General features: G+C 36.8%; 1 long non-coding RNA gene across 1 annotated transcript; it reads left to right on the top strand.

Annotated features, from left to right (window-relative positions):
* Positions 1-24,771: 24,771 nt before the first annotated feature.
* Positions 24,772-62,451, top strand: LOC148133467 (uncharacterized). Its single transcript, XR_015747412.1, has 4 exons — positions 24,772-24,876; positions 39,828-39,925; positions 42,655-42,752; positions 62,258-62,451. It is a non-coding gene; the product is annotated as an uncharacterized LOC148133467 (long non-coding RNA).
* Positions 62,452-67,860: the final 5,409 nt, after the last annotated feature.

Here is a 67,860-nt window from a genome sequence, read left to right as displayed (position 1 = left end):
ACTCTTCTCATAAAATATTTCTGGACTTTCTCAATTGTATTAATATCAGATATGTAATGCGGGTTCCAGACTGATGAGCTGTATTCAAGTATTGGTCTAGCAAATGTTTTATATGCTCTAGTTAGTGGTGTGATATTACCAGAGAAAAAGCTACACAGGATTAGGTTGATTTTGCATGCCTTATTCAGCCCTTAGTAGAAATTTTGGGAATTATACTTTCAATACTTCTGAAGGACACTGAGTTTGAGAAAAGTTATCTAGTAATGGTCTTCTGATTATGGACATGGAAAAGCTGGGAACCTCTCTGTTTGCTTTGCAGAGTGAAAATGTTATCTGAAGAAGTCTTATTTTCAGATACTTTCCTCATAAAACCTACTAGTGTTAATTCATGAAGCCTCCCACATGGCCCTGTCTAGTTATTTGGAAAATCTGCTTCTAGCTCTTGTGCTTGTTCACTTGACTGTTAAATAGAATAGAATAGAATAGAATAGAATAGAATAGAATAGAATAGAATAGAATAGAATAGAATAGAATAGAATAACAGAGTTGGAAGGGACCTTGGAGGTCTTCTAGTCCAACTCCCTGCCTAGGCAGGAAACCCTACACCACTTCAGACAAATGGTTATCCAATATCTTTTTAAAAACTTCCAGTGTTGAAGCATTCACAACTTCTGGAGGCAAGTTGTTCCACTGATTTAATTGTTCTAACTGTCAGGAAATTTCTCCTTAGTTCTAAGTTGCTTCTCTCCTTGATCAGTTTCCACCCATTGCTTCTTGTCCTGCCCTCAGGTACTTTGGGGAATAACTTCTTTATACTAAAATAGCTGCATCATGATTAAGACCTTTTTCTCACTTTGCACCAGTTCTTTAGAACCAATTTCTAAAGAATTGCATCTAGAATCTGATTTAATAAAATATTTAAATGCTCAGTTTCTTTTCTATGGGCCTTTGGGAAGCTGGTTTAAGCATTATTTATGCAGAAATGTATTGGTAGTTAGGCATAGGTTCTCATCTGTTCTTAACTGTAAGAACATGTTTGTTTGATATAACTCCTAATGATATTTTTAAATTTTATGGGGCATACAGGTTGCTAACATTATACATTTTAATTGTGATCTGAAACTGAATTTTAGTATGTTACTGTATCAGTTTTTTGATGTTGTACTTTATTGTTTTGCATTGTATCTAGTGACAGGCAAATGAAAAAATTATTACCACAAGTCTTCACCTACTACCAATAAGCTGGTCTTGATTTTAAAACAGGGAACTATGGGAACTCATGGAAGCTTTGAAAGGGTTCCTCAAATGTACAGATGTTTCTCTTAAAATAATGCTCCATATGGAAAAGATTTTCTGAAGACAACTTGAAAACCATCAAACTAGACAGATATTTCTATGCAAAACTCAACATCTGTCTTATAGACAATTTTCCTTTCTCATTGACTTTGAAATATTACTCCCATAGTCATAATAGATTATAAAATTGTTGGCAAGCCTGGCATAAGTAGGTGACATCCTTCATGAGAGCCCATTTCTTCTTGATATTACTGATCTGATATCAATGAAAACCATAAGTCAATTTGTATTACCCAGAGTACTGCAAAGCAATAGTTCATTAAGCCATGGTGATTTAGATTCTTAACCAGCAGCTGCTGGAGCTTCACTGGGTACCTGGACAAGCCACCACCGTTATCCACTTCATCTGGAAAACCTTCCCATGCTACTAGTAGTAATAAATAGAAGAGAGATGATCTGGTATATGAAAAGTCTACCAGCATGAAAAAAAAAACCCTATGTCTGTCATGTTAAGTTAGCATTTCATGCATTCCCAGGGCTTTCTGTTTCCAACAGTCCAGAAGAGTACATTCTTAGTGCCAAATCTGCTTCATTTCAGAGATGAAGAAACATTAGACAGCTTCAAGGCAAACACTTTGAACTGACCTTGTATATTTTATGTAAGTGTAAGATTCAGCAACGGTCGTTCTACCATTACATGAAGTAAAACAGACCAGGATGGGTGCTAAGCTGTATTCTTGACATGTCATCTGAAACAATCAAGAATCATTGTGATACTATGGTGATGTTGTATTAAAACTATGGACCCAAGTTTATCCTCAGTCATGGAAGTTTGAGAGGTAGCTTTTAGCCAGACATTCTTTCATTTCAATCTATGTCATAGGTTTATTATTATGGGAAAACTTGAGGAGATTTGAGCTCCTGATGGAAAGGCACCAGGAAGTAGATAGCTCCCAAGGCACTTTTCTGAGATATGCTTGTATCCTGATCAGTACATTAATTGTGGCATTTTGATGGTTTCCTCAAAGTGATACGTTATAAGAAGTTTATAGTTTCTGCTTACAGAAAGTAGCTGTAGTTAACTCAAATTGGATTACTCCGAAAATTCCCTCAGTTTTATCTTTTAGAATAGAGGGTGAGTGGTGATACTACTAAGGGACAAGGAGCAGATTCTATCCTCTATAGAATAATTTACTTTGGAATATGAGTGAAATGAGCCAAAGAAATGTGCTTTGGCTAAAGTGCTGGACTTCTAATGTAGCATTCTCTTTATGACCTGTATGACAATTAATAGGCTATTTCCTTACAAGAGGATTGCAGAATTGAATTGTTATTTATCATTCTTCCTTATCAACCATTGGAGGTACTTGAGACAGCTTGCAATCCAAGTCTTAATATAATGAACAATGTAAAGCATCAAAATCTATTACAAAAAAGCATATAATCTTACAAAAATAACTGGTGCTACATCTCAAAATGCTTCTCAGAATTTAACAATGACAACTCAAAAGCCCATCCTATCAATAAATAAGAAATTAGTTATAAGTCTTCAGTAAATTAGAAGGAAGCCAAACAAATAGGGCCATGAAGAATATTCTTCAAATGAGGAACATTATAGCAAAGGCCATATTCTCGCTCTTTCCTACTGAGAAAAATCTTGAATAATTATAAACACAATGTAGTATTTGCAAAAGGGGCAGCAATTTGTTGAGACAAGTCTGGCCCTACCAGTGACACCTGAGTTTAAATATAGTAAAATGTATTTAAAAGATAGGGTTTGGGGCTTTAGTTATGCAGCTGAGGTGGTCATCTTGACTTTTTGGCACCTTACCCCCCTTTAGGAGATACGCCTGCAAATAGGGAGGTAAGAGGAATCTACAATTTTTTTTAATAAACCAGGTTGGCAAGATGTATCACAAGTATCATGATGGATTGACATGACTGTAGCACTATACACAGGGAGCTAGAATTTGTTCTTGTCAAAAAAAAATTTTTTTTTGCTCCTTGAAAAATCCCATAAGTACAATATATATAGAAGCAATATACTGTATAAAATGGAAGCTCCTTTTAAAAATCCTGCTTCCTCTCTATTCACTGTCCCTCAACTGTTTACCCTGTCCTCCCTCTTCCCTATCTGTCTGCCTAACCCTCCTTATATTTTCTCCTAGCTTGCACTGCACGGTGTATCTCTAAGATGAAATCTCTGGATAAAGTGGATATGGATTTCTCACGTATTTTGTAAAAGGAATCCATACACATCCTTATTAGATGATATTGTCCCACAGAAATATCCCCAGTAAAAATAGAAAAAGGTAAGAGCTGCCATTAAATGATTGAAGCCCTTTCCTAGGTTGGACATGGTTGCGGTTGCCACCTCATTCACTTTGGCAGACACTCCTATTTTCTCAGTCATTTGGGCAGTAAAATGGATCAGATTTCTGTTTTACATTTTCATTTCTTATCAACAGGAGGGTGCACTTGAAATTTTCCAGTAACATCTCCCCTCGGCAGAGCTCACTATTTTAGTTCTCATGACCTGTTAAGCTATTCATTTTCGTGACTTGAGAAGAACTTATTCTTATAGCATGATTCCTTTCCTTCCATTTTTTCCCCATAGATAGGAAAAGAGATCATACTCATTTTTAAATATTCATAAATCAATGGCTTTTGGAAATGTAAATTTTCATATCATTATTATTTTAAAATTGTAATAGAAAAAACATTCTGAGTTTTAATACTTGGAAGATAGAAATGTGACAAATCCGGCCTTGCTATGAATTCTGGTTCTTTTATAAAAGGATACTTAGAGACAGGGTAGCTTTAGATCTAGGAAATATGTAAAAATGACTCTTTGTTAATAGGGTAAGCTCTTTACATCTGGATTAGGGTTAACTGACAGAAACCTGTCACCTTTTATTCTCACAGATTCCATCAGAGAAACACTTTGTGCTGATCTGAAAAGGACAGAATTAGGTGCTTCATTTAAACTATTGATCTTTATAACCTACTCTTATAAATACCTACTCTGTGACATTAGTAAAAAGAAAAATAGTGACAACTTCTAACACTAGAAAATTATTACTTTGTAAGTGCACCAACGTGCCTACCGTCCCTGTTCTAATGTTCCCTTTTATTCGTATCCATTTCATGTATTCATAATCATGTTTATACTTATATCTGTTATCTAATACATGCTTGACAAAATAAATAAATAAAATAAATAAATAATTGTAATTCAATTGTAACTGAAATATTTCAATGTGCATCTCAAAAATTCACCATAGTGGTACTCGTATCTTATTATACACATTTAAATATTTGTCCAGAAAAGTGATCTTTTTTCTTCATTGTATCAGTTCTAATTAATTGAACATACTCCACCTTTGAGATTCTTATGGTTTTATCAGGCTTTTTCTTTTCCATCTGTGATGCATTTCCCCTTTTACATATAAGAATGAAAGACAGTGATCTCTTTAACTGCCCACATGGGAAGAGATACAAGATATGAAGTTAGTTTTAGGCTGAATTTAGGCAAACCAAAGAAAAGCATATTCATTGAAAATACTCCTATATTCTTAATTTAGTTTAGCTGTAGAACAACATATACTGCAATTCCATTTGTTTCTTAGTATTAAAATTTTATGCACTTAATTTGCTGTTTATCCAGACTGAATCACTTTTGTTATTCATTTGTTTAACTTGCATCCGTTTACTTGCAAACTATATTCCTCTTCTTTCATTCTGTCTTTACTCAATGATTCTGAAATTTAATTCTTCCTACCCCTCCATATTTTGAAGAAAATCCTATTCCAAAGTTGTTGTTTCCAATTCAAGGGAACCTTTGACAAGTATTCTCTGGTATGGGTTATTATTTGGACCAAAAACAACCCCTAAAACTAACAATCCCCTCCCCTCAAAAAACCCAAAGGAAATACAAACAAAGCATGCACACTGATTGAATTCACGGAATTAATGCCGCTTTTATTTACCATAAATATAAGGCTTAGGGTTAATTAAGACATTACACTGGCTGTTAGGTTATGTTTTTGTAGGAGTAGGCCTGAGTCTCAGAGTTGTGAGTGTGTTTCCCAAAATGCACAGAAGATCTTTATGAACCAATACCTTGGCAGATACATTACATAAACCATGTTCATCTTTACAATGTAAGCTGAATCCTTAGACATCAAAGCAAAGACAGCAAACTTCTATGAGGAGTATGAGAAACCATAACCATAACCATCATCATCATCATCCTGATTTATAGGATTATGCAGATTTCCAAATTCCTTAAATTCCTTAAATTACAGAAAACTACATTTAATGTAATTTGACAAACATGGTTTTTGTTAGGGTCATTGTATTCACATTGGTCTATATACTTGAAAGAAAAAAAATACTATAATGAGTACAGAATGATTCTGAAACAAAGCTGAAAAAATTTATATTAATTTTAATTCTAAGATCATTTGCAACTATGATTTGAAATGATTTTAGGGTTAGAGAGGGTAAGAAAAAATAGAATTTTAGGGTAGCTCATCTATAAATAAAATTTCTGAAATCTAAATCTTTCTCTTTAAAATATTTAAAATGACATTTTATTTAATGACATCTATTTTGATTTCTTTATATTGTACTACGTTCATATAAAATGAATATGTAGCTTCCACACCACAAAATAAACAAAGCTCTTGAATGCATTTTTTAAAAATCCACACATTTGAATGTCTTTTTTGCAAATCGACCTTGTGAATAAAATTAAATAGTTTGTGAAAATGTCTTCCAGCACATTTTTTAACCTCCCACTTCCCCTGAATGCATGGAAACGCATAGCAAGGTTGTTTACATTTCTTTTACAGTGTCTGAGAATTATGCAGTAGATTGGTGCACATGAGTGTTGTCTTTGGGTATAGTTGTCATTTGCGCTCAGTGGGTTGCACACGATTCTGTCATGATTTGCCCTTCATGTTGTCCAATTTCCTCTCCTTTCCTTGATGACCTGCATATTAAACTTCAGTACTGCAAGACTCCAGGTTTTGGTGGTGCCTTCCATTTGTCAGACTCATTATAGCCACTCAATTGCTCTTCTCTATCATATCTGCTCTCACTGAACTGCACTTGGCATCCCCTGAACAAATAGATACCTTTCGGAACAGAGGTCTTCAAGGTGGGTGATTTTTTTTTCCTTAAAAGAAGCACATCCAGTATCATTTTAGAGAATGGAATAAATTTGAATATAAAGCTTTGTTTTCTTGGCCCCTGAAAACTGAAACTGCAATAGACTTAATAGTAGAAAAAGAATGACAAAAAAAAGACCTCTAAATGCAAAAATAAATGCATACGACCAGAGGTGAACAACCTTAGGTTTCAGGGCATCACGTATCTTCTCCAGACTTAGGTTGCAGCCAAAGGCCTTCTAAAACGTGCAAGTAAGTTGCAGTTTTTAATTTTAAATTATGAATTGCATGAGGATTAATCCTATTTCGAATCACAGTGTGTATGTATTAAACTGACATGGTTGCCCAACACAGGTACGTGACTCAGAGCAGGTAGACTCATAAACTCATATGTTTGGGAGGGTTTTAGATGCAATACCCCTAACCCTAACCTTAATCCTCATTCTAGGTCTATAAGAACACTCTAAAGCATCTCTACTGGTGACCATGCAGCTTCTGTAGGAAAACTTCTAGTGAAGAGCTGACAACATGTGGCAGCTTATTTCACTGGCTGGCAACTTATACCCTAAAGACATTCTTCCTGCTATCTAGCTAGAGCTCCTTCCTTGTACTTTTAAACTAATACTGTTCTTGCCTGTTGAGGTAACAGAAAATAAATCCACTCTTTTTTCCCCTCTCTGTAATAATACTTCATATATATAGAAAGAGTGCTACTGTATTGGATTTTTTTCCCTCTTCTGTAAGCTACACTTATCTAGCTGCTGTAATAGCTTCTCCCATGACTTCATTTCTTGGTAGCCTTCTTTGTCCTTTTTGAACAATAGTGTCCAGAACTCAGGACAATATTCCAAGTGGGGCCAGAACTTGGCAGTGTCAAACAATGTGATAAGAATGCTGGGTTTCTATTAAAGTGCCCAAAGTTAGCATTTGCTTTCAGTGATACATTGCACTATGCTCAGATTTCTCTCACATGTACTGGTGCAAAACTAGGTTGCCTCTATCTTATATTTGTGCCTTACATTTGTCTTACGCAGATGCAGAAATATATATTTCTCCCAGGGGTAGGATTCAAATTTTTTAACAACTGGTTCTGTGGGCATGGCTTGGTTGGTGGGCATGGCTTGGTGGTCATGTTATTGGCTGGGTGTGGCCAACTCAATATCACTCACATTGAGACACGCATCTCCTCGCCTGGCATTTCATGACTGTGGGGATGCTGCAACAGTCGTAAGTGTGAAAAATGGTCATAAGTCACTTTTTTCACTGCCATTGTAACTTTGAATGGTCACTCCACACAAGCCAAAGTACCAGCAAAGGAGGGAAAAAAAAACTCCAGAGAAGTTCCTGAGGCAGGAAGTCTAGTCCTGCCAAGAATGTAATAAGGGTTAACGGAGAGGCAGTTTCTTTAAGCAACATCAGAATATTTCCTTCCTGCCTTCCTTACAGGATTAGGCCAGTAATTTCTTCTAACAACTGGTTCTCCGAACTGCTTAGAATGTTAACAACTGGTTCTAGAGAATAGGTGCGAACTGGTAGAATCCCACCACTGATTTCTCCCCAATAAATTCCATCATTTCAGCCACTGATTTTTTTGAAATATTTTCCTCAAAAATATTATCTATCTGTCCCAGCTGCAAATTTGATAGGCATCTGTTCTGTTTCTTCATTGAAAATACAGCTAAAAATGTTGAATAGCCCTGTGGCACTCAGCTCCAAACTGAAAGGAAGTTTTTAGCAAGCTTTCTTTGAGTGCAGTATTTTAAACAATTGTGAATCTTTCTTATACTTCATCATTTTAATAAGGAGATTATCATGAGGGACCTTGCTGAAGACTTCTCAGAGTCCAGGTACACTAATGTCTGTGACATTCCCTGATCTTCTAAGCTAGCAATGATTTCAAAGAAACTAATTAGTTTATTCTGCCAGCATCAACCCATGCTGGTTCCTGTATGCCTATTCAAGAGCTCCCAAATATGCTGTGTAATAATCTGTGCAAGACTTTGCCCAATATAGTGTCAAGCAAAGGAAATCAGGAGTCCAGGCAGTACAAATGCTTATAGGTTTATTGTATGCTAATGCTCTCTAGAAGAATCTGAATTACTAATGGTCAAACCAAGTAGATTACAGTCAGTATAATTCAAGGTGGACTGGATTTAATGCTTTGAAGGGATTCAAGACTGATGATGCATTTGACCCTTCCATTGGGCTCAGCCTAGTCATCACCTACATCTAGATACCAAGTGGAGAAGTGCAATTCCTTTCTCTTTTTGAAAATGGAAGTAACTTTGGCCCCCTTCAATCTTCTGAAATTCTCCAATCCTTCAAAAATTCTAAAAATTCCAAGAATTATTGTGTATTCTGTATTAATATTTATTAGTGCTTTCAGTATTCTAGGATGTAATCAGTCTGATTATGAAGACTTGAACTTATCTTGTTTAAAAACAATAGTAAAAGCAAGAAAACATAGGGTATATCCCACAGTCCTCCAAAAGTTTTTGCAAAATTCTAATCTTGACCCTGATACACAGGGAAGATTATAAAATACATGTTTGAAGAGTAATATGAATTATATTAATCTTAATTTGAATAGAGTGAAGTGAAGGTTGTAGGTCCAACAACTAGTTTTTGAAGTGTGTTCTCAAGGCTTTCCTTTCAAATCCCAAAGGTTCTCCTCAGACTATAAGCAGCTCTTTACTTAATCTAATTCTACACTTTTAAAACAATCCATCAGCAATCTATTAATATTGCCCAACAAACATATTTTCAGTTTCAGAATACATATGTACAACATAGTTCTTGTCGGTAGAACTAATAAACTAATTGAGAAATTGGCAGAAATTTCTGCTCACTTTCAAGTAATCCCTCTCTTTCAGTGGCCACTCACCTAGGCATAAAATATGAACATGTTATTAGAATTAGAGAATTAGCACACAAATGTGTTTGTTTTCCTGTTCCCATCTTAACCCTATTGACAGGGTATCATCAATCATAAGCCTGGAAAATATGTTCTTCACATTTATGTGGTATCTTGAAAACTTTAGGCATAGCATTTTACCCTGCAACACTATGAATATGACACATGAAATCAGAGGTGGTATTCAGCAGGTTCTGACCAGTTCTGGAGAACTGGTAGCGGAAATTTTGTGTAGTTCAGAGAACCGGGAAATACCATCTCTGACTGGAGATTTTACAGTATCCTTCCCTTGCCACGCCCACCAAGCCACGCCCACAGAACCGGTAGTAAAAATTTTTGAATCCCACCACTGCATGAAACATTGTAGTTATTTCACAGTATTAGTAAATGAATTGATGAATATTTTTATCTGGGTGGATCTTTAGATTTATCAGATACTAAGATTCTAAGAATTTATTTTTAATTCCATCCATTTCAATTTGACCTTTGTCTTCTGTTTTACATATTGTGATTTGCTGTTACATTTCCATGTTTGCTTCCAGGGCTTAAAACAGCTTCAGAATTTCTAAAACAAAACTTAGATACTAAACAAAACTTAGATACTTTCATTTGATGGATTTGTACTTCATGTGATCACACTGGTATTTAGTTTTCATCTTTATACTTTAGAAACCCTTCCCACCTTTCTCCTCACTCTATAATCTAATGCATTTGGTGTCAGGTTGTCTTTCTGGAATGATATTTCAGTGTCATTGTTATATCATCCACTGGCAACATTGACTTGGCATTTTGATATTTTGTTATTTTGTTTGACCTTCCCTGAGAGGAAAAAAAATGGAAATTTTCACATGGGAGAAATGAGTATTATTTTTAGGATGATGATAGGGTAATTTTCCATGAATGACATTGCCAAATGATAGTTGGTTTAGTCTACTAATTAAGACATCAAGCTAGAAATTGGGAGGCTGTGAGTTCTAGTTCACCTTAGCCACAAAGCCAGTTGGGTAACTTGAGCCAGTCACTTTCTCTCAGCCTTAGGAAGGAGGCAATATCAAATTAAGTGCTTACTTTCTCCTTTTGTGCCTTATGAAGCAGCACAACCTGCACAATCTGTTTTGTTTCAAACAAGGTTTCCTCTGTTACTTGTCTACTGTAAAATACTACTACTTGCTTTTTTTCTGAAGGTGTCTGTTCCTTGTTCATGTGCATGGTGTGGAAAAATGTGAGTGCTGCCTTCTATAGGCTTATTTTACTCAATCTAGGACAAAGAGCTCCTGGAGAAGTCAGTTCAGCTCTAGGAAAAATATGATGTATTCTTTAGACCAGGGCTGTCAAATTCCTGGCCTGTAGTCCAGATGCATCATGCATAGTCACGCCCATGCCCAGTTTAGTGAAGGGGAAAAAAGTCCCGATACATCACGTGATGCCGCCATGATGACATCAGTTTGACACCCCTGCTCTAAACAAATCATATTCCTAAACCTAGGTTTGCTAAATGTATATGCGTGCATCAATGTCATTAGTATGTTGAAGATACCCAATTATATCTTTTCATCCCAGGTCTGACAAGTGAGGCTGTCAAGTTTCTGGCCCACTGCCTGGAGGCTGTACAAGTTTGGGGAAGAACTATATCACTCAATCCTCCCAAGACTGAATGGCTGTGGGTATTTGAGTTATGAAAATCTGGGGATGTTCCATCTTTGACTTTGGATGAAATAACATTCCTCCTTCAAGGAATGCCATGCAATCTGGGGTTTCTCCAGAATTTGCTCCTCCTGCTTGAAGAGCAGGTATCAACTATGCCCCAGAAGTCCTTTGCATAACTCCGTTGGGTGCACCAATTTCCTAGATTGAGGTGAGGTGGGGATACTATCAGACAGTCACTCATGCCCTAATCCCTTGCAGCTTAACTGTTGCAATGCACACTACTTGTGACAGCCACAAACATCTGAAACCTCAACTGGTCCAGAATGTGGTAGCATGAGCTACCTTGGACATGCCTTGGTATGCTCATATAATACCTCTGATTTGCAAGATTTGGTGGATGCCAGTTTGCTTCCAGGTGTGATTCAAAGTGCTGGTTGTTACCTATAAAGCCATACATGGCATAGAGATCTGTTACTTGAGGGACCACCTGTCTCCCACAGCATCTGCCTAGCCAATTTTATCTTGTAGGGTTGCTATACTTTGGATTCTTTCAATTAATGCTACTACCATTAACCACAAAGAAGATAATTGTACAATTGAAATGGTTTCCAGTGTATGTTTATCTGTTTGATAAAAGGTTTTGGAGACAAATTTAATTTAACTTATGGAAGAATGTACCTGACAAAGGGGAGAAAGAAGCAGAAATACAAAAAGAAGTAGTAAAATGGTAATCTCTTGAAAAGTGCAATAAAGGAAATAAAAGCCACTAATAAATTATATTTATGGTGACCATCCTGCCCCCAAAAAGAGACAGAAAAGCACACTTACTTCTATAACTTATGCTTGTCTTAAATTATATAGATAGGTGCACATTTAAAATTATTGTAATATAAATAAAAGAACATGTCTTATCTAATAGGAAAGATTGACTGACCCATGTTTGCAAAGTGTCCATGGAGTTGGTTCTCTGTGTTTTTGGTCCTTCCTCTTTAAAACAGATTTGAACAGAGAGCTCTTCAAATAGAAGACTACTGTCTGTACATGGCCACCCTAATGACATAGATCTTTCTGTTCTTCAGAACTTTGCCCCCTGTGGGAACAAATGCCCTGGAGCTCAGTGTATTTTAACTTTGCCTCCCACAGACCCTTATTTTAGATTAATGTTGTTGACAAGAACTTTTCAAAGTTCTGCCTTCCCATCTGAAGTGAGTCTGGCCCTCTTATCATTGATCCAGACCAGATTGGTTTTATTAAAAACAGAAGTTACTCCCACGACATGTGGCGATTGTTTAGCACTCTGAGTTTTTTTCCTTATAATGGTATTTCCCTGTAAATACCATGAAGCACTGTTAGCCCTCAGTCTGTACACAGAAAGTGCAGGCAAGCCTGTAGAATTAAAGGAAGAACTATTTGTAGCACATTGGATTGAAGTCTGCTCTGTGCTTACTTTGTTTTACTCATCAAGATGGAAAAAAACAAACTCAATTATGACCAGATGATTCAATGGTCAACATAAGGAAGCAACTGACTGAAAGACAGTGGAAGGTTTGGTTGGAGAAGAATAAGCTTTTAAACTAGGAAGAAAGAACATCCAGCTTACATGTACATGGTGCCATGTAGTGATCAGAAAGTCTATTTCTGTGTGTGCATGTGTGTACACATGTTTCTTTAATTTATTTAAAAATTTTAGGCACAGGCCTCCTTCAAGATGGATTACAAGAATGAAATAGATTAAAGTCATCATTTTAAAGAAAGCAATGAAAGCTTGATTTCAAAGACATGGGCCAAAAATATATCCAAGCAATCTGGACAGAAAACCCATAAAACATTTCAGGACTATCAAAACCAGCAGCACGGAACTAAATCCAAAATCTAACCATGCTTAAGGTCTGCTTTGGGATCTTTCTTTAGCAGCCAATTGCAATCCAATTGGCAAAGAATTGAAGGACCCCATCTACAGTCTGTCATCTTCTTTTAAGATTATAAATGTGGAGCTTCTACAAGTCAACTTCATCCATGAACAGACTATTTAAAAGGCTGTTCTCACTTGATATGATCTCACCAGTCTTTCTCTGCTTCAAAGTAGTAGCAAGGCTGTCTTTCTACCATATTGAAACAGTGCACTGTACAAATTGGAACTCAATTGCAAACGGAGGCAAAACAGTACCTTGTTTCCTGAGTGTCATTCCTCAAAATGGCATTGAAGAAGAATGTAGCTGAGAGAGGTCTCTCCAACAATTGCCTCTTTTTGCTGGAACTTTTTCTACTAGATGGGTGAAATGAAATAACTGAGATTTAGAAGATTCTTGCATGTGTTAGTAGATTTTTCATTTCTTCACCTACAATTGGGCAAACAAAAATAGGCACTTTTCATTTTGAGAGCTACTTTTGCAAACTCTTTGGATGGTTCAAGATTATTTCAAAAAGGAAAGCTGTTTGTTTTCCCCATCTTTTGCTCATTAACAGTCATCTTTTCATGCTAGAACAATAGAAGTATAGGAGGCCTGATGCTTGAAGGATGGATACGGGAAGGAAAAAATATTTCTTATAATTAGTATTAAAAGTTTTAAACAAGAAGATAAACACGAACATAAACTAATAGAAAGTAAGGAAGAAAAAAAAAAGAAATATTTCTGCTATACATCTTCCCCTGCCATCTACTACATATTTCATAGTACATAGCTCAGTGCGGAGCCCAGTTTTGCTTTTAAGAATTAAAGTGAGGGATCCTTGGTACTCCCTGAGCTTTGTTGTTTTCTTGCAGTTGTTTCATTAGCCAAACTCAGTAACATCATCTGACGATGCTACCTAGTTCAGAGAGCACCAAGGACTCCTCATTTCAACCCTGAGCTACAAAGATTCTCCTTGATCGGTAGAATTAAGTTCCCTGACTCCAGATAATTTGTTTTCCAGTGTTCTTAAGAATAGAATTTTCACTTTGAATTTGGAAAACAAATCCTAGAATTTAAACCAATCCTGCAAATAATCACAACTACTGGGAAACATTTCAATTACTACTATTAAAATGTGGGTTGGGCAGAAAGGGAAAAAAAGTTCAGTACTGTAATTTGATCACTAAATTGGATCCTGGTATTTCTTGCCTAGGAATTTAGGTTGAGGACGATGAATATTGCAGTTGGAAGGATTGAGCATGGATTTTTTCTGAATATAAAGCTTCAAGAAAGAAACTTCTCATTTAGATGCAGTATAGTATATCTGACTGCAACAGAGATAAAACATCCAGTTAAACATGAACTGTATAATGCCATAATGGCAAACTTATGGCAGAGCCATTTCTGTCAGAATGCGAGCCATCGACCAAAACTAATCCACTGCACATACACATGCATGCCCTCCCGCCAGCCAGCTAAGTGTCGGGTATCTGCCGCACATGCACGGGGAGAGACGTGCGAGGGAGATGCGTGTGCATACACAGGGGGGCACATGCGGGGTTTTGAGCATGCATGGTCAGAGGTGTGCGTTGGGGATCATGCAAGGATGTTCAGAGGCATGTGGCATGGGGGGATCACATGTGCATGCTCAGAGGCACACGGTGCATATGCAGGGAGATGGGTGGTCACATGTGCATTGCATTATGGGTGCAGGCAGGCATGCACGGGCACACACTTTCACCATGTGACAACGAAAAGGTTAGCCATCACTGGTACAATGTGTTAAGAATAATTTTTTCCTTGAATATTTTTAACCATTTAAAATTCAGTTTAATAGCTGCTGAAATACCTTCCATATGAAAATTCACATAAATTCTATGTTCCCTTTTTATACAATAACTGTTAAAAAATTAAATTAAATAATCATTTCATGCACAACATGAAAAAATGAGGGGGGAGGAATCCTGCATGCTAAAGGCTTTGTGGATTTTAGTTATGATTTTACAAAAATAACATTCTGCTTATAAAAGCAGCACATTTTTTTCCTTTTTGTAAAAAAAAGTTTTTTTTTATTTTAACAACAAAAACAACAAATAAAACCATCTTTCAATTTTACAGTGTGTTGGTTGGATACGTATATCTTGTGCACATAATAATATAATTGTACATTTCTTACTTTAATATATTTATAAATATAATAATTAAATAATATGATATAAAATGTTGTTTAGAGCTGCGCATTTTTATTTTCCTCATCATCTATTCCTCATTTCAATGGAGGAATATATTTTTCAACAATTACATATAGTACTTTCAACCACAATTACTACCAGAATTTCTGTTGCTAAGTAAGGTGGTTGTTCAGTGAATCATATCTGATTTTTATGAACAGGAAGAGCTGCAATGAAGACAATGGACAGATAAAAGAACTCTGAGTCCTGGCCAGAACTGTAACCTGTGTTTCAGACAAGTATCTCACCAATTATCAGGAAAATAAATGGAGGGAGGAGGTACATATTCGGACTTGCAAGTTTCTTTTACTGTAACCTTACAATAAAAGCAGTATTCATACCTTTATAAATTCATAACTTTAGTTTCTTAGATTGGTCTACCTTAAAGAGTTGACAGGTAAGAGATGTATCCCCACGGTAAGTGACTATCCCTTTTAAGAGCTCTTGTCTTTTGGTCATTATCCTCCTCCTCTGGGATAATATTCTCCTGATGTTCAATTGGCCCCTCACCTGTATTTTTTAGAAAACTGGTGAATATTGGATTGTTTCACCAAGCCAGAATGGTTGTGTCTATCTCTCTGGTTGATGGTTTGTTTGTTTGTTTAATTGATGATGATGATATTCATCATCATCATTATCATGATGACAACGACTATGGTGAGTATTTTGGAAATTGTTCTACAGTATTTTGGCCCGGACAGTGGAAGCATCTTTTCATCACTTTTACAGCATAAGAAAGGAGATTCAAATCAGTCACTCACTCGGTTTCAGCAGGATAACAGCCTACTTTGAATCATTTCCTCAGGACTGGGACTTCAACTAAACCTGATGTGCACCACTGTTAATATACATAGGCTGTTAGCAGGATACTTCTAATACTTACTTATTTCCCCCTCTTGATTCATGCTGTCAGGGGTTCCTTGATTATTAACTTACACCATTTCACCATCAGCTGAAATCTTTCTGCTTTGATCTACGCTGCCCCTTATTTCATTTTGCTATGTTCCATTCAAAATATTCATCTTGAAAAACAGCATCCTCACTATTTTGTACCTATTTTCATGATCCTAGTAAAATGAGTAATTGTTATTAGCATTAGTATTTCCATATGATTGAACTTAGAATGTGACTTCCCACATTTTATAATATCAAAGCAAAATCATAATATTGATTAAATCATAATATTGACTGAATAGTCCAAGAACACCATAATATAATAATACAGAGTGGTTCAGTGGTGATCATTGATTCCATAAATGCTTTCTGAAACAGGTCAAGCTTCAGAAAGGTCAGCAAAGAAGATGCTAACCTAACATAGAGGGAGAGTATTCCATAATATTAATATCTGAGAATATTTTAATTTCAATGAATTTAAAGTGGCTGCAACAGTTTTGAAATAGAACCATTCATGTTTCCTTTTCCAAATCATGAAAGATTTCATCACATTTTAATTTTTTGATAAAGCTATTTTTAACACTCAAAGTAGTAGAGTAGCTGTACTAAGCATTCCCTAAACTTACATAGATTAAAATTAAAGACCCTACTGGCCTTTTGGAATGTCTTGAAGACCTGGCTATGTCTCCAAGTCTGGGATCCCAAATATTGGAAAAGTGCTGTTTCCTGGTTGTGTTGCCAGGTAATGGATTATAATATCTCTTGGAAGCTATTTGTATTTAATTTCCTTTTTGTACTGAGTTTTAACTATTTTGTTTTCATTGTTGTTTGTCACCCAGAGTCACCAGCTTGGAATGGGTGGGTATTCAAAACAAACAAATAAACAAGGTGTACTGGAAAGTTTCAGCCATGGTCCTATCCAGAGGTGGTATTCAGCAGGTTCTGACCAGTTCTGGAGAAGCAGTAGCAGAAATTTTGAGTAGTTTGGAGAACCAGCAAATACTACCTCTGACTGGAGATTTTACACTATCCTTCCCCTGCTACACCCACCAAACCACACCCACAGAACCGGTAGTAAAAAAATTTGAATCCCACCACTGTTCCTATTTTGGAAGTTTTGGTCTTCATACTTGTAGGGCACATTGTGTTGGAAAAATATGGCTCAAATGTCATTACTATAAATACATCCTATTCAAAGTTTTTTTTCCAGCTTTTTCTATGGTACTGGCAATGGAAAATAATCTTAAAGAGTATGTTTATTTCTTTTAAAATAAGATGTCAGGTTTCCTTTATAATATAAGTGGGAAATGACATATTTTCCCCCTAAAAGCTGTTTTTTCTCCAGATCTCAAAAATAATCATAGGAAACCTAGGTAGTGATGGTTTACTGGAAATAAGAGTGATAAAGAAATGACAAAATGGGAATTGTGATGTCATGTTATGGACTTTGGTGCTGATTTTGGTATGTGTATATCAGTGATAGGTTTTGCAGTGTGACATCATAGTATCTGTTTAACCATTTACATTCCCCTTTCCCCTCTCAACTCTGTAGTCACCTGTGGAAGGAGATTTGTGATGTACATAATAGAATATGAAGCACAGTGTGGGGCCAGAACAGAGTAGCTCTCTCCCTCTCAGGCACCCAATAGCTGGTGTTTTAAGCATATTTCTCATGCTTTAAACAGCAGCTAGTAAACAACTATCAAATCCAATAGTCATTGCTTGTTGTCTGTCAAAGTCCCCTTTTAAATATGTCCTAGTGGCCTTCACCTCATCTGATAGTTGTGTATTCTGTAGTTAAATATGTTCATTTCAGTAGATTCCACTCAGTTTTATCTTGAAAGAAATAGGAAAATCTTTATTCTATACCCATTATAGGGACTTCTAGTTCATCTTGTTTTTAGTTTTAAAAAGTACCCATTGCTATAGCCTTTTTTTGTTGGAGTCTACTTTAACTACCTGATGTGTTCAGATAAGACAAAAGGGAATTCCCTCAGTCCTTCCTTCGGCCATTTCTAGAAAGAAAGAAAAAACCCAGTTATTTTAAAAGCCAATCCTTAAAGGAAGAAGAGGCGGAAACTTCTCATTTATATCTATTCCTTGTTTCCTGTTGTTTAAGCAATTGCCATTTGTTCCCTGCTGGATAACCAATAATTTCCTCAGTTTACTCAAGAATTTTTGGTGCCAAATTAAAAAAAAGATTTTTGAAAGTCCATGTGTGCAGTAATCTTTTGGATAATGCTTGTCTAAATATTGATATCTCCTACAAACTTTAGAAAGTGATTGACCAGCCTTGGTTGTTTCTTTTTAACAAAGCTTGTTCTTTGATTGCTTCTCTTTAACAAGAATTTTTACTTTTTTATTCAAAGTAGATGTATTTTTCTTGTCTCAGGTCCCTTAGTGACAGCATGATTATGTTGCAGTCCTCAAGGATAGCCATTGATCTAAAAATAATTTTAATATTTCAAATGCATAATTATTGATATTACATCAATAATTTGACTTCTTCAGGACATCTCAGATGGGTACTAGTTGGACATGAGGGTTTATTATTGTTTTTAATATATAATTTGGGGGATATAAATGCATCCTATTTCTCTCTTGTGGACGAATCTATCATCTATACTCAGCAGTGAAGATAGAACCTCTGTAGATTCCTATCTTTTTCTAATATACCTTTAATGTCTCTGTTGTCCAATGCACTCCCTGGATGGCTTTGAACAGATTTAAATGTGTTGTTCTTGATTTTGTCATTATTATTGATTTCATGATAATTTTTCTCAAAGTTATTCTTTTAATGTATTTTATTAATTGCTTGCATTTCTTTGGCCAACATCTATCTTTCTTTTTTGTTTCCAACAATTGAGCAAGAGCTGTATTTTATTGAAGACAGACTTCTTATTTCTGATAATTACTGTGACTCTTAACCACAGAATTATATTTTGGCCTTGAAGAGCAAGTATACTTCATTAGCTGATTATGCTGCTACAGAGAAAGGAGGATAAATATTGTTCTTTTAAGTTTTTTTTCCAGAGGATTTTTATATATGACCTTCAGATATTTGGGGGAAACCATGTCCCCATATTTATTCTGTATTCTAAAGAACTTCTCATAAAAAAATTGCTGTCAGGGTTCTCAGATCACCAGGGAGGAATTATTGTGTCTAATGTCAACTCGCTGTGGCCAACTATGCTAATTTCACTGAAACTAAATGTGAGATCAACCCAAAATTCATCCTGAAAGATGCAAAGCAGGCTTTCTAATTTCTACCAAAATTCCACCAAATCTAATACATATTTGATTGTCTGAGATGTGAGCTAATATAAGATCTGGAGGGGGAAAATGATTAAATTTCCACAAATCTTTAATCCTATTTTCACTAAGAGTCTGGTATATATTTTGACTCATGACTCATGAATTTTGACAAAGTAAAAGCAAGTAGTTTTTGATATTGTGATGTCAATACATTAAAGATGACATCATGCATTATAAATACGGGAAAATATATACTTTGTGAAAAGTAGTAGTAGTAGCCTTTTGTTTACAATACAAAAAAAGATTTATCTGTGGTTTGAGGAGGGCATAATTTCTCTCCCAATCTCCATTTTCTCTTTCTCTCATATATTTTCAAGATGGTGGGTTCTTTTTAACTTAAAGCATCACATTATTTTCTTTTCTTTTGTTATGTGATGAGTGGAGACATGCACTACAAACTTTTCATTTCAACCATCTTTATAGCTGTATTCGGTAACCAAGCTTGATTATTAAATTTGAACATTATTCTGCATCAATCCACTTCTGTGCTATGTTCTCAGGCCAAGTTGTCTATGCACAAACCACAAACCAGATGTGAAGCTTAACTTTTTCAGGACTTAATTTTGCCACTTGGTTTGGATCACAGGGAAGTTTTCAGACAGCTGTCTTTGATGCCTTATGTTTGCGTTCATAAAAATTATATGGAAAGTTATAAAAGAGTGATAAGACTTTCCAGTCTTACCACCAAATGGAAAAGCTATCTACACAAAGAATTTATAACCATCTTGTAGCAATTTTGAAAATTTAAAATCATTTTAGTTGATTGTACATTAGCAATGTTGAAAAGAATGTAAATCTATCCAATTGTCTTCAGGGTTCATGAAGAGTAGGCATACTTCCCACATTTTTAAACTCCAGCTCTATCTTATAAATACAGAGATTGATATTACAATATTTTATCATAATATTTCTGAGTAAGGGGAATGTATGCTAGACATCATGTTGTAGTTTTTCTACTGATCAAAGGCACAAAATTAGGAGAGGTTTTTCTGTTACTTTCATTACTGAAAGAATAAACTACTGATTCTGCAAGAATTATATAGGCAACAGTACAAAATCACAAACATACTTAAACAATCTATGACCACGGGACAACCAATGGCTGTGTGCCTACATCAGAAGTTTCTCTGATGGGTGGTAACTCATATGTTAAACCCAATAATCCATCTTTATCAGATACAACTACTTTCTGTACTTCTCTTTAGTGTTGTGTTTCAGCATGAGCAGATTATTCAGTCTATTTAAGTTATTTCAACGGAGTGTTTCTTCTCAAAAAAGGATTTGAAATGGTTTAGCCTTGAACATAAGGAACAATGTAAGAAAACATTGTTGATGTTTGATTTGTTGCTGTGCTGTTTTGTGATATTTAAATGAAAAATTGCAATCTTTTCATCCAATGTTATTTTTTTTTCTCCAGGCATTGCTCACAAAACATTGTTGAAACTTTGAATAACCTTTCAGCCAATCCATTGTAGTGGATGGAACAATGTTGACGTTATAAGTCTTATTACATTTTCCCCAGAAATGTCAGAAACAAATAAGAACCAGGACACCATATCTAACAGTCTGTAGAAAAACAGCATTATTGTGTAGAAAAAGATGGACTCTACAAAGAGAGATGTGAGAGTTATTGATTCAAACATCTCTCAGCTCCTTTTCCGGGGATCATTTAAAACAGCCCTCTTTTGAGGTCTTCACATTGAACAAGAAAGGAACAACTGCCTTACCTTTGTGTCTGTAACAATCATATATTGTTTATTTATTTGAACTTATATGCCATCCTTCAACTACAAACAATTTTTTGGGGGGCAGCTGAACAAGTGTAAGGCTAGCCAAGTGCTTTGGGTCAACTTCCTGTTTAAACTGAGTGCTGTTGACTTTGTTTGCTTTCCTTAGGTCAGGGATGTCAAACTCGATTTCACTGAGGGCTACATCAGGGCTGTATTTGACCTTGGGGGGCTGGGGCGGCATTGCCTGGCCAGGCCAGGCATGGCCCTCTGCCAGTAAAAATGGAGCTCAGGGTGGCCATGAATGGCCCCCAGGACCCCATTTTTGGCTGGGATGGCCTCCTGCAGCCTCAATGAAAACAGAGGCCCCTGAGCTCCATTTTTGCTGGCAGAGGGCTACAGGAAGCCTTCCCAGCCAAAATCAGAGCCTGGGAGGGCTGCATGTGGCCTTCACTTGTTCCATTTTCATTTGCAGAGATACCACAGGCCAGTCCTTTGCTGTTTCCAGGGTGGCACCATGGGGCAGATCTAAGCACCCTGTGGGCTGGATCTGGCCTGGGGGCCTTGAGTTCGACAACCCTGCCTTAGGTGAAGTGCATAAGAATTAAACATGCTTGAAATTTACTTTGAACATTCATATTGTTTTACTAAGGAATTATGAAAAAGACATTTTGAAATATCTTATAATAGAAGAAATGGTTTCTTTGAAAGCCCAGCCTGATTTTTTTTATTGATTTCTTTCAAATCTGGAATAATAACCCTCCAGAAATTGGCAAGTTTATAGCTGCCAAATGGTATGAAAGCCCGCCCCCTCTTCACAAGCCCATTTATCTAAAAAAAAAAGAAGATTTTTTAGGAAGGAGGAATGATGGCATTAGGGAAGTTGATGTGCTTGTATGAATCTTCAGATGACCCAGATATAGGATTAAGGTTTATCTTACTGTATTTACATGATAGGGCATGTTCCCCTTGTTCCCCTTGGAGATTTATCAATAAAACATGACAAGCAACAGTAAGTGAATACTAGCTAATTTAAACCAATTCATGCAGAACAATTCATTGATCAAGCATCTAACAATACATTTTCACACAATATTTTTTTAAATTGTGACAATTAAAAGTATTACAGTACAATACCTATGAAGTTAATATATGTGAATTAAATTATGAGATAAGCACTTGGAATAATATAACAAAATAGAAAGTGCATTAAAATATTGTTAAGACTAGAAATTGAATATAAAAGTTGAATATGTAACTATGGTTATATTTGTATGTATATGTGGAACCTGTAACCATGCTGTTCACTAAAAAGAGATGTTAAAATGTAGAAAACTGAATAAAACTTGTTTTTAAAAAAATTGGACAGCAAGGCTTCATTATCGTGAAGAACACAGCATCTTCCATCTTCTTTGATGCTGTCCAACTATAAGATGCATACAAACTTTTGCAGTTTGTACTAAGATCTGTATTTCATATAACATTTATCATATGGCTTGCTTTCTTCCAGATGTGTTGGATTAGATTCTCAAAATAAGTGGGCATTATGAGACTTGAGCTGTAGTCCATCATAGCTTGGCAATATAGGCTTAAGGAAAGTTGACGTATGAACTAACATCCTACTTTTCCCCTGCCTCTTAAGATATGATATTCAGGGACCTTCCCATATAATTAGTTTTGTCTAATGCTAGCTGTTGCCAATTACATAGAGTGGAAGATTGAAATTGATTATGGCTTTTAAACACTGAACAGTACTCTACGAGTGCCTTGTATCCTTCCTCCAGGGGGCTTCACCATAGACTTTGGAGTTCCTTCCTTCTTTGCTGCTAAAATGCAGTGGTGATGCAGTGGTCACCAGATTGTCAAGCTCTATGATATTTATATGAAATATAAATATTATACTGAGATTAAGGACTTAAATGTTTGGGTGAAATCATGCTACTTTGCTTCCAGAAGCTGCTTAGAATTGAACTGAAGGGGTAATTAGTTTCAAGAAGATGCCTGGACTTGAAAAAGTGAAGCATTTCACCTTGATGCATTCACTGCAGGGATTGAGATACTTTGCTTTTCAAGCAAAAGTATCTGTTACACATACATGCCCAGAAGGCCATCAAAGGCTCTTGAACAAAGTGCTTTGATATTGCTTGGTAGTCTTTAGTCTTTAGTAAGTACTGGGCATCTCAAGCATTGTCAAGAAACCTCAGTCGAGCACTTTTACCAAGATATCAATTGAAGTAAGGCATCTCTTTGAAGCTTCATACAGGTGTGACTAAAGAGTATAGTTGGGGAAAATGTTCCCAAAGCTGACTGTTGAATCTTATATCTCATATCAACTTTTATGATCAATATTAGTGATAACATCACTTTTGTAACGTTCTTCCAGTTAAAAAAAAAAAAAACCCATTATCTAAATATGTCAGAAAAATAAATTTCCTTTTTCATAAAAGAAATTCATTTATAAAACAAATGATGCACCAAGGAGAAATACATAATAAGGCCTGGGTTTAATACAACAACCCTTCTATTTGGTAAATTGTATTACAGTTAACTAGTAATATTAAACTATTTCCCCCCAAAAGTATAATTGGAGCACCCTCTGCTATTAGTCATACTATTTCGTGCACTTAATAATAACTAAGCAAAGGAAATAATAAGGCAATTTACCAAAATAAAACCATGTCTTCACATTTCCCTTAAACTGCAAGCTCTCTTTGGTCCATTTAAGTTTCTAGTAAGTTCTGCTAAGGCATGAAAAGGGTTGTAAAAATATATGGCATACTGTACTGTCCCATGAGTCAATCACCAGTATTTTAAAGGCATATCTGTGCTGCAGTCTTAAGCTGCTCCTATCTTGTATTTATGCTGCCTTGAGTCTAAACTGTTTTTTTTAACAAGCAAACATGCAAAACCTGTCATTACTAAGACACTTTTGCAGCACCTTTCAAGAACTTGAAATTCTCTCATCCTTCCACAGGACAATTTCCTTGCTGTTCTCAAATGACGGGAAAAATGATGAAATAGTGCACCAATGGACTTATTAAAAAGAGCAAAGCACCAAAGCAGGAAAAGTAGCTCAGTTCAGGAAAAGAAAAATTGTATTTTTTTTTTTTTTTTAAAATAGGGTCACTTTCTATGTAAGGCAAATGTTATAACCATTACAAAAGTAAGAAAAAAATGCATCTCATGCATTATCTCACTATTTTTGCTGTGCAAAACAATGGACCTTCCAATCAAGTGGAATTTCCTAACATTTCCCTATACCGGACACCACTCCAAACTTTTTTCAAACTATTTTCAAGTCTGTATTCCCTTTTGGAATAACCAGATAAAATAAATAAATAGCACTATCAGTATCTGGGTACCTAATGGAATCCATGACTGAGCTAATCAAGACAGTTTATATATCAAACTTCTTAAATGCCCATCTCTTTCATAGAGAGGCTCAGGGCAGTGTACAATTTAATCAATATAATAATTCATATAAATTGCCTTGATTCAGATTGTTCTGGAACCTACAACTAAGATATTGTATCTTATCCTCAATTTGTATTGGAGAAGGACAAAAGCCTATGGATATTTCTCCCATCTCCTTTGATTAGAACTTCACGCTACGCTACTGTGTGTAAACATAATTGTTTTGAAAAAAATACTTACCCTCAATTTAATCTTCTTACCCTAACTGGTGTTGAACGCTGAAGGTTGGCCTTTCAGAGCAGGATGCAGCTATATTTCTTCGCATCTTGCTGTTTGAGGAAGTTGCACAACATTCTCAGTTTGGCAAGGAAGGTAGGTTGTTTAAACAAAGTAGACAGATAAATGAATCTGCATTTACAGAATTAGGAATAAAGGAAGCAAAGTTGGAATACATTATGATTGTTGTTAATTACTGAAGCAAATAAACTTTTTGGAAGGATAATGACACTGGGATAATCAAGAGATAATGCTCAGATTTATAGCAGATTTAAAAAACATTGAGAATGCTAATATTTTTGAAAGATAATTATGATTTATGTTCCATCTCATGTTAAATATATAATGACACATAGTGCCAATTTTAAATGGATTAGAAGGGGTTTCACCTACTAGTTTGCTTTGGCTACCTTTTTCTGTTTAGATCAAGTCCATCTTATTCATATTGTGGTCCTATACCCATGTTGCTCAATGTAAGAAAATACTTCAAAGGCTCAACTTAAAGTCCACTTTTTCAACTAACATTGCAAACAATCTCCCTCAGAATGAAATTTGGCTTGGCATGCAACATGTTGAAAGTATTTCAGATACTTAGAAGATGTAACTTTATATAGTACCAGTAAACAGGTCTGCTTGCCTGTTTATTCATTTGATTTATACGCTCTCAAATCCAAAGGTTCTCGGCGGTGTAAAAAGTTAAAACAACATCCAATACAGCATAAAACTACATACACACATATTCATGCATTGGTAAAAATGTGAGAACATACCAACCTTCCAAACTCTTACCTCTCGGGATTTTAAAAGCCAGATTGTTAGAGATTTGCAAAGGATAACTAGGTACAGTTAGATGATCCTCTGGGGGATGGTATTCCTCAGGGCAGATGCTTTTCCAGGCCCATTTTAGGGTACCAGAAAAGCAAAGATGTCTTTTTGTCTTTCTTTAATGGATGAAGCATTATGGCAATGGTAAATAAAGAGCAATGGCCAATGCCATAATATCATAGGGAACCATAATCACCCATCAGTCTATAGGCTGTTTCCCTTGATCTGTAGGTTCTTATTACTGACAATAACATGTGCTAGTGTAATCATGCATAAACTTGGTATTCCTCTGCCTGGGATGAAGCTGTAGGAACTAATGTATTCTGAGTCAGACCAACTGCCGCTCATGGGGGGAGAGAGAGAGAGAGAGAAAGAGAGACTTGCTTGAGTAACCGTAATAATTGGAAAATTATTTTGATAGCCTGAAACAATCTAATATATTACAGAATTTTATTAAAATAATATCAAATCAAATTAACTGCTATTCCATAATGAATTAGGTAACAAGGTAGGCAGATATTAATCGGCCTTGGCTTCTAGGCAGGGGAGCCAGGAATTTATTAGCTATTGCAGGTTGTATGAAGGCAAAGTCAGGAATCAGTATCACAGACAGCGAAGGAAGCCCCTGAGACACGCCGGCTTCCCTCTTTCTTTCATGCCCTCTCGCTTTTCCTTCCCTTCTAAGTTCTACTTTATCATCCATCATTAAACATTTATATTCTTTTATGTCAGGCCTCATGCGTTTCTTTTAATAAACTAATTGCTTTGCAATTTAATAATTTTACAATTTAATAGTTGTAAACATTTTCAGCAGATTAGCTCAATGAGTCAGATTCCAATATTGAGGCAACAGTACTTCACTGCCCACTTATGACTAATCTCTAGGAGTATTTTTTCTTCTTCTTCTGGCTTGTTTGATTAACTAGAAAAAAAAATTGCCCAGTTAAAGGATTATTTAATATTTTTTAGATTCACACCATTAAAAAAAAAAGACTGCTTAAAACTATGTTTCCAGTGTGTTAGGGAGTCTAGGAAAGTGCCATCTACTAAGTCATAAGGTTTCAGCTCACTCTTACACAACCTGAAACCTTAAGGCCACGTCGGATGCCCTAAAATTTTGATAGAATTCCAGGTGCCCTTCAAAGATCGCCACAAACTGTATAGTTAATGTAATGGAAAATTATTAAATATAAGGGAAATAACTATTGATTTAATTTAATTTATTTAATTATATTTAAATGTAAGCGATATGTAGTTCTTGTCTGGCCTCATCCATGTCTCGTGTAGATCTAGCCTATATTTTAGAGAGAAGCTACCAATATACCAATCAAAGAGGTAAGAGTGGCTGACAGGTCTGAAAAATGTCGCCCAATGTCATTTCCACTAGCTGAAAGGAAACAAATGTGACTAAGGTGTTGTTTGGTCTTTTATTTTCTTTTTTAAGTAGATGAAATAAAAACGAAGTCGGCATTTTGAACTGAAAAAAGCAATTCTGTGGTATCAGAGTTTCAGCAAGTATTCTAGACTCAGAGACTTCTTCCATAAGCAAATCATCTTATTTCTTTATATGCAAAACTTTTGATGCATCAAGAGCTAACGAATCAAATGAGGAGGAGTCTTGCAGAACATTTTCAAATTAATAAATTGTATTAAAATGTATGAATTGGGAAAAGTGCTAGCAATCTCTTCATTTTTTACACCATAGACCAGGGGTGTCAAGCTCAAGTTGTCACAGCGGTGTCATGAGATGTATCGGGACTTTCCCCCCTTTCATTAAACTGGGCATAGGCGTGGTCAGTGTGTGATTCATCCAGACTACGGGCCAGGAGTTTGACAGCCCTGCCATAGATTAACATGAATGTCCTCCTATAAGACACAACATGGAGGTTTTCAGCATAGGGACTTCTTTCTTTCTCTTTTCTCTCTTGCTCAAGCTCATGTTCCATAGATCCATACATTTTCTTTGGCATGGACTTTAAATAGCAACTTCAAAAAATGTTGGCCATATTGTCCTGGAGTTGTATGTGGTAATATAACCTATTGATCATTTTATCATTTTCTGTAAGGCCTTTGTATAACTAGCAGTAAGTCTAGGAAGATGTGGGCATTCTTGGTGGGGGTAGGAGTATCTTTGCTCAGAGTGCCTCATTCTGTTTTGATTCTGCCAGTTTAGAAGGAATAGGAAAATGGGTGAAAGTTCAAGGTACAAGATACACAGTTGTGCTTTCTCATGGGACTTTCCAAACTTTCCCATGAGACTTTCCGTGGCTGTATATTCTCATCCTAGCAAGGTAACATCTGGGACTTTCCAAGATTGTGTGTTCTCATGCTGGTGAAGTAATCTCCTGTTGAGGTCATTGTTTTCTGAATATGCATACTGTATTTTGCTTGTGTTTTTCTCAATAAATACTGCTACCTGAGTTCTCTCAGGGTTGGCATTTTCTCAGAGACAGTTCCCTGTGTCTCATTTCAATGTCAAACCACCATAAATGGTGACCCCGACGTGATAGCTTGGAAAGCTATACGTTTCCCGCATCCTATACTCATCGTCGCGGACGTCGACTGGGCCCTCATCTTCTTCGCTGGACGAAGATAGATTCTTTTCGTGAGTATGGGGGAGATCTCTCGAAGGCTCAGAAAGAGCACATCAGGGAATTGAGAGGGATCATTGGGAATAGTTTTGGGTTTGGAATTGGCAGTAGGGGTTGTGCTGTAGGAAAGAACGAAATTGAGGACTTACTACAGTATGTTTGGAAAAATATTAAGTCATATCCAGAGGGAGGTAGTATTAAAGTAGAGTCCTGGAAAAGATAGGGAAATTTTTGCACGAGGAACCCCGTGCCCCTTCTTCAATTTTGTTAACCTGGAGAGTGATTATGGATGCATTAGCTACTTATGAACAACCGCTCCTATCACCCCCGAAGAAGGTTTGCCGCTTTACCATGCGGTGTCGTTTGTTGCCGCCGACGGCACCTCCAGATAAATCTGGGGACTGTCCGGCGCTAGAAATACTTTGTCAGAAGATAAGAGTTTACCTTTAAGGGTTCAGGTGGATGCAGTTACTGCAGCTATTCAAGAAGCAAAAAATAGAGGGGAATTATCAGGAGATGATTTGGTGGAGTTTGGAGTAGAAGTTCAACTTAATCCAGTAGAAATTGTCATGGATGCTGCATTAAATCCGCAGCGGGAGTGGAAGCCTTTACAGCTCAGAATTTTGAGGGAAGTTAAGCAAGCAGCAAAAAGAATATGGTGTTAGAACGCCATATACTCAGGCATTGTTAGAAGCAGTTGGTTATGGAAATAAAATGATTCCGGCTGACTGGAAAGCTCTGTTGAATATGATTTTAACTCCAGCTCAATATTTGGTGTTAGATCAGAAATGGAGACAGCTGGCAGTCCAGAGGGAACAGCAAATGTTACCCCAGATCAGCTTTACGGAGCTGGTAATTTTACAACAGTGGAACAACAGAGAGATGGTATGCCTGAGGAAGGGTTCATTCTTCTCCCACAAATAATTTTTCAAGCCATAGGGTCTCTCCCTGACGGCGAAGGTGGTGAGAAGACCTTTACTAACATCAAACAAGGGAACAATGAACCCTATGAAAATTTCATTAGCAGACTGAAATTGGCTATTGAAAGACAAATTGATAATCAATTCGCCCAGAAAGAGTTGCTTTTTAAGTTAGCAGTAGAACAAGCTAACACAGATTGCAAAAAGATTTTAAATCCACTTATAGCAAGTGGGGAGAGAGAAATCGCAGATTTGATTAATGCATGTAGGAAGGTTGGGAGTCAGTCTTTTAACATGGAGACTTTAGCTCTGGCTTTACAAACAGGACATGCTCAAAAGGGGAATTGTTTCAATTGTGGGAAGCCTGGACATTTTAAAGCGCAATGTCGGGCTCCTGGAGGAGGTCAAAGTCAGCAGAATAAGAGATCAATGGGACAGGGTGTTCGTCCTAAATCAGTGTGCCCGAAATGTAGGAAAGGATACCATTGGGCATATCAGATGCTCCTACAGTTTTTACTGATGGAGGGAAAGTTTTTGGTGCTTGTGTTTGGAAAGATAAATCTGGAATTTGGCATACAAAAGTGACTTCAGAGCAGAAGTCTGCCCAGCAGGCAGAACTTGCTGCTGTAGTTTTGGCTTTTCAAAATTTTCACAATCAGGATTTTAATTTAATAGTGGATTCATTGTATGTGTATAATTTGTTACCCTTTGTAGCAGGTTCTTATTTGTCTCCTGGAATATCACCTGATATTTTAAGATTGCTTTTGTTGTTACAAGGATGTTTGGAGCAGCGTGTGAATGTGTGTTTTGTTGCTCATATTCGTAGTCATAGTAATTTGCCTGGAATTTTATCACAAGGTAATGCCAAAGCTGACAGTGCTGTAACTTCAGTCCTCACTGTCCAGCCATGGGATAGTCATAGTTATTTTCATCAAAACGCTAAAGCATTGGCACAGCAATTTAAACTTACCACTGCAGAAGCTGCTGCCATAATTCAACAATGTCCAACTTGTTCAAAGCAGGGCACGAATATCCCTATGGGAGTTAACCCCAGAGGGTTGAAACCTTCAATGATTTGGCAAATGGATGTTACTCAATATCCGCCATTTGCGCCCTGGAAATATATACATGTGACTGTGGATACTTACTCAGGATTTTTAATGGCTACCCCTCAAAGAGGTGAGATGGTTAAACATGTCATCAATCATTGCATTAAGACTTTTTCAGTTGCTGGTACACCTAAAACTTTAAAAACTGATAATGGTGCGGCTTATCGGAGCACGGTTTTGATCAGTTTTGCAAACAATGGTCCGTGGAACATAAATTTGGCATTCCATACAATTCTACTGGGCAGGCTATTGTAGAACGTCATAATTCCACGCTCAAGACCATGTTGACTAAATTAAATAAAAAAGGAGGGAAGCTCCTGGGGCTTCCGCGATTCAAGATCAATTAAATCTAGCTTTGTATACTTTAAATTTTTTAAATTTGTCTGGTAACCCCCCTGCGGCGGCCAGCAGGCATTTTTCTTCTCCTTCTACAGATGCGGTGAGACCTCGGGTGTTGGTGCGGTTTCTTCCAGATCCGGCATGGGTTCCTGCTGAGCTGATAACGTGGGGACGTGGTTATGCAGCAGTTGAACATCTTGGTCAAATTTGTTGGGTTCCTGGTCGGTGTGTTCGGCCTGATCATTCGCAGGCACCTGTGAAGGAAGTTTCGAACAGCAGGATGGCGCATCTGTGGTTCCTGATCCTGCTGATTCTGCCTAATCTGTCCTGGGCTGCTCGGGTGCGGAGAGAGCAGCGACAGCATGTTCAGCGTGCCGGAGATTTGGGCGATGATTTGTGGACAGATAATAATTACATTAAAGATTTGCGCACAACTGCCAAAAACTTGAACATCACCAATTGTTGGTTGTGTATGCACCTTCCTGGGAGAGTGGGAGAAGGACTAACATTGCATGGAGTGCCTTTTGAGGAAAAAGATTTAATAAAGAATGCAACCTGGAGAAAACAGTTGTCTTGTGCTACAACAGAGCAATTCCAGATCCTAACCATGGGAGGTAATCTATGGACACAAATTTCTCGAGGTCTTATCCCGCCTTTGGGAATTGCTATGAACTATAGGGATATTCATATTTTAAATAATTTTACTGTTGCTATGTTTAATGATACTATAAAGAATATTAAGATGATTAATGTAGAAATGTCTGAAATTCGTACAGTTACTTTGCAAAATCGATATGCTTTAGATATTATGTTAGCTGCTCAAGGAGGAGTTTGTGCTTTAATTCATTCACATTGTTGTGTTTTTATACATAATTATGAGCCAAACATTACAAAAAACTGTTCAGGACATGGAAGATCGCATTGCTCAGCATCAATCTGGAGCCGATGGGTTTAATGCATCATTCTGGGACAGTCTGTGGTCCTGGCTTCCTGATGGATCATGGTTTCGCTCCTTATTGCAAGGGGTTGTTATTATTATTGCTATATGTATCTTATTATGTTGTTTTATTCAATGTATTCCTAATCTATTACAAATGTGTACCTCAGTCTTCCGGCGTGAGGGATCAGGTCATGAGGGAACTGTGTACTATGCCACTAAAACACCCCCTATCTTTGAATAAATAAAAAAGGAGGGAATGTGGTAATATAACCTATTGATCATTTTATCATTTTCTGTAAGGCCTTTGTATAACTAGCAGTAAGTCTAGGAAGATGTGGGCATTCTTGGTGGGGGTAGGAGTATCTTTGCTCAGAGTGCCTCATTCTGTTTTGATTCTGCCAGTTTAGAAGGAATAGGAAAATGGGTGAAAGTTCAAGGTACAAGATACACAGTTGTGCTTTCTCATGGGACTTTCCAAACTTTCCCATGAGACTTTCCGTGGCTGTATATTCTCATCCTAGCAAGGTAACATCTGGGACTTTCCAAGATTGTGTGTTCTCATGCTGGTGAAGTAATCTCCTGTTGAGGTCATTGTTTTCTGAATATGCATACTGTATTTTGCTTGTGTTTTTTCTCAATAAATACTGCTACCTGAGTTCTCTCAGGGTTGGCATTTTTCTCAGAGACAGTTCCCTGTGTCTCATTTCAATGTCAAACCACCATAGTTGTAGGTTTAATACATTTAGAAAGTGGTAAGTTGGAGAGATTTGGCTTAATTATAAAGATTTCCTAGTAAAGAGGTTTGCTATGATGCTTCCCACTGAAAGGATCAAAAAGATTATGTTTGTTGGGTTTTAGGATATACGTAAATCAGGGTTAAAAAGCATACAAAGGAAGTATATACTATAATAAATATTGATTTGAGTTTTTTTACACACTGAGTTTCAAAATATCTATGAAAATAAATAAAGCAACAGTAGAATTAGTAGAATTAGACTGTGATTCTGCCTATTAGAGATAGTAACAAAGCTCTTTTAAACCACATACCAATTAAAGATACTTAACGGAATAGTTCTGATAGCATGACAATGTTTTTAACATACTTTTTCTATATTCTATGACAAACGTGTCCATTTAGTTTGGTAAAAAAAAATGAACGATTTTAAACAGAAAGAAATTCAGACTAAACATACAAAACTATAATTAAATGCTTTCTTCATCATTTATTTTTAACTTATCTCCTTTGTGGTATCTCTTGCCTTGTATGATTTTAAGCAGGACAATTGTAATAATTCCTTTCATGACTATTGGATTGAAGCAATAAGAATTTGATATATATACAATGACCAACTTTATTTATGCTTTGAATGTGTATTTGAAGCTCTTCTCTAAAAGTAAACGGGATAAGTAATGATGATAATGATAATCTGGAGATAAAATGTTTTGCAAGTAGTTTTGTTAAAGATGCATTTTTTCACCAATGCTATGTGAGATGTCATAATTATTAGAGGAAGATATATACTTAAGTAAAATTCTTACAGATCAACTATCCATTATTCCATGATTAAAGAAAAAAATCTCTCCTGCCACGTGTTTACCAAATTAATCAAAAAAATTTTTGTGGAAATTAAAATTACCTTTTCTCAATTGTGTATATGTGTGATACAGTATAAAGTATAAATGTAGAGAGTAATGTCAACTCATAAAACATTGCTATGGCCATTTTATAGTTGCCAACAGAAAGGGAGGAGGGAAAGGGGTTTGAAAGAGCAGTGCGGCAGCTTGGAAATAAAAAGTGCATTCCATGCATAGCTTTTCAGAGATTATAACTAGGTGACTGAAGTTTCTGCCATGCAAAAATCTAACTGAAGAACATAATTGATGACTCATGGCTATGGATGTGTCTCATTGGAGAATATGAATTTAATACACCCAGATGGTGGGGGAAAACCAGGGTCAAGGGTGACAGTGAATTATATATCTCAGAGTTGGCTACACCCAGGTAGTGCCGACATGTTAACTCCCAATAAATCCTGTTTAGTTTTGAAAGTTTGCCTCGTGACTCATGATTTAATTGGGGAAATTGCTGGAATCCTGATAAGTAAAACTTGGAAATAAGACTTTCTTATCACTTACTTCAAGACTATGAAGTACAATGGTACAATTTACTTAGAGTCAATAGGTCAAAAATGTGAATTCATTACTGGAAATGGATCAATCCTTTGTGAAATTTACCTTAAATATGCCAATCAATTTATGATCTCAGAAAGATCATAAATTAGAACTGTATTATAAAAGCCAAACTCAAAATATTGATCTTCATTTAAGTATTCAGAATTTTTTTGATTACAATTCATTGTAAAAGCTCTTAAAAATTAACTGACAATTGTACAATTTTTGTAACGTGTGACCATTATAATATGAATGATTTGCATTCAACTGAAAACACACCACATAGAATGTATCACATTAAATATAATGTTTATTAATGAAAGAATTTTATCAGTTCCGTAAATGTCACTGATGATAAGGAATAAGGTATCATCATAAGATGTATGTCTGAATTATGACTCTCTTCTCCCTATTTGGAGGGAATCCTTCAAGTCAGTCTTGATTCTTGGCTATTGCCTGGACCAGTCCTTAGAGTTTCCTTGGTAAGATTTTTTGAAGAGGTTTGCCATTGGCTTCTTCCTAGGGATGAGGGTCTGTCCCAGAGATTCAGTTTACTGGCTTTGTACCAAAGATGGGACTAGAATTTTCTGCAACTCATGGTCCTAAGCTTTGGGTCTTCACTACTACAATACACTGGCTCTCAAATGATCTCTTACTTAAAGTTAAACATATGACAAAAATACATGCATTAGATTTACCCCTTAACATTGGAGAAGAATGGAGAATGGTTTAATGATGGCTGCAGAATAAACTTTTGAAAACATTTTTAAATTAATCCTTTTCTTTTAAAGAAAAAAAAGAGAAGAAAAGGTGCAAGCATTTTTTATGCAGAGATAAAATATCAATGAAAGGTGTTTGAATATTAGTAGCTCAGGTTGGTGGTTAGGCTGTTGGTTTGAGCTCCAAGCTTGGCAATTTGGTTGCAAACGTTTTACTACCATTCGATGAGACTGACAATGTCTCCTCAAATGATAATGAAATGTTTGCAGCCAAATTGCCAAGCTCGGAGAGCAAACCAACAACAATCAATAACTGACAAAGAAATTAGCAAAGTTGTACAGTTAGTAGTCAGTGTATTACTGATGAAAACTTAACCATAAAGACAAAATAAATTACTTTTGACAATGAAAAGAATTTTAAGTATATTTTTGAATCTCCAAGTTGCTTCTTATTTAAAGATACCAAAACAAACAAACAAACAAAAACAAATGAAAAGGAAAACTACTAAAAATATTATAAATATTTCTAAGAATAAACTTCAGCATATCCTTATTGCAATGAAATGCCTTGTTGCCCATTCAATTGATGTTTCCTTTCTCAGCTCATATTTCTTACAGCAGTTTTCTTACTCAAGAACTCACTGACTTTAAGGCAACAAGTGACAACAAGCATTTGGTCCAACAAATATCAGAACTGATATTAGTTTAGGTTGCTTTGCTTGCTAACGTTAATGAGTGCAGGGGGAGCAAGTAAGAGCAGAAGTGTTTTGCAAAGTGAAGCCAAGTTATTTTAACTTTTTTTGGCTCTTTAAATTAATCAAGTGAGAACGATTGTTTTAAAGGATGGAAGAGTTCATCATGGCTCCAGAAAAACATCAAGTACAAGAGCCTCGATTATGGCAGAAGACATACAAACAGCCCACGCATTAAGCTTGAAATCTGTGCTCACACCTGCCCCAACTCATTTTTCTCCCATTGCGTTTATTGAGATGACACAATGTCAGTAGAATTTTACAAACTTTATGACAAATTTGTGACAGATCTGCAATGGCAGAATGACTTATGGAAATGTTCGAGTGGCTTCTCAATCAAGTCTTTGGATGGTTTATGATGCCATTGTCCTGTAGGTCACAAGTCAAACGCTATTGAGGAGACATCACTTGGGGCTCATCCAAAGCTTTACCATCTGCTGGAAGTGGGAGAAGGAGGAGGGTGGGTAAATTTTAAAATAAGAGTCCCAGTGCCTTCAGATATAGGCTACTGGCAGTTGAATTGTATTTTCAACTTTTTCCTAAGAATTTTTCTTTGAAGAGTTTTTAAACTATACAAAATTCTGGCCTCAGTTTCCCCTCTGTAAAAAGGAGCTACAATGGCCTTACCGATGTTAGGGAATACAGAAAATGAGAGAGGGTACAAAACCTCTTATGTACTAAATGCACTGTATTTGCAGTAGCTCTGAAAAAAAAAATGAAGGGGGATCATCCTGAATTATTCTCTCAGTAATGGGATCTCAACTTTCAAAAAATAAGTATCCACCAGACTTCAGATCAGGGGTGTCAACCTCACATCGTCACGGCAGCAACATGTGACGTATCAGGACTTTTTTTCCTTTTTGCTAAACCGGACATGGGTGTGACCAGCACGTGATGCATTTGGTTTGCGGGCCAGGAATTTGACAGCCCTGCTTCAGATGGTTTTCTTGCTGTTAGATCTTTATTACTTGAAAACTTAACAAATGTTAAAATAGACAAAGTCCTTTACAGCTACACTATTGATACAATTTTGCTTTGAATTAGCAATAGTAATAGAGCTTGAGAAGGAAAAAGAAAATCTTATCAATTATAAGACAGTGCTCCATCATAGGCTCAGAATAATTGTGCTACATATATCACAATGGCATTTTAAAATATGATGTATAAGGTCACATTTGAACCAGAATAGTAGGGGAAGCTTATCTGATATTCATTTCATATCTGATGAATTCCACATCGGATTATAAAATCGAATCACATGATTTTCATTTTGAATTGATTGCACTCAGTCTCCAGTTTATCCCATCCTATCCTATCCCATCCCATCCCATCCCATCCCATCCCATCCCATCCCATCCCATCCTATCCTATCCTATCCTATCCTATCCTATCCTATCCTATCCTATCCTATCCTATCCTATCTATTGTCTGTCTGTCTGTCTGTCTATCTATCAATCATCTATTGAATATATATATATATAGAGAGAGAGAAAATTCATACTCACAACCTTGCAAATTATAGCATAGACATATCAAGTGGCGTACAGCAATCTAATCACAATAGTTTATCCATCTCTGAAAGAACAAAGAGGATTATAGAAATTGCACAAACACAAATGTGCATAACTGCATGTGCTGCCTCATATATCTATTTTTCAGACACCACCTTGTAAGATGTTCAATACTACCGCTTTAGTAATTGGAGCATACATAATATCAAAGATGAGGGATCTTTTACCCAGTATACTTTCTTGCATAACAAATAAAAATTCAGTGAAAAGGTGTTATGAACATTTGACAATTCATTGGGAGAGTATATGGAATTTAAAATACATTTTTGGCAAATTTTCAGATTCATTTAGTGGGAAAAGCTAGTGGCCAAAGTAATGTAGTTTACCTATAAGGATGCCGAGACAGTTTTATCAGAGAAAGAGATGTGATAAACTTTATTAAATTTATCTCCTAGTTTACTTCTAGGAGCTATATAGCTACTTATTAAATGACTGCAATATTTTAGGATTATGTATTTATTTGGAAGCTGAACTTCTGTTCTAAATCAGACTTTAGATTTTGGATTTAAACGTCTCATCTGGCCAGTCATTGAATCCAAAGTCAATTCCTTGCAGAAATATTAATTATTAACATTTTAAAAATTGCAAATAAGAACTTTTTACCTTAATTTTCATATTTTTCTTATGGGAACTATAGGTCAATATATTGCCTTATTTTTTCTTTTAAAAATTAGAACAGTTTTGGAAATGCTATTGTTATAAAGTGTGAAAATAGCACAAATTTTCCCTTTTCTCCATTCTCTGTCATATACAAGAAAAATAAAAGTAGACAATTACTTCCACTGTTGAACAAAGTTTGATCAAACTGATTCAATCAGTCCTGGTATAGTGTCAAGGCAAAACATTATTTTAGTTTTATTATCTATACATTCTCTATTCTTTCTTCAAATCAATATTTTTTGACCTTCTTAGAGAAAAGTATAATTGCATAGTGTAATATAAAGCAAATGTTTATTTAAAAACAAAACAAAACCCAAACACATGCTTTTTGATTTGAGAACTTTGGTTATAACTTCCAGAACATGTTTCACCCTCTATGATTTTTTAAAGAAAATAGTAAAAATGAAATAGAAGCCAAAACCCAATCAACAACAACAAAAAGGCTAATTACTGTTTCAGTACTTGTGTTTATAATGGACATGGGTCTGTAACCAACTGATTTTCTCATTTCCATTAGCAGTTGTATAATTATTTCATCACAATTTCATATTGTAATAGGGACATATTTATCCATATTTTTCTGTACATCTTTCACTCATTTCAACATACATGTTTGCTCATTAGGTGTTGATTTAATTCACACATATGAATTAGTCATCCTAGATCCATTGCTGTTTTTAAAATGTTACCTTAGAATAGCAGTGTCAAACTGGCTTCATCACAGCTGCGTCATGTGACGTGTTGGGACTTTTCCCCCCTTTGCTAAACTGGGTGGGGGCAGGGCCAGCATGTGATGTATCTAGCCTATGGGCCACAAGTTTGACACCCCTGCCTTAGAAGCTGCTCAAGGATTCTAAATAGGAGCACAATGCTATTATAGTGAAATCAGTTTACCCATGGGTGTCAAATTCGCTGCTTCATGTTTTTCCCATTCACAGAGCTGGGTTGGGTGTGGCCTGCGTTTGATGCATTCAGCCATTGGTTGTGGCCTGCGTTTGATGCATTCAGCCCATGGGCCGCCAGTTTGACACCCCTGAGTTTACCATTCAGCTAACAGTGAACAAGGATTAAATATTAATTAAGTGACTTGTATACATGTGTGAATTTTCCTTGGTTACTTGTCTATTTTACCCTAAAGTCAAGCACAAAATTGAAGTTGTCCAGAGATTCAGTATAATATCACTAAGACTAATTATTTATTGTAACTCAAGAAAGAGTAGACATTACAGATAGTTGATCATCTCCGGCCATTAAGACTGATTATTGAACTAGTATCTTCTTTGGTTAAAATTCTGTATTTTTACACATTTCCATCTGGGTAAGAGTAATTTAGTTTTTCTTTTTCCTACACTCACTTGTAAATGACAGTTGCATATTTGTAGTCTTCATATTGAAAAACTCTAGCTAACTCTCACAAAATCTCTATTTCTCTCCCTCACTCTTACTCACACACACAGACATGCCTACACAAACGCATATTTAAAACATTATTCTCACTATAACCCCATGAGGTATATAGAAACTGAGACTGTAAGTTTCTGGTTTGCCAATTATTTCATACCAACAGTTCAGCTTCAACCACAACAATACAAGAACATACAACATATACAAACTCAATGTAAACAGCTCCAAACTTGATTGCAGAAAGTACAACTTCAGCAGCAGAGTGGTCAATCCCTGGAATGTACTACCTGACTTGTTACATCCTCAAACCCCAACTTCTTTACCCTTAAACTATCCACTGTTGACCTCACCCCATTCTTAAGAAGTCTGTAAGGGGCGTGCATAAGTGCACAATCATGCCTACCATCCCTGTCCTATTGTCCCCATTTATTCATATCTATTTCCTGTATTCATACTCAGGTTTATTCTTATACCTATTATCTTGTAAGTCATTGACAAATCAAATAAATAAATAAGTACATAAAAATGTTGTTCAACATCTCATGCCATGGTTGTAGACTTTTCATATTCTAAGGCTGAGATCCACTTTTTGTTTTAACTTTCGGAAACATGGGATTTCACTTGAATGAATTTCTTCAAGCAAATCTTAAACATCACTTACCATCACCTTAAATGGATTGTAATTAATTCTTAGTTACTGATTCCCTGAGTCTTTTGTAACATTTATCCTACCTGCTTAAGCATGAGGTATGACGCAGTGTTATTTAAATTCTTTTCATACTCACAAACACCTATAAAAGGAAATCTCATTCAAACACCATCCCTGCATATGTTCAAGCAATAAGACAGAGAAGAAACATATTTTTTGCAGAATAATATATTTTATTATGGTAAAAATAAGAATAAGAAATAAGAATCCTATGTGTAGGATTTTAACAAGTGAGATAAGATTTCTCTTTTTTCAGTGCAGAAGATAACTACATATACACGTACATACTGACATATAGGTATTGTACTTAGTAACTTTGTGTTCTTTGCTTCGTAGGAGGAGGAATCAGAATGGAATGAAAGGGACAAGCTGAAATGTAGCTGGATTTACATACGAATGTTATGTTTTCATTTCATTTTGGTCCCAGCTTAAAGGTTAATATTAAAAGCATTAGCAGTCTTTTCCATTCTCAGGCATATGAGCAAATTGCCAATATATGGAATTTCAATGCAGAAGTATTTTTTTTAAAGAAAACATAATTCCTACAGTTCTTACAGAGTCATCATTCTTTTCTTTTCTGTGTTCTTCAGATGACACCTATAATATTGCATATTGTTCTGGCATCATATTTTAAAAAGAAAATATGACAAACTGGAGCATGTCCAGAGTAAAGAAACAAAGTTGATAAACAGACTGGAAGAAAAGACTTATAAGCAACAGCTGGGGTTACTAGATATGTTTGGTCAATAATAATAATTTATTTGATTTATTTGCCCAGTTCATATATATTACTAAATTAATAGCTGAAATGCCATGCAGAGGATAGACTTGTATGGTATTTCTAAATAAAGACAAGAATTAATAGATTTAATTACAAGGAATTAGATTTCAATTGGACATTAAAAAAATTCCTAAGAGTGAGAACTGTTCAGCAGTACTATGGACTGTTTAGGAAGTGTGATCTCTCCTTTACTGGAATGTTTAAGCAGAAAGTAGATAGACATCTAGAGATAGTTCTCACTTAATAATTATCTGGTTTAGTAACTGCTCAAAGTTGTGTTGCCATAAAATAATCTCCAGCTTTACAAACAATCCTCACTTTTACAAATTTCACAGCATACTATGGTCACAAAATTACTATTTCAGTACTTCGCAACCAGTGTGCATTTATGATTGTCACAACATTCTGAGGTTACATGGTTGTGTGTTTCCCATCTAGCTTGTGACAAGCAGAATTAATGGAGAACACAGAAATAAAATTGTAAGTTCCAAACATGTCATGTTTTGCTTAATAACCAAATTGGATAAGCCTGTCAGGGTCAGATGGTTTTCCGCTTAGTGACTATGGCATTTAGTGATGGATCTGCTTGTCCTAATTGTGGTTGCTAAGCAAGGACTCTCTATATCAGGAATATTGGAGTAGACAATTCCTGCACTATGAATTATAGTAGACAATCTCCAAGGCTGCTTACAACCCTTATATTCTATTGTATGTTCTCTGAGTGCATTAAAAATCATGAAGGTATAAATATATGTTAATGTATGCAGAAAGGTAATGGCCAACTTTACTTATTAAGTAGGAAAGTAGTAAGTGTAAGGAAATAAATATGTTGAAATAGGCACACATATACATCATGTAACATTGATAGTATTTATAATGATTAATAACCATAGAATTAAGCTGGAAAATGGCACTATCCTGATACAGTGAGGAATGTAACATAGTGGATACTTCTAAAGCTCCACCATTTTGACTCCTCAAAAGTGACTTGAAAACAGTGTCAATCATCTTCAGGTCTGTTGACCTGTTAAATACTGAAGGCTAGGAAGAAACACTACCCAGGTTATAGTAAAGCAAGAACTAAAATAAGTTACCTCACTGCCCCTCCCCCCCAAAAAGGAAAGAAATGAATATTTGTATTTAAAAAAAAAAATGCAGGTTCATGCTTTGTATGTGACTTATCCCCTGCCTCAAAGAAAACAACAGTCATGTAAATTTTATCCCAGCTTCCATGACTGGCCTGCTAAGTGGCAAATGCCATACAATCAAGCAAATACTCTTTACAGGTTTTGTGAGGAGAGATAAAGCTCAGGAGGTGATATTTCCAGCGGGGAAATCCTCTGTCCAAAACCCTGTCAAAAACCAGAGTTTTCAACTGAAAACCGGCTTCATGCTCTGCAATTAAGTTTGAAGGAAGTCACTTCAGCTGTGGAAGAGAAACAATACTGATGGATAATTAGAACTTGAGCTGATAAGAAATGGATGCCTGCTTGATCATGTGAAGTGTTAGTATTACTTTATACCATACTGGTAAGATCAGACTTAGCCTACTGCATCCAGTTCTGGTCACCCTTATTCAAAAAGAGACTCTAGAAAGAGTGCAAAAAAGAGCAACAGAGATGATTAGGGGGCTGAAGGCTAAACTGCATAATAAATGTCCCATGCTTTTTCAAGAGGCAACTGGACTTTCTGGTTTTTCTTTGAAGATATTTCACTTCTCATCCAAGAAGCTTCTCCAGCTCTGATGAATGGTCACAGCAACTAGGAATGTCTAGTCTAACAAAGGGAAGGAGCAGAGGTGACATGATGGGCAGGCATCCATTTCTCATCAGCTCATTTATTTGAGGAACTACATAGAAAGGAAGGGGTCAACCTATTCTCCAAAGCATTTGAAGGAAAGACAAGAAGTAACAATCCAACCTAGAATTAAGGAGAAATTTCCTGTCAGTGACAAAAATTAATAACTGGAATGGCTTACCTACAGAAGTGGATGCTTAACCACTAGAGGTTTTAAATAAGAAATTGGACAGCCATTATCTAATTTAGAATAAAGCATATATCTACAATCTTTCCTTACATTCAGCATTTAATAGCAGATGTGTGCATAAAATGGATCATCACTAAGTTGCTGAAAAGTACCATAGTACTTGATCCTAGGTATTCAAGAGGTAAACTGGTATGTTCTTGCTAGATCAGACTTTAGATCTTTCATGACTTTTGAACAGGATAATGCATTCCTTTTTTAAAAAGAAAAATCTAATATATCATATTGCCATAAGAGAAAGAGTTAACCAATAGTTCCCAATCTTCTTTCAGAAACATGTTGCTAGGCTGAATTTTTGTGAAAACACAATGACACTAACGTTCCTGTCAACTGTGTAGGAGGAAGTTTGAATTAGCAATGCTGAGGGATAAGCAGTGGATTTCAAGCAGATGGATGGTGAAGGTTTTCAACCTTAAGATGGTTTTGTTGGGCAGAGGTGACTGATGCAATTACTTCAGCATGAATTTCAATTTGAATACTATCTGCAGGAGTAACTGAATGGCAAATACAATATAATAATCTTTGTGACACAAAGGCTGGATGGTAGTTGTACATGCTAAACTGTAGCAGAGGAATGCATCATAACATCTTCATGCAAATATTACAATTTATGTTCCTATATTAGGTAACGTAAACATGGTTTGTTATATTGTAGGTACTGCTGGCTACAACTTTAATAACTTCTGATGAAGCAAGCATTTTGGGGGCCTATAATTTATGACACCAGGTGTAACACTATTAGCTTTAAAACATTAGGTGTTTTTAATATTTACTATTTTGAATATAAAAAAGTAGTTGCAAGATTTCGATAATGGTGAGAACAAGCTTTAGGAAGCTGAGAATGACATGTATTTATATGCCATTTCTTTTATAAAGTTAATATGAAGTGGTATAAATTTTGAAAAGAAGTGAATAAGAAAAAATATATTAGGTAGGAAAATAATTTAAAAGGTTTTGAGAAAAGAAAGCCCAAATCCAACACATGCATAGGCAAGGCATGGATTAAGAAATGGGATTTCAACAAGTGAGTATCCTCAAATTGATATTTTGCCATTCTTAGTATATCTGAAAGGATTTCTCTTAATGTTTGTTTAGTTTGGTAATTAAATGGTAGCAAATGCACTTGTTTCCACATAGGCTTATCAGGGCATAACCAAGCGTTCTACCCAGTAGCATGGCCACTACATTCTGCACTATTACTATGAATTACAATATTGTATGTGTGAATGTGTGCTAGTTAGCATTTGAATGTGGCAATAGATGTTCCTGGCCATAGAGGAAATTGGCCTTAAATGTTAACAATTTTAGAAGTGTTCTACAAATTATAAATTTTTATTTTATTAAAAAACAGAGATTCTTAAATTCTGCAAAATTTATTAATTTTTATGCTACCCATCTCCCCTGTAAGACCATCTTTTCATTATGAATTCAATTCTCAGATGATGCAAACAGTCATTTTTTCATAATTATTAAGTGATAATTTTAGAGCGGTTCTTGGACCTACACTCAAATATTGGTGGTGGAGGGGTTACAGGTGATTCCAAGAACTTATCTTGGGCATTTTGGTTTGATCCAAATAATGATCAACCACCAACTAAAACAAGTGTATGATCACACTGACTGCATAAAGTTGCTAGAACTTTGGAGTAACAGATTTCTTTAGCATGAATTTTATCTTTCCCATATTTGTGGTATTACTCTGATCTTGTAATTTTGCTTTTAAAATGGTTAGCAATTGCTAAAATGCTTTGACCTGAAAAGAATCCAAATCTCCAAAATATAGACATGTATACTTTCATAAGAATTACAATTAACAAAATTATGGCTCTTTGGCATATGGATTTATCTTTTTTAGGTCTTTTTTAATTACAAATGACATTCTCAGACAACAAATATTACTAATCTGCTCAGTCAATGAAACAGGCTGTGTTATCCTTCCCTTCCCACTCCAAAGATCTTTATAAACAAAATGCCATATTGCATTTATGTGAAGGCCTCTTCTCTTAGGATTGCATAAGAAACAATGCCTTTTTTCCAACGTTAAAAGCTCCTATCAGCATACTCATTCCCCTGACATGGCAAAAACCCACAAATACCTCCCAGAATAAAAGATTTCTCTGTGCCAAAGAGGGATTGTTAAAGAGAACAGCTCTGGTTTACCTGGTCTCCCACGACAACAGACTTGATGGCAGCCAAAGAGATCCAAATGCAGTCAAGCATGACAGCTGACATCAAAGCAGGGAAGCCACACCTTGATCCAAAGTTTGCTCTACCTGCCAGGGCAAACCTATTAACATGACCACCCTGAGAATTCAAAGGAGCAAACACACACATGCACACACATAGCCCTACCTACCCCTCCGATTTCTTAAAAATCCAGTCTAGACAGACTTTTCTTCAGAAATCATCAATACTGACCTAATTATTCAGATCATGGGCTTTAGCATTACTCCTACCAAAGACTCAAGAAGAATAGTTAATTTTGTTTAATGGAATAATTGTATGTCATAATTATGTTTTGTGCGTGTGTATATGTGTGTGTTTAATTTTGACAATAAGGCTTTAGCCAAGTTGCCATCCCTCTTTGTAAATCTGCTAATAAATAGGCTGCTCAGAAAATGTGTTGGTTCTTCCATTGTTCCCTCTCTAGGCTATTTGGACTAGCTTAGGCTGATGGGGTGTGTACAAGTGTGTATATTTCTCTAATGATTGTTTTTCTCTGCAATTGTCTAGGGGAAAAAAAAGCTTTTCTTTTCATCCACTAATTCATTTCCCATGAATGGCAAGAGGAATAGAGTAGGGAAAAGGAAAAACAACATAACCAGGGGATTTTCAAATAAATGGCAAAATCGCTAACCAAGTTTGATTTCTGTAAGTCTTCAAGCAGAGAGGAGAAATCAGGAATAGCATGATTATTACAAGCATAGCATAGGCAATGAGTTATTAAAAAATGGCTAAATATTGTTTTCTGTCTTCTTCATGCTTAACTTAATCTAGATATTCATATATGGGTCTCCAACTTCCATATAAAAAGATATTTTAAAAAGGAATGTGTAGCCCAAAGCTTCTGCTCTATTGATTATTTATTCTGGTTCCCCAGCTTTTCCTTCTATTTTTATTTTTTAAAATGAAAAATGAATACAATATTGGTGAAATTATCACAAACAGGATATAAATTTCTTGCACCTATTTTGATTACAGATTGGCCAAGGAGAGTGTGCAAGAACCCTGTTTTCACTATACAAGCATCCCTCCTGCCTCACTGGCTTCCCATAATTCAGTTAAATCATAATGGAAAACTTTGGAGTCGTGGATTAGTGGGCAACTATAGAAGTTGAAATTATAAATAAGATGAAACATTTTCAAAACTGAAAGTGCGATAAGCAGGGCAATGGCAAAATAATGGTGAAATATGTGTGCAAAAAGAAAACAAATGCCCCCTTGCTGCAATAAAGTAAATTTTAAAACAAAATCTGAAACAATGTTAAGGAAATTCATAGAAGAGAAAAAGTTTAGGAACAGGAATGTAGGATTTAAATGAAGTATTTGCAGATCTCATGCACTTGTTAACAACAAATCCTGTCAGATTAACCACTAGTCGCAGAGCGGCTAGTTTGGTAGGTTAAGAGAAAGTTGGGGACTGCCATTTGTCAGAAATGGTGTAGGGTCTCCTGCCTGAGCAGCAGGTTGGACTAGATGGCCGAAAAGGTCCCTTCCAACTCTGATTATCTGTTACATCTGCTACAATGTGTCTTGGTTTCAATAAAGCTTTTGCAAAGTTTCTCATTATATTCTAGAGGAAAAAATAAATAAATGTCAATTTCACAGTATTGCAGTCCAGTGTATTTAAAACTGGTTAACAACTGCCCCGAAAAGATTGTTATAAATGGTTCTATATCATTCTGGAGGCAAATATTGAATGGGATCCCCTGGTTCCATAGACCTGGTGATTTTATTTTTAATGACCGAGAGAATAGAAATAAAGAGATGCAGATGACCCCAAGCTAAAGGATTGCTTAATAAGTTGAAGGACAAATTCACCCAAGTGAATTGCATTACAGATATAATGTCCTCCAACTGGATTAAACAAAAATCACATGTAATTGGAGGCTATACCAGTAAGAAGGTCTAAAAATACTAATGGACCTATCCAGTTGAATATCAGCAAGCAGTGTGATGCAACAGTTAAAAGGGCCAGATCAAGACAGACAATGGTTCTACCATATCTGTTATACTGCACTGTGAAAGTGTTATAGAGCACCTGGAATGAGTTCAGAGGGGAACTAACAAGGTGGCAACCAAGTAGTTCGGCCAAACTGGTAGTAAAAAAAAGCCTCGATAGGAGGAAAAAAAAGCCTCTGGCAATCAGCTGGGAGGAGAAAGAAGAGAATAGCGCAGGATCCACCCTCGCACCTGCCCCTGTGGTTTTCTCTTTTTTATCCTCTCAGCTGATTGGTGCTGCAGGCCTCAGCTGGTGTGTGGAAAGCTGTGCGCGCATTAGGTGTGTTGCATGCACACAATCACCGAACCAGTAGCATACCACTGGGATGCTGTCATGTGCAAGGAGAACTAGGCTGTCATGTGCAAGGAGAACTCTGTTGAAACAGGGAGCAGGACAAGAACTCATCAGTTGAAATCAAAAAGAGTGATGAGGATAAGAGTTGTTAAACTGTCCCAATAAAAGCACACGGAGTGCCCTTTTCTTTTCCAACTGAAATGGCCTGGTCATAGTAGCCACTGTTTTTCAACTTCACAAAATGGGTAGACATAGCCACCACTGAAATTCTCAAAATTCTAGAAGTTGCTAAAGTTGGAAAACATTGATTTAAATCATTTGCTGCTAAGGAAATCCCAGTGAAATTTTAACAAACCATTTGTCTGTGTTCAAAGTGGAGCTCCCTTTTCCTCCTTCTGTGGAGTTTCACATTGGCTCTTGACAGCAAGAGGGATAAAGAATGTTATTATTCCTATTGGGAGTACATAACCCATTCTTCATATGAAATACACATTTGAGTTGCTAGCATTTCTGAAAATACATACCAGTATTTTGTCAGCTGTAGGGGGCGTGCATAAGCGCACCATCGTGCCTACCGTCCCTGTCCTATTGTTTCTCTTATTCTTTTATTTTTCTTATATGTACCCATTTCATGTATTCACAACTATGTATACACTTATACTTATTATCTTGTAAACAATTGGCAAATAAAATAAATAAATAAAATAAAATAAACTGTTCCAGCTGATGGAATCCTGGAGAAGGACCTTCTCTGCCTTTGTACTGGCCCTGTGGAACATCTTGCCCTCTGCTGTGAGGTTGGCCCCAACCCTCCTGACTTTCTGGAAGTGCCTAAAAACCTGGGTCTGCCAGTTAATTTGGGGCTCCAATGGAGGAGTATCACTGTGAAAGTGGTTGATTGATTAACCATGGACCTCACTTCTCCCCCCATCCTGCACCCACCCTCCCTCCCCATCTTTTAATTGGCCACAGTGTTTTGGATTTTGTATCACCTTATTCATGTTTCTAATTCATATAGATTTATTTTTTAATGATTATAAGCCGTCCAGAATTACCTTGAGGTAAGATGGGCAGCCTATAAATTTTAGAAATAAATATATTAATAAATTGCTGAAAATTGCCAGGAATCTCTCCTGTCATATTTACAAAAGCCCATGTTTGTCACAGATTTTAAGCATGGAGCCCTGTGTGGTTCTGGAAAAGTCAGGCTTATTAATTACCTGACTTTAATGTGCTTCTGTGCCAGGTAAAAGTTCTACAAACTGAGCTAGACAAATTCTCAGCCCATGTTCTCAGATCTGGGGTTCTTCTATCTCTGTTTACAAAGAACTGAAATCATTCTGAGGAAGATGCTGTACAAGTGCCGCATAATAAAACAGTTGTTTAGGAAACAATATTTTTCACCATGGAAATAAAAAATGAATATGCATCATGCCTAAGATCTAATGCACAGATGGCTCCAGGAGAAAGGAATAGGAAACCAACATTTTCTTAATACTTAGTTGTTCTAAACTTTAACTGTTAAGAAGGAGATGCCAATAGACTTATTTTAGCAAGAAATATCAATAGCCACAAATTAGGGGGAGATTATATGATAATATAAATTTGTTAATTATATAGGCAATGTGCTAAGTCATAATATGGTTTATTTGTCATTGGCTTAACATAAAATAGTATCCAAACATTGTGGTCTACAGATCCACTTGATAAGCATGAAGATTGAGCCAAATCAGCTGTACCTTATTCAATAGCAGTGGTATTTGTGGTAAAAACAAGTCACAAGTTATTGTGATGTCTGAACGTAGTTCTATTCCAGTTTAGTTATGTAGCATATGACATACTATGTCTGGGAAATCTACACATACTAGATACAATGTAGTTCTGACAACCCAGATTGCTAGTTCATTCCATTCGGCACTTGTGCGCCTCTCCTTTGTGCACTGTGGAGGGCAAACTAGCACTGCACCAGTTAGATAGTGGTGCACAGGTTGCTGGTTCTTCCAGGGTCAGTTGGTCTTGCCTTGCCTTGTGTTGTGATGCCTCACATCTGGCAAGGTCCAGCACCAGCTTTCAGTCTCTGCATACACAAATGCAGCTAGATACCCGTACGCCCATTTATCTACTTGCAATATTGTCTGCTTTCAAATTACTGGGTAGGCAGGAGCTAGGGATTCAGCAATGGTGGCTCACTCTATCTCACAGAACTGGGCTCGAACAACCAGAGTGCAGACCATTTCTGGCTGGCAATTCCAGCATCATTAAGCCTTGTACCACCTTGTCCCTATTCTATTCCAGTAATGGAATGGAATGGAGGAGAAGGCCCCTTCTGTTGTGTACCCAGATTTTGCAGTGCTCCTCCCCTGAATCCAATCTGATTTGCAGGATCAGGCCTTTCACTTATGTATCTGGGTTTTAGCAACCACAAGCTGGCTGTATATATAATTGTCCCTCATAAAAATCTGTACTTTCTTAATCTTGTATTATGGTCTTGCTTATATTATAGATCTTAACCCACCCTGATACCCTATCCTGTGGGCATGCTATACATTTTTAATTTAGTTGATTAATTAAATCTCAATATAGGTGCATCTAAAGAGAAAGAAACATTAAAAATAAAGGAGAGCCATCTTTGTGTGATTGGCCATGATCAGGCAGGATCTTGGGATTACTTTTTCATGAAAACATGTTTTAATAAAAGGCAAAAGTTTTTGTGAATCACAGTCCACTTTTATCAGTTTTGCTGTCATTCATAAAAGTTTATATCTTTGAATAACATTTATTAGTCTGCAAAGATACTGTTGGACTCTTCCTGATTTTGAAAGAAACTGTAGAAAGCAATGGAGGTCCTGAGCAAAATCCTATTAAGGCCAATTACTTGTTTTCTAGCCAATGGCCTAATTATAGTCAGGACTGATCTTTTAGTGAAGTAAAGTAAGATTGCTACCTCAAGCTAGAGATTTTTGATGTCACAATTAGGTCAGCAATTTTTCAGTTATTGCACTATTCAATATTGTAGTTTTCATTATCAACAAAAGTGAGAGATTATGGGATTATGTGCCTTGTACACTGAAATATAACCCCATTTTAGGCAATGATGAATTTATAAAATTCACATTGGATTGAGGCCTATTCTCCTTCCAAAGAGTTCTAGTGAAATTATAGCTACTTAAAACAGAAAATGGGAAAAAAATGAAGCCCATGCAAACACTTTTTAAAATTGGACTTCAGAAAGAAAAAAAAATCCAACAACCTTGAGATTTGATATTCTTGGATAATTTCTAATGAGAGCACTTTCCCTTTAATTATTTTGTGGTCACCATTTCAAAGGTGATTAAAGCTGTTCTTCCCTAGATGCGGTTACGGATTTAATGCAAACCTGGTCTTTCTTGTGGTTTTTATCACAGTAATTAAATTTGGCTTGCTAACAGACTTTGTGTGGCATGAGGGATTTCACCAAGCAAAATGATTTCCCCTCCAGGTAATGTTAAATTTAGGAAAATATAATTAATTATATCAGACAGGTATCTATTATACATCATGCACACATTCTTAAAAGGCTGTGTGTCCCTGTGTGTGTGTGCATGTGTGTATTTCTAAACAGAAACCACCATTTCTTGTTCTGTTCACTTCTACAGTAGCTTCAAAGGCCTGTTTTGACAAATCCATTTGTGATTACTGTTTTCGGGGGAGGGAAATGACTTTCCTTGAAAATTAGATATGCCTAAATAAGAGATGTCTGTATTTGGCATGTAACTTCCTTTCTGCATTCCTTTCAAACTTTTCGTATTCTTACCACATGTTGGTGCTTATTCAGATACTATTCATCTATAGGACAATGGCCAGGACTAAGTCTTTTCACCTAACATGAACTGAAGGTTGGTTGGTCTAGACATGCAGTGCAGGAAGACAGAAGAAAGCTGTTGTTATGTATTGAAATGAATAGCTAAAGTTAGTGACTGAAGTTCTCACTCAGGTCCACTGTTGAAGCAGGAAAATACTTTGTTCTGATTGGTTGACTGGCTGACAGCTTCCTATAAAAGGAGCGCAGTCAGCCAGGCTGTTGTTGTTCGTATGAGCTTAATAAAAGAGTTTTGCTGAAGATCACTCTAGCTTCGCTTCCATTCTCACTCTGAACATAACACTGGTGACAAAGTGGGATCAGATGGAAACAGAGGCTGCAAAGAGCTGATCACAGATCCACTCAAGAGCTGAGCACTGGAGATGATCCATTGTTCATTGCAATGCCATTCATTGATCATAGATGCATCAGCCCAGATTGACTAGGGCTTTCAATGACTAGTGGAAATGACTGCAATAACGCTGTTTATTCCATACAACCCAGCCTCTGAGACATGAGATTCATACATTGTTCATCTCAAATGCTTCCTCGAAGCCAATGATTTCACCAGAATCTTGGACAACAGAAAAAGGACACTGCTCCTAAGCTACTGTGGCCCAGACATCTTTGAGATGGCCAGGGCTCTCCTTGCTCAACAGGCCATTCAGACAGCACTGTGGGATATGCTGCAGAACAAACTATGGAATCATTATGTGCCAAAACCTTCACGGATTGCTCACCAACATGCTTTTCATCATAAAAATCAGGCAGAGGGTGAATCCATTAATGCATATGTTGCAGCCCTTTGAAAAGCAGCATTGTATTGCGAGTTCAGAGACTTAGATGATGTTCTATTGGACAGAGTGGGGTGAGGGACATTAAGTTACAGTGACATCTCCTCACAAAAACTAACCTCACCCTGCAGATGGTACTCAACGAGGCACAAGCTGCCAAAGTGTCAAATCAATCAACGGCTGAAATCCAGAAATCAAAAGCTCACCATCATTGCATAAAGCATTTGCTGTGCATCATGACAATTTGGATCACAGGGAGTCAACTGATGATGATGAGGATGTCTATTGGCTCAAATCACCAAAAAGACAAGGTACAGCTACAAAGAAGAAACAAACAGCATGTGTGGGTTATGGCGGCAACCACCCAAGAGCAGTGTATAAATTTAAGAACACCATCTGCCAAAGGTGTGACAGGAAGATACATTTAGCCAGAGTCTGTTGCACCAGACAACCTAAAGCCAAACCTGCCCCAGAAGATCACAACAAAAACAACAGAATCATGGAGAAGACTGTTTCACCATCTCCAAAGGCACCTGCCAGGCAGAAATAGTTGTTGAGCAAGCCAGCCTCTCCTATACAAAAAAGATACATGTCACCATCATGATTGAGGGTTCCCCTTGTCGCATGCAGGTGGATACATGATGGTCCATGACCATCATCCTGGAGCAGGATAAAGAAATTGGTGGCAAGAATCTCTAAAAGTCAGCTGAAGTATTGCCATCTTCATCTCTGAGAAGGAAACAGCAATCCTGTCATTGGAAGTGGAACCTTCCAAATCTCATTCAAAGACTTTGTGGGCCCACTATGACTGATCATGGTAAATGGCTCCCTACCAAGTCTTTTGGGTTTGGACTGGTTTTCTTCTCTGGGTCTGGGAGTTAGTGGCATCAATTCTATCAGTGACTCTGATATTGAGACCCTGATCCAGGAATTTGCCGATGTTTTTGAAGGAGACCTCGGCAAGTATAAGGGCACACTTTCTCCTTCAACCTTGATCCTCAGGTTGATCCAATCCGAATGAAGCCACACAGGGTGCCATTCACATTACGTTCCAAGGTGGATGAACAACTAGACAAACTGATAACTCAAAGAATGGTGGAACCAGTCGACCATGCAAAATGGGAGACCCCAATTGTGACTCCTGTAAAGCCAGACAGCTCAGTCCACATCTGCGCAGACTATAAATTTACTTTAAACAAAGTTTTGCAGCAAAACGCATATCCGGTGCCAGTAGTGCAACATCTACTTCACTCTCTGGGTGAAGGGAGAGTTTTTGAAAAACTGGACCTTGCTCAAGCATATCAACATCTTTTGGTTGATGATGCCACAGCTGAAGCCCAGACAATTGTAATGCATCGAGGAGCCTTTAGGTGTCGCTGGCTACAGTTTGGAGTGAGCATGGCACTAGGACTTTTCCAGAGCCTAATGGCGGGCCTTTTACAAGGCATTCCAGGCATCTTTCCTTATTTTGACAATGTTTTAGTATCAGCAGCCGACAACACAGAACTCCTCGACTGTCTGAGAGCAGTATTCAACCGATTCCAAGAGGTGGATCTTAAAGGAAAAATGCAAGATTGCTATGCCACAGGTAGAGTTCCTAGGCTACCTTATCAATGCCTCAGGGTTGCATCCTACAAAGGCAAAGGTCCAAGCCATCCAGGAAGCTCCTACACCCAAGAACAAGACTGAACTCCAGGCATTCTTGGGGCTCCTAAATTTTTACAGCATATTCTTGCTGCACAAAGCTTCCATAGCTGAACCTCTTCACAGACTATTAGACAAAAAGACATCATCCTGGGGCCTAAAAGAAGCTGCCGCATTCTCCGCTATCATCTAACAGTGTCCTGGTACAGTATAATGAGAACCTTCCATTAGTTTTTACCTGTGATGCCTCCCCATTTGGCATAGGAGCATTCCTAAGCCCCAAGCTCCAAATGGAGAAGAGGCTCCAATCGCATTCTATTCATGGACTTTGTCATCAGCTGAATTAAATTACAGTCAGCTGGACAATGAAGCTTTGACTACGATCGCAGGTGTCAAACGCTTTCACAAATACCTATATGGCAGGCCCCTTGACCTTGTGACAGACCAGAAGCCACTACTGGGCTTACTTGCCAGGGACTGCCAAACACCATTTTGTCCCCTCACATGATGCACTGGACAGTTTTCTTGGCAGCATACCGCTATTGGCTCATACATCAACTGGATAAGTCCCTTAGCCATGCCCACACACTCAGCCAATGCCCAATCCTGATCATTGTGAAGGACCCAGCCCCAGTTGCCCCCATACTCCTAACTAAATAATTGTTGTCTGACTCCATTACGGCAACAGAAATCACCAAACACTCCGTCAAAGATCAGGTCATTGCCCAAGTATTGAACTGGTGGGGACTGGGTGGCCAAAGGGTCCAGTCAGCACAGAATTCCTGCCCTTCTATGCCTAGCAACATGAACTGTCATCTCAACGAGGTTGTTTACTTTGGGGGAATAGAGTGATAGTCCCGCAGAAGCTGTGGTGACCAGTCTTGGAAGTCTTGCATGTAGGCCACCCAGACATTATAAGAATGAAGGTGCTTGCCCACAGTTATGTTTGGTGGCCTAACCTGGATAAAGCCATCGCTGAATGGGTCGCCTCTTGCCAGCCTTGCCAAGAGTCGAGACCAGCACTGCCCTCCGCTCCAGCACATGAGTGGGAAGCACGCAAAACACCCTAGTCAAGGGTCCATATTGATTTTGCGGGGCCATTCCAAGGTCAGACATTGATGGTGGTTTTAGATGCATACTCAAAACAGCTGGAGGTGGTACTAATGCCATCAACCACCTCAGATACCATAATCAAGGCACTTCAAAAATTGTTTGCAACCCATGGACTACCAAATGTCCTTATGTCAGACAATGGGCCAGAGCTCATGTCAAACTAATTTGAACTATTCCTGGCAAGTCTTGGCATCCATCATGCCCTGATTGCACGATTTCATCCTACTAGCAATGGGCAGGTGGAGAGAATGGTACAGTTAGCAAAAGAGGCACTGGCATGAATGGGCCCAGGGAACTGGTAGACATGAATAGCAAAATATCTGCTAGTCCAGCATGTTACACCCAGTGCCACAACTAACTGGAGTCCGGCTGAATTTCTAATGGGTCGCCACCTAAGGACTGAGCTGGATCAACTGCACCCAAACTATTCTTCAGAGGCACCCACAGACTCAACCAGCCAACTCCGATCATTCACTATGGGGGACCTGGTACATGTGCACAACTATGCTGGGGTGCCCTTTGGATTTCTGTCTGGGTTATAGCCATAACCGGACAGCATTCCTACTGGGTGGAGTTAGAGAATGGCAGAGTGTGGCGCCACCACATTGATCAACTGCGTGGCCACTGGGCACCTCTGTCTGCTGCCAGCCTGAATGGAATCCACCAGAGACAAACCCGATTAAAGACTCTGAATCTCCACCACGAACGGGGACAGAAACAAAATAGGATGATAGCATAGCACAGGTACCTGTAGAACCGGTTCCAATTGTGTCAGAGACACCAGTAGCTGAGACTCTGAGGCTGCTAAGAGTGGGCCCTGTAGCAACAGCTGCTTCTCCTCCTAGTCCAAACAATGGACCAACTGAACTGCATAGGTTGGGACAGCCGCCCCACTGCCCCACCTACCTATGTGACTACAAATGTTAAAAAGCATAAATTTAAATATACAATGTTCCGTCTGGGTAGGGATGGGTGTTATGTATTGAAATGAGTAGCTAAAGTTAGTTACTAAAGTCACTCAGGTCCACTGTTGAAGTGGGGAAATGCTTTGTTCTGATTGGTTGACCGGCTGACAGCTTCCTATAAAAGGAGCGCTGTCAGCCAGGCTGTTGCTATTGTTCGTATGAGCTTAAGAAAAGAGTTTTGCTGAAGATCACTCTAGCTTTGCTTCCATTCTCACTCTGAACATAACAGCTATAATGATAGAATGAACTGTACCCATGTACCATATCACCCTGCTAGTCAGAGATGCCACTTCTGAACAATCCATTATCTCCTTGAGAAAACAAATGTATCAAGAGAGTAAACTTAACTTATTTCTGTATAAGAGAGGGTTCATGAAGGTTATATTCTTCCCAAAGTAAATAGCCTTTCACCTCATTCTTAGTATTGCTATTTCAGCAATTTTTAAGAGAGTTAAAATTTTGGGGCTGAATTAGAGAGAAGCCATACTGTCTCTTTTGAAAGCAAGCAAGTCATGAACTACTCTCTTCCAAAGAAGGAAGTAGTGCTGATCTTCTCTTTGGTTAGGTTTCTGTTCAGGGTTCTGTGGCACAGTTTGAAGATTAATAATTTAGTTCATGACCTGTGGAATATCTGACCATGTTTTACAACTGATTGTGCTATACATTCCTAATACATTGCAGCAAAAAGTAAACAATATGTTTTAAAGGCTGCTTAGATTAGATTCTCATTTTAATTTAATTTAGAATTATGCCACCTTTCAAACTATATAAATGTATGTCTGATTTAGCTGTCTTAAATTTAAGTTCATCACTACTTTTTCAGAGAGATGAAAAAAACCTGAAGCATTTGCAGCTTTATATCAGTTGATCTCCATTTTGTTTAAAGATAAAAGCCTATCATTATTTTTGTAAATGGAACATCTCAGTATGACCTTACTAAATATCTTCTCATATAATTCCCAAAATTGAGTTGTTGATTCTGAGGCCTCTGGACTATAGGGCTTAATAATCATTCCATAACTACTATGGTTTCAATTGCACTGGCCATCTAAAAAGAGATTTATCTTAATTTATCAACCACCTGGAAATCTCTAAGTATAGAGATATGAATATAAATTCTGCCATGAGGTTGTTCTTTTTACTTTCAAATATCTACACCGAAGAGGCTCTGAATTAAAACTTTATTTGTTTTTTAAATATTTATACAGTAATCCTCATTCTCAAGGACCTTTCTTGCCTTAATGAGGGACTATTACATCTGAGAATTAATATAAGATCACCCTTGGATTTGGTAATGAAATGGGTTTGATGAGAGAAACTGATATTTGTGATTTATGTGTGTCTATATGTATAGATGATTGATTTCACATTTGTGCATTTATGAGGTAGGAAGAAAAAAGATCGAAAGAATTGCCACCACTTGGGGGAATGACATATACATTTTCAGAGCTTTTTGTATCTATATTTATTTTTCCTTTTTAGCTTAAAACAACAAGCTCTTGAAAGCACATTTGTGATACTACAGCATTCAGAACACTCATCTTGTAAAATACCAGTCAATAATTACAAGGAAGCCATTGAAGATCCAAGTTTTTCTGCATGTCTTATTTTATAAAAAGCATATCATATATCATATAATTTTCAGGTGTCAGATTCAAAGTCTTGTATTTCAACAATTTGGAATCATGGCAAAAATAACATTGGCCAAGCAGCTTTGCAATTTTATTGACCTTGGCCTTTGATCCATCTGATGTTATCAGCTTCTTGCAGAGCCAAGTGACACCTGTTTTCAGTATTTTAGCTTTGTTATTTTATCCATAAGCATGAAAGGGCTCCAGGGGACCAGACTACTCTAAAAAAGTAGCATAACTGCATTTTTTCCCTGCTTTTGGTGAGTTTTAATATCCCATTATTTCTTTTTTCCCTTTTTAAAACAAGTCTGATGAGCATTTCTTCATTTTGTATGGCACATAAACTGATCCTGTCATCTTACTGAATCTCTATATAAAAGACATTCCAAGGTTGCATTTTAATTAAGATTTTTGTATAAAGTCCTGTGGAATTCAAATGTTGATGTGGCTCGTCATATAATCAATGGCTTTTCTGAATTCTTCAACACTGGTATTTGCTTGTTGCGTACATTATGGTCTCCAAGTGCACAGTGAAATCAACAGACTGTTTCAGAAATTGTTTTGGCATCTATCATACCCCTGGTGGAGACTGACTCTGGGGGAGAGGAAGAACAGCCAACAGGGAGTGGAAATGTGGCTCCGGAGGTTGTGGAGGAGGCTGGGGAAGGGCAGAGGCCCGTTGGGCAGTCAGAGAAGGACCCAGGCCCATCCCTCTCCATCCTAGGGCATGCAGGGAGGAGAGGATAAGGGAGAGACATGGTCTACTTGGGAGGAGAGGGCCTTGATCCTCTTCATGGGCTGCAGCTGTGACAACTGAATAAGAGGATGGACATGTGTATGGCAAATGCTTGAAACAAAGCGTGGAATTATCTCTAGTTTATGGTTCCTTTCTGAGTTTGGCGTCCTTCCCAGTGTGTGTTCTGTTATCTATGGACGTCCTCCAGCCCTTATCTTGCCTGGTTTGTGTTGTTTTTTCCCCTCCTTCTTGTAACTGCTTATGTGGGAGATTTTTGTCAAGGATATTTGGAGCTTGGAAGCAAAGTGAAGGAATAAAAGGGGCTTCACTGGGGTTTTGTGACTGTGTTTATTATGTATCCCCCCCTGGGTCATCACAGCATCTATTAAAATAGGAGAAAGAAGCCACTTTCTGAAGATATGAATAGATTTGTAGACACAAATTAGAAAAGGTAATGTTTTGTGAGCTGGATTGTAAGCTTTCAAGAATTTCAAAGTTTAAACTAAATTTTGGAATCGGGCCCAAAATTAGATTGGGAGAGACCACTGTTGATGTCGTGCATTATTATATCATCATAGCATTCAGTTCCAATAGATAATTAGGAATTATCCTATTTGTAATTTCTGAACAGTCTCCAAAGGAGATAAATGTGTAGAACATTTTAGTAAGCTAAATTGATGGATAAGTAAGATTAAAAAGTCTCTCATATGGTAGGACTGCAATAACACAATCCAACTTTTAATTCATTGATAGAAACTAGGGAGAGTCCACTACAGAACCTATTCTTTCAGGCATTTTTATTTACATCTTGAGAGACAGGCAAATATAGTATTTCTGTTCTTTTTCCAGAATGAACTTTTGATTACGAACTTTAATTTGGTCCAAATATCGTATTGCTTCTGGGGGGAGGGAATGCTTATTAAATTTGCAAATGACAGCTAATAATCTAGAAAAGGAAACTCAAATTCCTGATAGAGTTAGAAAAAGGGATTGATGGTAACTTAATAAAATTTAATAGAGTTCTCCTCTTAGGAAACACAAATCAAAGTTATAAGATGGGGTACATGGCTTAGTAATAACACATGGAAAAAAGAAACCGATATTATATTTTATTGGAATGCAATCATGAGTCACAAATGTAAGAGAGTTGATTTTTGCTGGGTACATGGACATCTATGGGACATGAGAGGAAAGGGAAAGAAGTAATATTACATGCACTTGTAATCCTCATGCAAATGAAAAAAATATCATATAATTTGCATTAGATGTGTTATGATGAATTGTTGTTATTCTTGAGCCACTTTTATAATCTATGTCCAAGGTGTCAGATGCTAATAGCTGAGTACACTATCATGTATTCACCGAGCTGCTTTATTTCCCTTGTTAAGGTATGTTTTGAACGTAACTGAATATGCATGCCATCTGCCAATTTTGACCACATAAGCCAAATTGACCAAAGTAGCCAAATATCACTCTTTCTAAGGGAGTGTACACTATAAAGGGGGAACACCATGAATACTACAGTATTACTGTAGTAGAAAGATCAGCTACCCAAAGATGGCCAGTTAATTACAAGCTGTCAACTAAGGGGGAGAGCAATAGTGATCCTGGGGGGAAGAATGAAGGGTCAGAGCACCCCACTTTCTGATGTTGATTAAAAGTGACCAAGATTAATGTGTCCACACTGATCCTGCATCTTTTTCTCATTGTGAGGGAGGGCGAAGGCAATCATTTTCCATTTTCAAATATTTGGGTAGTAACCTCTGCATACAGTAAAAAAACAACATAATCCTTTTTGTTCTAATCAACATAACAAGTTTATATGCACTACTTTCTTTGCCTTACTAAAATAGAACTACATACACTTTCCACAAATACCATTGCTCTCACCCAACAATAATATAAAAGCCTGCTATTCATGGATGGAAGAAGCATGAAAATATGCATTAAATGGAAGCAGGTCAGCAGATGCTATCAAATGTAGGCAAGTTAAAGAATGAATCTGTGACTAATAGAGAAGGAGTTGCTTGAGTCTTCAGCCCTGTCCTAATCTATCTTTTCCTGCCTATTAGTCTGATTATGGAGGGGCTGTACAAAATAGTCATTATGCACTATTGTCATCCTTGAGCCAATTTTATGACCTGTATCCGAAATGTACCATTTTCTCATTAGAAAAGCTAAAATGATCCATTAATCTTTTCTGCTCTCTCACATTCCTAGAACTTCTGTACTGTTTTAAGCAGAACTTTGAAAGAGGTGCAGTATATTGTAAAGATTGTTCATCAGATCTCTCCTCTCTTTTCCTTTCCTTTCCTGTCCTTTTCCATCTTTCACAAAAAACATGTAATAGAACAGGTTAACAGAATAATGCTTTTAAGGCTTTTCATTCCAGAGAGAACTCTTCAAATAAGTTAAATCTCCTAGTACTTCAGCTGATTGTGTTGCATCCACATTATTTTGTTCAACACACTTACCTATATGGATGTCATAAAAACAGAATATTTGCATAATGATTTATACCCATGATAGGTAAGTGATGTCTTTTCAAATGGCTAAAATTAACTTTTTGTATTTTAAATAAATACATTGCAGAGAAAAGAAATAATTTTGATATATTTTGACTTGTAAAGCCTTTAGAAAAGAATTGTATGTGGCTAATGATGTATTTTCACATTTAAAAATAGATGGGAGTAAAGTACATTGCCTTTTCACAAACATATTAACAGATTTCTAAGCAAATGTTAAAAAGCATTTTATTGATCATGAGTCATTAACAACAGGAACAATAGAATAGAAACAAGGACATTTTATAAAATGAAATATTTGGAGGTAAATACATAGACTGTACACTTTTCATAAGTTTCTAATATTAGCTTTCTGTTTTAATCTGTCCCTCTTTTTAGTGAATATAACTCCTATAATACCACTTGGGCTTTATTTTATTTAGTTGTAATCATCTTTGAACCCTAGTGTAAAAATATGGACTAATTTATGAAAAATGGCAATATCCCCCAGTGATCCCCTTTACAATAGGAATGTTATAATTGAAGAACTTATTTAAATTTGGTTTTGCTTGTTGATATGTGATTGTAGAACAGATACTATTGTGATTTTTAAAGTCAACATAGGCTAGAGTCATTGGAATTTGGTAGTATATAAATCGAATACATAAAATAAAAACCGCAAAGAAAGATTTTTAAATAGATTCTTAATGGAAATTAAATAAGCAAAACAAAATTTGAAAAAAAATGCTTTGGCTGTTGGCTAGGAAATGTATACTTTTTGGGAGATTAAATGTTCAGCATTTGTTATATCATTTCCATCACATATATTTTCTCCTAGATTTCTTAAAAATCTATTTTTGGTCCAAGATCCTATTTAAGGAAATGTTTTTTAAAATCTCCTAAACTGGAACAAGAAAAGAATTATAAAATATGTAAAATCTAAATCTAAACTGAGCTGTAGGGTATAAAATCAGATAGAATATTGTAAAAAGCATCACTGACACATGTGCTCGTTTCCCAAATGATCTTTTCAATATTGTTTTCAATCAGAATCTTTTGCAATTTTATCTCAGTGCTTCAATAACGGGCCATTCCCCCAACTTGTACCTAGCAGCATTTTAAACGGGCTTTACTAATATCCTTTTCTCCCCAGTGACTATATGCTAAGAGGCAGCTTTGTTTAGTAGTTAAGGCAGCAGTTAGAAAGTGGGAGATTGTGCATTCAAGTCCCATGTTATCTATGAAAGTCAGTTGGAAGACTTTGGGCCACGCTCTTTCTCTTAGCCAAGTCATTTCAAAGTGTTGTTGGAGGAGGAGGAAAGTGTGAATATATTTGCTGCTTTGAGTTATTTGCAAAAATAATAAACCAGAATACAAATAACAACAACAACAACAATAATAATAATAATCTAGGTCCTTGGGAAGGACTCAGTAAGCAGACAAAAATGCCAAAATCAGTCTGAAGATTTGGTTGACTATATAATGAAGCATAAAAATAATGCTGTTGTCTTCCATTTGTCCCCAGACTGGGAAAAACTTGGATTAGCTATTAAAGTAATATTTTCTTCCTTATTTGGATACCATCAAAGGGCAACTTATATAATATGTTAGCCTATTACTCATTACTTTGCAAAGAAACAAAATTAGTACAGTGATTTGAAATCAATCAATCAAATGTTTATTGTCAATGCACATGTGTACAATGAAATTGAAATGAGCCTCCTTGGTGCTGGCCCTGCAAGTCTGTCATATTAAACCTAATTGTGTTGTTTATGTTACATTCAGAAGTCTGACAGCCCATGGATAAAAGCTATTTTTCAGCCTATTCGTTTGGCTGGCTATGCTTCTATATCTCCTGTCCGATGGTAGGAGAGTAAAGAAGTGCTGACCAGGGTGTGAATCATGCCTGCAGATTTTCCTCACTCTGCTGAGGCAGTGGGTCCTGGTGATTTCATCCAGTGGTGTCAGGGGACAGCCCATAATTTTTTGTGCTGTGCTCATCACCCTCTGTAATGCCTTTTTGTCCACAGCTGTCAAGCCAGCATACTGTATCGTAATACAGTGTTTAAGGACGCTTTCTATCGTAGACCAGTAAAAAGAAATCATAAGTCATTGTTCCACCTGATATTTCCACAAGAACTTAAGGAAATGGTGTCTCTGTTGAGCCTTCCTGATCACCTGGATGGTGTTGTTTTTCTAGGTGAGATCTTGGCTTAGGTGGACTCCCAGAGATTTGAAAGAGGGTACTCTCTTCACACAGCCCCCCTTGATGTAGAGTGGGGCAGGTTCCTCTCTCTGCTTCCAGAAATCTAATACTATCTCCAGCACCTCGTCTGGACCTGCAGCTTTATTGGAAATCACGGCCTTCAATATAGCTCTCACTTGGTGTTCATGTAAGATGAGTGGCTGGGAGTTGGAGGGCTGGTGGGATGGCGGGATGGCGAGATGGAGCTACAGAGTCAGGTCTCTTGACCTTGTAGTGGGTGAAGAAGGTGTTCAACTACTCTTCCAATGAGGCATCAGAATTGACTGTCTTCATTGTATTGCCCTTATAGTTGGTTAGATGCTGCAGTCCCTGCCATACCTGCCTCAGGTTGTTGTCTGCTAGATGGTTCTTCACCTTTTGTTTATATTTTTGTTTAGCTACCTTTGATGCCTCTCCATAGATTTGCCCTGGCCTCATTGTATTTATCTCTGTTACCTGCCTTAAAGGTGGAATTCCAGGCTCTCAGAAGTGTCTGCACCTCTGCTGACATCCAGGGTTTACAATTCCCGTAGACTCTGATGCACTTGTCCACTGTTACATTATCGGTGCACATTTTGAAATATGAAACTATGGAGTCAGTGAATTATTGCAGCTCCAAATGTTCAAATATACTCCATTCAGTAGTCTCAAAGCAGTTTTGCAACTGGCAGAGTGCTTCCTCCAGCCAGATTTTAACAGTTTTCCTGTTTGGCCATATCCTTTTCCTAAGGGGAATATACTTTGGGCACAATAGCAAAGAGATGTGGTCAGACGTATCCAGATGGGAGATGGGGACTGCTCTATATGCCTGTCTTAAGTTTGAATACATATGGCCTAAACAGTGTTCTTACCTCTGGTGGTACACTGCACATACTGCACAAACTTAGGAAGAACAGACTGTAGACAAGCTTGATTAAAATCCCCAGCCACTACAAAAGCACCCTCATTTAACTTAGAGGGTGCTCTGCTAACATTTGCATCAGGTGGAATATAGACAGTGGTGATATTGAAATAATGGAAACAGGATTAGGGACTGGCCATGGGGACAGAGGTGTCTTGATGAGTTAGTTTTCTGACTATCCAAAGATAGGCAGATAGCAAAGGCATCTTGATTGTACTACAGGGTGTAATCCAGTGGTGGGTTTCAAAAAGTTTTCCTACTGGTTCGGTGTGAGTGCGTGCTTTGTGCATGCACATGCAGCGTTTGCAACTTACCTTCTGCTGCAAGCCCTACGTGTAAAACAGCTGGCGCACGGCAATTGGCTGTGCCGTGCGAAGCAGCTGAGATTGAAAAGCAGGAAATAAAGGTCAGTATAGAACCGGGGCATGTGGGAGGGCCCAGCAGCTGATTGTTGGAGCGAACCAGTTCACTCACAGATGATCCTTAGAGCTACCATTTTGGCCGAGCCAGGTCGAAACAGTAGAATACCACCACTGGTGTTAATCTGTAGTACAGGGTGTAATCTGTTAGTTCTGATGCATCCACTACATATAGCTTGTTCTCATAGCTATCTCATGCTTTGCATCTAAATGTAAACCCACTTGCCTTTGTTCTTAGTTGCTTAATTGAGATTAAGATATAGTAAGAGTTGCAGTCATTCAGTTTTGTTGTGAACACAAGTGTGTTCTGTGACCTAAGTAAATATTGTATTCTAAAAAGAATACAAATAAATGATTCCATGCATTGGAAGCAGGGTATTATTTTCAGCCAGGGTACAACATTCCCATAATAATTGTCATCAGTCTCACTATCCTTTGAGAGCTATAGAAGATGTGATTTTTTTCCTGCTTTTTTAGGAAATTGGGGGGGGAAGCAAGAGGTATTTAAAAACTTAATCTATGAAAAAAAAATCCAACCTTGGATATGAACTCTCTTGGAACATATTGTATGAGTAGATTGCATACAAAATGTGTATAAACAATTAGAGCTTTTGAATTGTGCTGTTGAAAATTGCTATTTTGTTACTGAATTTCAGTGGTGAAATCCTATAGCTCTGCAAGTCCGTCCCCCCCCAAATGGCCTGTGGTCCAAAGTTGGTCAACAAATTCCAGATTGCACAATTGGATTGTAAATGAATAGATTTAGATGGATTTGTTTCTAATAATAACACTTAGACTTATATACCACTTCATAATGTTTTACAGCTCTCTCTAAGCAGTTTTACAGAGTCAGCATATTACCTCCAACAATCTGGGTCCTTATTTTACTGACCTTAGCAGGATGGAAGGCTGAGTCAACCTGGAGTTGTTCAGAATCGAAGTCAGGGAGTGAGCAGTGAGCACTACTGCATTCTAACCACTATGCTACCAATACAATATGTACTGTATATTTTTTATATATATTTATGTTTTATATTTCTGAACAACCCATCTCCCTCAAAGAGGGACTCTGAATGGCATGCAATGCATTTTTACATATATACAAAATACATATTTAGCACTTTAGGATGCATTGTAGCATATATCTGTCTCATGAGGTTTGATAGGTATCTATCTATCTAGCCTTCCGAAAAGCAAGTTGCCACTTGAAAAAGCACCTTTAGGATTGAACACCTGGCTTTTCTCTCAAGTGCTAAGCTAGGTTGAGGTTGCTGCCTACCAGAAGCTTGACTTGGCATGCGGTTTTCTTTTTTTTTTTAATGTTTAGGGTTTAATAGCTTTTAATATGGTTATTATGTTGTTTCAAATTTTGATTGGGTGCAGAATTTGAGGTGAGATGGGCAGCTATATGACTGTTTTAAATCAATAAATACTTAGAAGAGTAGGGTTTAGTAAGCTGATATTTAAAGTTATCACCTTAGTTATTGCTGATGGAAAGTATTACAAACTTTAAAAACATATATAATAGAGGAATTTCCAAATCAAAATTTTGGCTAGTTTCTGAAGGATTGTCGTATTTCAGGCTAATACTTTTTTTAAGTACAGTGTTAAGAAAAAGAGAAAATTATCTTAATTTTACCTTAGATTCCCCACTCCCCTTGCTTTGTTTAACACTCCCTTTAAAAAGGTATTAGCTTGAAATACAGCATTCTTCTTTTGGAAGGTCCCTTTGATGACCTATTGAGTCTACTTCAACACATATTCTGTGACTTTATTGATAGTTTAATTCCTCAATGACAAATACGAGCACAGAAGAGTGAAACAAAGAATGCCACCTTTGTAACTTCTGCTATGAATTCATTTATTCCCATTCAATGGATTGCAATAATATAGTACAATTTAGACAGAAGCACAGGGCCCAGAATTTTTGTAAGTGGTGGCCAGTTACAGTTTTCTAACAGTAATATTTGCAAATGGTACACATACTTTGCTTGCTGACAAAATAGTAATTGAGCAAGTTAAGTATTGGCCAGGAGTGATTCAGACATAGATAAGTTTTGTACCTTCAATGACAACTGAGTTCCTGGTTTTTCATTTTCCTGGAAACCTTGGGCATTGTTTACTTAGGTACAAGATTTCTACTTCCTGAGATGGCTGTTGGACTAGATTGGTACTCAGGTTGAAGAAAATAGGCTATTTTTTTCTAACATAGAGAGCAGTGATAATTTATATTCTCTGGGTCAATAACAGCTCTAAAAAAAGTAAAGTAAGGCTCTGGAGAGAAATAGACACAGTATTTGCTGTCCTAATTATTTAACTTTACTTATCCATTTAAAATTCAGCCCCAAGGCTGGTTAGCAAAACCAGTTAGAATGCAAGTTAGAATGCAAGCTTAATAAAGCCAAATCAGAATGCCCAATCTATATTGGCCAAAGTTAAAGAGAAAATTAAATGATATTTTGCAGTACTTTATTGTGAAAGGAACCATAATCTAAAAGGACAAAGTGCACAGCAGTTTAAGTTAAAACAGTAGTTGGGTGGGGGTAAATATTTTTTACATTTTAAATAAATGTTAAAATAAAATAATAAAATAAAATAAATAAAATAAATCCAGGACTTTGATACCTCTACAATTATAACCCACTGCAGTTCTGTCTTCAAAATAATTACACAATTGCAATGAAGCCACCCAGAGACTTAGGTTGGTTTGGTTTATAAATATTACAAATAAGTGAGATAAAGAAAAATATGAATTTCACACAGAGATTCATACATGTGCGGATATGTATATGTATATATGCACGCATAGTCATCCATCGATAGATCCAATCATTCATTCTGCTCTTCTTCCAATGAATGTGATAACAACTGAGCCTCAATGAGAGGAAGAAAAGAACTGGGAGATAAGCAAGACTTCCTACCTAAACAATAAAGGGCTGCTTATATAAAGATCAGCTGTGCTGGGATTTCAAATCCACTTCAACAACATTGACTCAGCTGCTGAAGATAGCAGAGATATATAGAGCTGATTCTGAAAGAACCCTGTGTGGAAATGCTTTCAGTTAAGTATTTTAAGTTAAAATACAATTCACATTCACTCATAAGAGTGACAGTTATGTGTATGTGAGCTTCTTAGTGGACAAGAAGATTCTACTGGGCTCTACTTGCACATTAGAAGTCCAACAACACATTGACATACATAGATGACTAAATACAACAAGTTTTTTTTAAAAAAATGCCACGTGTATGAATCATCTCATCAGTGGAAAAATGTCTAGTGTAGTTTTGTACTGTTTTCTTAATAGTCATTTACTAAAAATAATTCTCATTGCCTTTCACTTTCTTCTATCATTTATATCCTTTTTTGAATTCCCCAATGATACCTTGTATTTCCATAAAACTTCAAGACTGCCTTACATGTACCTAATAAAGTGGATTGTAAAGTAAAAATCTTATGGAATAATTACCTTCTTAGCTTTTAAATGGTCATATTACTCTTAAGTGATTTTAACAGATATGCTCAAAATAGACTCATCTGGATTTCACCAGTCACCCGAGGAATTAGGTTAGCTTCATCTTGTTTAGCGAACTATCCAGGCAAACAGATCAAAGTAAAGCTGTACCTGTTTTGGTCCCAACTGTTTAACAGTGAATTTGAACTGAAAACAACAATAACAACAACAACAACAAACATGGTGATTTCTGAAAAAAAATATAGACTTAGTTCTCAGCATATTCTCCTTTTTCACTTCCTATTCAATACATCTTAGAAAAAGCCTTTCACAAAAATAGGTGTGTAAAGGTAAACGAAGGAAATAATTCTTAGATAATACACTATAGCAATGTATTACACTGATAGGCTGTTAACAACTATCCCTTCACAAAGTTACAAGATGACAGCAGTCAACAATATATTATAGAGCTAGAATGAGGGCACAGAATGAAAATGCTAATTTTCAGCTATCTTGAAAGCTATAGGTGGTCTTGGCATGGAAAAAAAATGCATTGCCTCCAAGAATGAATCTTTAAGGCATAGCAGGAGGCAGTTCTAACCAAGACTGTCACCATATGTGTTTGGAATTTCTTACACCATAATTAATAATCACTCTGTAGAGATGAATAATTTAATGCATCTTCCTGCACTAGGATATATAGACATGCAGATGCACACCAGGAGGAACATATTGCTGTACTATCTTCATTCTAATCTAGATCAAATCCAAATAGGTGGTTACTTT

The sequence above is a fragment of the Notechis scutatus genome, chromosome 1 (assembly GCF_049901735.1).
Source record: "Notechis scutatus isolate UNSWTSFEM ecotype Mainland chromosome 1, rNotScu1.2, whole genome shotgun sequence".
Taxonomy (NCBI): domain Eukaryota; kingdom Metazoa; phylum Chordata; class Lepidosauria; order Squamata; family Elapidae; genus Notechis; species Notechis scutatus.
Note: the sequence above shows the minus strand (reverse complement) of the source record. Positions and strands in the feature narration are given on the sequence as shown.